The following is a 72089-nucleotide window of genomic DNA, read 5'->3' on the forward strand; positions in this document are numbered from 1 at the left end:
CCCAGCGGGCTACTCGACCCATGAACAAGTCTATTTTTACTCCATGAATAGTAATGTCTCTCCAAACTTTAAGCTATTTGTTCAGTTATTATTGAATCAAATTTGAACAAGTTTTTTTTTTTAGATTTCAATCAGATTAATTATATCCCAAAATTACTTCTATGTAAATTTAATTATAAAATATTAGTATACAATAATTTTTAAATAATGATACAAACTCGAAATTTGCCCTACTTGGGCCGAGCTTGGACGAAGTATTTTATGCCTCAGGCTGGCTCAGTCAAAATTCAATTTAAATAATAAAAAATATTTTTAAAATTAATTTGAATATATATACTATATTTTAAATATTACAAATATTACAAATTCAAATATATAATGTTATATATTTAAAATAAATTTCAATAGAAAAATAATTTTTATCCAATATAAATATTACATAAGATACATTGGATTTTAAAAAGGGTTAAAAATATCATTAAACTTCATAAGTATTTTTTTTCCAAATGCAATAGCGTTTTGAGTTGAAAATCACTTCTCAAAAACACTTTTAACTTCAAAAGCACGTTATTTTTTATTACTTATGTGCCAAAAGTGATTTTGGCTCCAAAAGTAATTTGTGCTTTCTCAGAAAGCATTTTTGGCTTAAAAATATTTTTTTAACATTTTTTTAAAGTCCAAAGTGGGTAAAATAGTGTGTTTCCATTCAAACGCAAAAAAAATATATATATATATATTATTTAAGTGCTTTTGACTTTTATGTCTGGAAGTAAAAATTATTAAAATACATTATTTATATTAGCTATTTAAAAGATAATAAATATAAACTACTTTATATTTTATATATCATTATATTAAATTATTTGAATATTTCATGTATTATTAAATTAAATTAATTAAATATTATTTTTCATCATATTAATTTATTTTAGATATCCTATAACTTAATTATTTTCTACTATCATATTTAAAAATGGCATTTTAACCCACAATTGTAGTTTGAGTACCAATAGGAAACACTAAAAATTAGCAAATTGTATTTCTTAACAATACTCTGTTAAAAAATTGCATTTTAGGGTAACTTTGAGGCATATTCTCAATAGGTAAAGGTGGCGAGTTGAATCATATTTTTTTATGGTTTCAAATTCTACTCCATGAGACCTTTACAACGGTATATCATTTGCTCAAAATGGTTGAGTGATGAATGAGAAATTAATACTCAAAATAAGCTACTTGGAAATATTGTTGAAGAAAAAAAATAAAAGGCTTAGATTCCACCTTAGTTAAATACCAACTGTGTGATGTGTTTATATATGTGAACTCTCTTGAAAAGTAATTGAATGACTAAGCTTATAACCTTGTCTCGCGCGTAGGGGGTGCAAGTCTAAACCGGACGGGGTTAGGACGCACCCGTACGACGTGGGCGATGTGAAATGTCCGAATTGGACGGGCCTAAATGGGCCTGTAAATATTTTAGCCCAACTCAAATTTATTTTCCCTAGCAGACAAAATTGCTTATATATGGAAACTTATCTTATTGATTTGATTCCAATAAATTTGTTTAAATTTTTTATTTAAATGGTAAATTTTAGGGATATTTTTTCCAAAATTCCAACACTCTCCATGCATATACAAGGCCATAATTCTGAAGGGTTTTTGCACACTCTTATATTCTCTAAGAATTTCTCTTGCTGAAATTCTGTTGTTCTCAAAAATCTCCTTTTTTTATTTTTCGTGTTTTTTTAAATATTCCGGTGATAGAAAAAGGCATTGTTCGTTCGATTGATCATGGTAGAGGTGCTACTACTTCGATCACTGTTGTTGTTGTATCCTGAGAGACTTTCGACCAACGTTACTCCAAGTACTGTAGGAGCGGCCGAATCTGTCTTAAGTAAACTATTTTTCATGAGCCTTAACGTTTCGTAAAATCTCAATTCTCCTTTATTTCAATTGTTTATTGTGGTTTTATTTTATTTTCATATTTGATAAACTAACTATGAATAATTATGTTCATATTTTATTTTATATGTGTTTATTAATAATTAATTGTTTTTGTTTGCAAATGTGTTTTGTCCAACAATCTTAAGACAAAGATGCTTATTTGTTATTTTCTAATTTGACACAACACCAAGGCGAAAAAGAAAAAAAATTATATATGTTTCAAAAAATCATTTTTTAAAAATAAATTTGTCTCAGTATTTTTCCACCATTCAACAGATTTCCTTTTTTCTTATATTACTTTTTATTTTCAAATAAATATTAAAAACTAATAAAATCTGTTTCGAGATTTTTCCCGCCATTTAAGAGATTTTATTCGCTTTTGTTTCCAAATTAAAAATAGGTAAAATCCGTTTCGGGATTGATTCCAGCCGTTCAACGGATTTTATACCATTAATTTAATTTTATTTCCAAACGGGGAAATTTAAAGTAAAATAAAAATCATTTTGGGATTGATTCGTGCCATTCAATGATTTTATTCCAAATTTTTTTTTTTATTTCCTAAAACGAGTAAAATAAAATCGTTCCGAGATCGATTCCTGTCGTTCAACGATTTTATTCTAAAATTGTTTTATTTCCAAAAACGAGTAAAATAAAATTGTTTCGGGATAAATTCCCGCCGTTCAAAAATTTTATTCCAAATTTGTTTTATTTCTAAAAACAAGTAAAATAAAAAATTGTTTCGGGATTGATTCCCGCCGTTCAACGATTTTATTCCAAATTTGTTTTATTTCCAAAAATGAGAAAAATAAAAAAAATCCTTTCGAGATTGATTTCCGCTGTTCAACTATTTTATTTCAAATTTGTTTTATTTCCAAAAACGAGTAACATAAAATCCATTTCGAGATTGATTACCGCCATTCAATAGATTTATTACATTTTGATTTTGTTGCCAAAAATGAGAAATTAAATTAAATAAAATCTGTTTCGAAATTTATTCTCGTTGTTTAACAAGATTTTATTTGATTTTATTTTGTTTCCAAATTCGAAATTAAATTAAATAAAATCTGTTTCAAGATTTATTCCCGCAGTTTAACAAGATTTTATTTGATATTGTTTTGTTTCCAAACAAAGAAATAATCAAATAATTCTATTTCGAGATTTATTCCTGTAGTTTAATAGATTTTATTTTGATTTAATGATATAACTTTGTTTCGGATTTAATCCTGCCATTTAACAAAATTAATTTTGATTTTGTTTCAGAATTTTATTCTACCGTTTAACAAATCAAAAAGGCAAATTTTTCTTTTATGGTAGTCTTAATTGTGGCTTTAAATTGAATTAAAAGAAATTTATTGATGGTGAATTAAAAGATAATATGAGAATGCATGTCTAGGGTTGGTTCCTTGAAAGAGATGGTATTTAAGCGTGCCAAGTGCATCACCTCTTTTTTAGGGTTACCTACCTAGTGCATTGTTTTATTTTATTTTTAATTAGATTGTATAAACTTTTGTTTCAGGTTTTATTAGATTCTTGTCGTCTAACAAAAGTTGATAAGTTTTCTAATTTTGGTTTTATTTTTTAAGAGAAAAATGGAGACCCCCATCAATTTAACCAATTCGCAATCTGAAGCTTTGGTTCAAACGCAATCTTCAATCCGAAACTCAGTATTGCCAGTGGCGACTGCTGTAAACCACAACGAGAAACCTACAAAATTCTCGAGATAGAATTTCAAGATTTGGCAACAGAAAATGTTGTTTTATGTGACCATATTGAACTTGGCCATATTTTTGAAAGATGACCCTCCTACTATTAAAGAGGGCGAAGTAGATGAACTTACCGCTTTCATTGCTGTTGAAGCTTGGAAACATTCAGATTTCCTATGATGAAACTGCATCCTAAATGGATTGTCGGATGCACTGTATGAAGTGTATAGTGTTAAGAAAATAGGTAAGGAATTATGGACATCGTTGGACCATAAATACAAGCCGAGGATGCTGAAGCTAAAAATTTCTTAGTTACTAAATTCTTGAATTTTGTAATGGTTAATTCCAACTGATCATTCACGAAATTCTTACTGAATGGATGATAATAAGTGAATCCTTCCAATTGGCAACCATTATTGATAAGTTGCCTCCTACTTGGATTGACTTCAAGAATTACCTAAAGCACAAATGAAATGAAATGTCAGTGGAAGACCTAATTGTCAGAATTCGGATTGAAGAAGACAATAGAGGTAAGGAAAAGAGGCTCAACAAAGCAACAAATGACAATGTTGCTAGGGAAAATGTTGTAGAAGTCAAGAAAGACTTTAAGAAGGGAAAACAATCGCAAAATAGGCCTAAACTAGGGCCAAAAGGTGATATTTCCAACAAGCAAAAATTTCAAGGAAAATACCTCAATTGCAACAAGATGGGGCAAAAGTCATCTGATTGTAGGATCCCAAATAAAGTTAGAGCTAACGAGGCTAATGTTGTGGAAGAAATTTCAAAGGAACTATCAGATATGGAATTATGTGCCTAACTATGAATAAGAATGTTCTTAGTAAAGGGGAATGTTTGTGGGAAGGGGATATGTATTAAACTAAATGATATCTCTGTAAAAGCAAAACTATGAATAAGAATGTTGTTCTTTCTTGTTCATATGCTTAAGTCATTTAATTAATGGCATACTAGGCTTGGATATGTTAATTATGGTACTTTACGTACATAAATTAACTTAGAGCATATTCCTTCGTTTCACAATAATTATAATTATAAATGTGAAACATGTGATGAGGCAAATTAATAAAGGTAAAAAATCACTTGATCTAATACATAGCAATACTTGTAAGCTTGTAAAGTTTTTTTAAACGAGAGGAAGGAATAAAAATTTTTATTACCTTCATTACTAAGAGCTATGAAGAAGAGAATTTATTCTCTATAAGCAAGAAGTTGAAAACCAGCTTAATAAAAAAGATTAAGTAATCGTGGTGGTGGATATATTAAATCATTTCAATAACACTACCATACTTTCCTAAAATAGAATAACTGAGAAGAAAATCATATTCTAAAGCAAAAGATAAACGCATGGCTAAAAAGCTCTAGGTTATCACATGAAATGTGGGGGAGCGTTTCTATGAGTAAATTACCTTTTAAATAAGGTACCCCATAAGAAAAGGGACAAGATACCACATAAGTTATGGAAAGGCAGAAAATCATCCTACAACCACTTGAAAGTGCCGGGGGTGTCTTGCTAGCGTAACATATAATGGTAACTCGAGATATATGTGACGTCAACATAATACCGTTAAACAAATTATCTCCAATGGAGTTATCTATATTAAGTTTGAAAAATTAAAAAAATAACATTGCAAATCCACTAACTAAAAGTTTAAAACGAGATCATGTTGTTAAAACATCAAAAGGAATGTGACTAAATCCCATGAAAATAAAAGGCTCTATGTGAAGGAAAATCCTACCTAGTTGACTAGAGATCCCAAGATCTAGGTTCAAAAAGACAACCTAATTGCATAGACCTTGTGAGGTCACTGTGGGGGTACTTATCCCAATTTTGTTCCTATGATGTAAATAGTGACTAAAAACAGGATAGGTTAAGCAATTCTTTTAATGACTATTGTGTGTCTCGATGAGCCAAACAACATAAGTCACCTATGTGAGAGTGAAGTGGGGCCGCTTCAAATAGACTATTGGGGCATAGTTCTCTCAAACTCTTACAGAACCAGGAGATTTTCACAGCTATATGAACATACCCATGAGAACTAAAACCTTGCCAGGGAGGTAGTTGTGTGAGGTATATCATCGTTTACACAAAAGACAGAACAGTTCAATGACTTCACGTTTACTGGTTAGCTAGTAAAGTAAATATACTTTCGCAAGGGAAGGTTCAAGGGTGGATACCTACCTATCCTATGTAACTATCAATCGTAGGTTCTATCACCACATCAAGTCAATGTTTTTCGATAAAACTATCAATTTTCATTCATGTGGGCGACTGTTGAAAAATTGCATTTTATGGTAACTTTGAGGCTTATTCTCAATAGGTAAAGGTGGAGAGTTGAATCATATTTTCTATGGTTTCATATTCTACTCCATGAGACCTTTACAATGGTATATCATATGCTCAAAATGGTTGAGTGATGAATGAGAAATTGATGCTCAAAGTAAGCTACTTGGAAATATTGTTGAGGAAAAAAAATAAAAGGCTTAGATCCCACATTAGTTAAATACCAACTCTGGGATGTGTTTGTATATGTGAATTCTCTTGAAGAGTAATTGAATGACTAAGCTTGTAACTCTGCCTCACGCTTAGGGGGTGCAAGTCCAAACCCGACGGGGTTGGGGTGCACCCGCATGACGTGGGCAACGCAAAATGTCTGAACCGGTTTGGCCCAAATAGGCCTGCAGATATTTTAGCCCAACTCAAATTTATTTTCCCTCAGCAGACAAAATCTACTTATATATGGAAACTTATCTTATTGATTTGATTCCAATAAATCTGTTTAAATTTTTTATTTAAATGGCAGATTTTAGGGATATTTTTTCCAAAATTCCAACACTTTCCATGCCTATAAAAGGCCATGATTCTAAAGGGTTTTTGCACACTCTAATATTCTCTAAGAATTTCTCTTGTCGAAATTCTGTTGTTCTAAAAAATCTCATTTTTCATCTTTCGTGTTTGCTAAATATTCCGGTGATAGAAAAAGACATTGTTCGTTCGATTGATCGTCGTAAAGGTGCTACTATTTCGATCACTGCTATTGTTGTATCCTAGGAGACTTTCGACCAACGCTACTCTAAGAACCGTAGGAGCGGTCGAATCTGTCTTAAGGAAACTATATTTCACAGGTCTCAACGTTTTGTAAAATCTCAATTTTCCTTTATTTCAATTATTTATTTTGGTTTTATTTAATTTTCATATTTGATAAATTAACTATAAATAACTACGTTCATATTTTATTTTTTATTTGTTTATTTATAATTAATTATTTTTGTTTACTAACGTGTTTTGTCCAACATACTTTTCTACTACACTTTTCAAAAATGATACAAGTAATTTTCAACCACAACAATAATAAAGATCTAACCTTAAAACGCAATGAATAGCGAAGTCTTTATATTAAATATGTGGATAGTTTACAAATTTATTTACTTTATATTATTATACGTGGAACTTTTCTAAAATTATTTTGATTTAACTTCCAATATATTTTCAGTTATTAGTTTAGATTCCAATTTTTTTCTTATTAATTTGATTATACTTTATACTACTTAATTATGATTATAATTTACACGAATATATATCATCTATGATTCCAATCATTTTTGTAAACTTTATCTTTGATATAAATATGTTAAAGGGTTTTTGTATTTATTCAAAATCTAAAATTTAGTCCCTATACTTTAATTTTGAGATATTGAGTCCTTATATTTTTTTATTTAAAAAATTTTTGTTGGGGATAAACTTTTGTAAGCAACAAATAGAAAAAATAACTAAGAAATTGAAAAATTCAAACACAAATTTTACGTGAAAAAGCCCCTTCGAAGAATATAAAAGAATCACGGGCAAAGATAACTTCACTAAATCAGAAAAAACAAAGAGTACAAAGATGGAGATAAAAACTAAACCAATAACCCGATAATAAGAACCCTCAAAACTTAAACACAAAATTCTCTGAAAGCTTGTAAAAGATAATACTTAAATATGTTAGGGGAGAATCTTTTTAGGGTAGAAAATTTATAGGCTAAATTCGTAGGTCAAATAATCTTAAAATAATCTACACTAATCACAGCTCAACTAGGACAAATAATCAGAATTTGACTGGAAGAAGAAAATCGAGAAAATTGCACGACACGTCGCCACGTTGTGACATCTCCTATTGTGTCGTCATGACATCGTTTTTGCTTCTCCCTTGTTTCCTCATCGTGACATCGCATGGCTCGTTGCCACGATGTCACTCCCTATTTGTGTCTTAATTTGATTGAAATGCGAGGCATACTCGAAAAATCTCCACCTTGACTCGTATTTCCACAATGCCTTCTTTGTCAAGCCCTCCATGTACCTATTTTGAACTTTGTAGGATATTAACTGACTCCAAGTCGTGCCTGAACTTTAAAACCTGAGGACTTTTAGTTTCAACTTGTGCACTGCCAAATCAAAATAGACTTGAGTCTACTTTCCACAAACACAATGCTCTATCTTTCCAAATCCTACACCCAAAAGAGAACTTTTATTCAAAATGGTCATACATTTTTCCCTCCTATGACCAAATTGCCTCTGCTTCAAACAAGTTGCCTGACTCCTTAACAGACGAGGACTTGTTTTACCAGTCACCGTTGAACCTTCTAGAACATAAAGACTGTCAACCTTTTGACCTTTCATTAGAACGATATTCGCACGAGACACTTTAATGTCGCTTGACTCGATATTAATTCTACAACCTTTCGAGTCTAACATACTCAAAAAGATAATATTCTTCTTTAAATTAGGTACGTGCCTGACATTTGACAGTGTCTTGATTGTCCCGTCGTGCATCCTGATCTGAACGTTACCTACATCGATTGTCTTACTAGATGAACCTTTCCCAATATGCACAACTCCACCTTCAACAAAACTGTATTTGGAGAACCAATCCCTATTGGAACACATGTGGAAAGAATACTGCAAACCCAGGATCCATTCGGAGGAAAACTTAGACCTTGTCATCAGCAAAATTAACATTAGCTAATTCTTCCTCATTGCCCTCAACAACCCTTTTATTTCGTAGTTTGTAAAAATTTACCTTAACTTGACCTAACTTCTTGTAGTAGAGACATCTCTTGTCCCAATTTCTTAATCCTACCAAAACTAAGGCTTGCCCATCTGACTTGTAACCTCTCTAACCTGGCCCAAACAATAGACACGAGCCGAAGAGATCACATTAACCACCAAAGTTGTTCGGCCTTTTTCAAATAAATTTTTCACTTTCTAAATCTATTTTATACAAGTAGATCTTCTGACAAAAAATATCAAGAATATAGCAGACAATCTATTAACATACTATTAATAAATAAATCGGTTATTAACTAGACACATATATAATTATGAACTATACACAATTGCACTAATATAACCCTAATAATAATATCCATAAATAACAATCCAACTAATTATAAGATTTCCTAACAATCCATATCATGCATCCTAACTGGACAATTCATATAACCCTATCTCTCAAACCTTGGAGTCCATAATAGTAATGTCAATATCAATAACTATAAGGACGGAAATAATAATAATGTGTTTTAGGTAAAGTCCACGACAAGCTAAAACCTTTCGTATGTTAAGTTCGTGTCCTAGTCCATTGGATTATATGAAACGATTGAAAATAGGGGAGCGAGCTTGGTAGGCTCAGTGGAAAAACCCTTTACAATAAATCCAATCAATAAGACGACAATTTAGTTTCTATCACTCTAGATAAGTAAGACAATCAACATTTTGGTATAATTTAACTAAGCCACACAATTATAGAGTCATAGTATCATTCACAACAGACATATGCACACTTATTAGTTCAAACGATTCAACATGTACTTTCCAATGAGAACGCATAGCATGTTATGCAACATTCACTTAACGTATCATTTAGCAATCATAAATCCTACCCTTGACCACTAGCTCTCCAAATAGGGAGTTCCCCAGATCCCCCTCTATTTTTTTACTCCGTTTATACAGATGGGTGCAAACAAGCTATCGTTTGGTTGAGGATCCACAACCCCTCATAGATAAAATTTGTCAAAGAACAATGTGGATACTCCATACACAAGGTCACAATTGGAATCTACTAATCTATGAGTACATAGCAGACATACATATATGCAGTATAAACTATCATTTCTTCCACCTTTCACAACTTCCTCCATGCATATGCAAAATAATCAGATCTTATAATTCGATCATTCAGTGATCGTTCAACATTCCATCTTGTAGCAGAAACATATCAATGAGCGAAACATTTACTTGGCATGTATATAATTTAATATGTATATGTAATCATTCATAGATTTAAACAATAATTCCTAAGCAATCATATTCTATTGATAAACATGATATCACTCAAGGATTTATATTAGCAAACATAATTATGTAAATCATAAAATTATTCATCCATGTGTTTAGCCGTTCTATTCCTAATCTGAGACTTAATTGTATGATCTAGTTCTCTAGATGCCATTAAAATCCTAATCAAGGATTGAATTGCATAAAATAAGTAAAGATAAGGCAAAACTAAAAATTTTAAGCTTCAGAGACCACACGGTCATGTGTCTGACCCATGTGTGTGGCCTCAAGTTGTTTCCGATACGAAGATTGTAGGTGTAGAAGCCACATGACCGTGTGCGATGGATTCACACAGTTGTGTGTTCGACTGTGTGCGGGGCTCTAAACCTATGTGCACGCGAAGGAGGAAGGGTGTAGGAGCCACATGAACGTATGACCAAGCCGTGTGCGAAGTGCGGATACAAGAGGAAAACATGAGACATGGTTGTGTGAGGGATTGTATAACCCACACGGGCAGGCCACACACTCGTTTGGTAGGTCGTGTGTGGCTGGACAATTTCAAATTTTGATCCAATTTTTCATAAAAAGTCACCCACCTTACCTTCTCAGGATCTCAAGTGACTACCCCACGTTTAACCTCAATCCAAACACCTACAAGGGTCTTTCAATTGACCAAACACGACAATTATTGATGGGTTTTCAAGATTTAAGGGGGTTTCGATAAAAACATTAAAGCTTTAATAACGGGTTGATTAATCTGTTAGAGCTCATAGTCACCTAAAATTGAAAAGTCCTAATTGGTAGGGAACGAAATACTTACTGACTTTTTACAGGATTTTGATGAGTAAGAGACACAAGATCTCATGATTTTGATGAAGATGATGGATTAGGGTTTGATTGCAAAGATTCAACAATTCAAAGAAATTTCCAACAGCAAAATTTGATAATAGGATTGTAACAAAGGGTTTTCTTGAGATTATGTGAATATGAGAGAAAAGGTAGGGTTTTTATTTGCTAGAATAATAAATAAAAATTTTAATTAAATTAGGAAATGACTTTTAGTGAATTGGGTTGATTAAAAGTTTGATGTCTAATGGGCAAATAGCCCATTTGTAAATAAAAGCATTAATGTAATATGACTAACGTGGGTTGGGTCCTTTGGAAATGTGGGGGGAAATAAATTTAAAATGCAATCTGTGAGGCTTGATCCTTGGTTCTCTACACTTTCTACCAAGTTTTTAACCACTAGGCTAGGATTTGGTTCTTGATAATTTCTAAAAATCTAACCTTATATTATTTGGGATGTTACATGACTTGCTATTTGAACCAAACTCATTGCTGAGTTTATCTTTGCTCAACAAATGACCCTTCACTTCCTCAAATGATAGTTAATCTCTGCCATAAATTAGGGTCTCCCTAAAAGACTTATATGAATGGGGTAAAAAACATAATAATAGCATAGTCTGAACTTTATCATCAATCTGAACCTCAACTTTCTTTAAATCATTCAAAACAGTAATAAATTGACTGATGTGACCTCTAAGGTGCTCACCTTCTTACATACGAAATGTGTACAGTTGTTGTTTCAACACTAATTGGTTAGCTAGAGACTTTGTTGCGTAAAGGGTTACTAAACATTTCCACAAGAAAGATGTCATTTTCTCAATCAACACCTCCTGCAATACACTATTCATGAGGCACAATTGAACTGTAGACAAGTTCATCTTATCAAGCTCTTCCCATTCTGACTGATTTAGATTATCGGGCTTTTTTCCTAATAACGACCTTTTTTAGATTATTCTAAACTAGAATTGTCATCATTCGAACTTGTCACAAGTTAAAATTTGTGATGCCATCGAATTTCTCAATGTTGAACCTTGTAGTTGTCATCTTTTAATGGGTTGAATGAGAAAATTGAACCAAACTCTGATACTAGTTTGTTGGGGTAAACCCGTGTAAGCCATGAACAAGAAAAATAACGAAGAAATTAAAAAATCAAACACACAAATTTTACGTGGAAAAACCATTTCGAAGAGGATCAAAAACTACGAACAAAGATAATTTCACTAAATCAGAAAAAATGAATAGTACAAATATAGGGATAAAAACTAAACCCTGAAACTTAAAAATAAGAACCCTTAAAACTTACACACAATTTCTTGAAAGCTTGTAAAAGCTAATACTTAAATATATTATGGGTTAATCTTTCTAGGATAGAAAATGGCCTATTTATAAGCTAAATGTAACACCTCACTAAGTGTAGTCCTAGTTGGTGATTTGTGTGGGTAGATTGTTGGTTAAGTATAAGCCAAACAATGTTGATTTATGCCCTATCTGCCAAGTTAAGTAAGTTTTGGTTGTTGTGCTATGATTGGCACATTGCTTGGCTATCCTAAAAGTCTATGAAGATATGGTGGAAGTTTCGTCTTTTGGCGAAGTGTAGGATATTGATATATACATCTTGGTGTGGTCGATGTGGAGAACCTGCCAATCAACGGATTCACTTGGTGAGCTTTGTGTTGGCAAACCCTTCTATTAGTACTCATCAAGTGGTCTATTTCACTTGGTTTGTAGAGTCCAATAGAGGAAAATTGTTGGACCTGATAGTTTTCCTTGAAAGCGTGGCAGGTAAGGCCGCAACTATTGAATAGTTTACCATGCTTCCTTGAAAGACATGATTATACTGTTCAGTTTTAGTTAGGTCCTTGTTAAAACCTAGTTGGATTTGAACTAGAGTACTATAAATGATAGCTTGATTTGTTTAGGTAACAGAATGACTTGTTTAGTTGGTTGCTTATGAGTACAAGAAAAGTGTACCACTCTGATTAGTGGAGTTTGGTAGAAAGGGGTGTTCATAGATTGATCTGTCGGCCACCAAGAGGTACTGAATCAACTATAATTGTTGGCCACGTGTAAGGTTATTATGAGAGCCATGTGGGTTATAAATAACAGTATGGTTGATGTAGTGGAGGTTCTTCATTCTTTCTTCTACTCTATTTTTATTCTTATACCCCGATAAACAGAGAGTTCTTTGTGGAGAATAATCGATGAGTGTTCGAATACAAGTACAGGCCGGAGAGTGTAGAGAAAGACTTTTGGTGTAACCAACTTCTTTAAGATCTTTAGTAAGTATCCAATTTGTGTGAGTTTTCTGTAAGTCTTCTCCCAGTCCATGTATATTGTTAGTTTATGGTTTGTAACAATTAAGGGTTATGAATTCAAGTAAAACTATCTCCTTTGAACGTGGTAAGTTGTTGCATGTAACTATATTCATGTGCATATAAGCGATAAGAAATAAATATGACTTCCTTAATGTGCAAACTCGATATCCAGATATGATAGGCTACTGGTAGGGCATGTTAGTTGCTAACTAGGTTGACAGAGATAACGGGTCACTGGTAAGGCATGTTAGTTGCTAACCAGCCCGGTGTTATGGATGATGCCATCAGTATGGCATGTAAGTTGTTAACCACGGAAAAGAGCCCTGATCTTCTGGGAAAACATGCATATGTATGAAATAATATAGACAAATACATCTATTATGATGTGTAAATATGGGATCTGAGGTTAGCATGAGGAAGGGTGTGGGAAAGAGTAAGAAAATGTAAACGTTGCATTTGTTGTATATAATGCATGTTATGTACATTTGGAGTGAGGTGATATTGTCAAACGGAAATGTTGATTTTGTAGTTGCATTTCATGAGGATTATTAAGTCTTAATCTTATTTAATGTATTTTGGACAAACGTATCTATTAGTTGTAGTACTTGACGTATTCTATCCGCCAAAGGGGAGTTATACTAAATAGACTTATAAATACTAGTCAATTGGTATGTCTGGGATGATAAAGTATGAGATGGTAGTTTTTGGTGTTCATGAAATTGTTCTTTAAGAGAGTAGTTGTGAATTGTATTTAACAAATTAGAGTCCGCCAAGGATACTATCTGCCATTGTTGTATGTAAGAGTGTCTACGCCCAAATGTTTCTTCGAAAAGCCTGCTAACTTATTATTTTTTAATTATTTATGTCATGTTATCCTGTTTGTTGGAATATGATTAGAAGGTTGAGCATGTTTAGTTCTAGATATCACTAATTTCTTTCAAACTTACCCCTTTCTTTCTTTTTTCTAAGTATTACTACGGCATTAAGAGCTCGTGGAAGGGACTTAGCCAGAAGATAGCGGCCTCTGTTGTGAGCCTCGCATATGTTTGTTTTGTAACATACATATGCTTTCATTTTGGACGGGTGGCGTGTAGCTCTATTTAGAAACCAACTTTTGTAATAATTTAGATCTTTCACTCTATCTCTATTTTATGAGAATTGTCACTTATTCCAAAGATATATGCTAAGTTTAAATGAGTAAAATTTTATGATACCATCTTTAGAAGTTAATGCCAAACTATTTTGAATGATGTTTGAGTGCTAGTGATGAAATAGAAACTTTTATATATAAAAAAGCTAGTTTTGTGTTTTGAGTAAATATGTCAACATTTATAAAGCTTTCATTGAAAATTCGTTTTCAATTATGTTTCATATTACATGGTGTATCACTAATTTGATTGTTTTTTCATTCAAAATTTTGGGTTAATGCCCCAATTCTAAGAGTATACATTCAAACCTCAATAAAAATTATAAATTAAGTTTAAGCTTATTTCCTGTGTAATGCCTCATTTCGACAATTGGGGTTGAGGTGTTACAAGTTTGGTATTAGAGTCAGGTTGAGCCGATTCTCGAAAAATCAAAGGCTAAGTCATGCCCTAATATGCATGTTACATGTTTTCAGCTAGTCCATTGTAGTTTTGCTAAATTGTGTTTGTGTATGTAGTTTAGAATGTCTTCGAATTCACATGATGCTAATGGTCCGAAATCTTCAGTGACCTAAAACCAACTGGAAATGTCATAAAAGATTGTTTTTTCAAGATGATGGAATGATGGTTTGACCAATTTATGGGAGTTGCACATGTGCTTCCACCCCAACCTCAGTCTCAGCTTCAAGCTGCACCACAAAGGGCACCTATTCCTGCTATGCTAGTTGTGAACCAGTTTCAAGGAAATCCTATGAGAGAGATTAGAAAATGGAGTGCTAAGGAATTTCTAGGACATAAAATTTATGATCCTACAGCAGCCAAGCAATGGTTATCTCGTGTATGTAGAGTAATTGCATAGTTGAAATACGCATCGACGGATAGCCTGTTATGTGAAGTTTCCTTGTTAGACGGGGAGGCATATCAATGGTGAGAAATGTTGGCAAGCGTGACCCCTAAGGAACAAATGGATTGGGAGTTCTTCTTAACAAAGTTCAGAGAGAAATATGTTAATCCAATGTATATGGAATAGATGGAGAAAGAATTTTATATCTAATACAATAACAAATGTTCATAATGGAATATAAGCGAAAGTTCATCAGACTTAGTCGATATGTGAGGGATATGTTCCAAATTGAATAAGCTTTGTGTAATAAACTTGAGTGGGGCTTAAAGGATGAAATTTGTGCCCTAGTAACAACATCAGAAGTTTGGAGTCTAGCATCAATAATAGCCAAGGCTCAAAAGATGGAAACGATTGTTCAAGATAAAATTATGGGGCAAGATAGAGAAAGAAGTAAGAAAGAAAATGTTGAACTACTCCCTGTCACAAATTTTAATAAGCCCAAAGATGTGAAGAATTTCTCCTATTAGCTGGCAAGAGATTCTCATATGATGGGAAGATGTGTGATAATAATGAGCGTCAAGCTACATCTATGGCAAGTTCTAGTGTATTAAAAAAGATAAAGAGTCCTGTCTATAACACCTGTGGGAGAAAACATGTGGGAATTTGCTGAAATACAACGAAAGTCTGTTACGAATACGGGTCACCTGACCATTTGGTTCAAGATTGCCCAGCAATGACTAGAGGCCAGCCTGAACGATTAACCCAAGCATTTAGCACAAATCAACGTGATGCGAGGGTAAGGGCTATTGTGATATCAAAATCTATCATGAGAGTTCCAAGTAGAAGTTCTACTAAGACCAGCTCGAGAGCAACATCCAATGCTTGCGATATGAGTGCCCAAGAATATGTTGTACCTGATGGTAAGAATTTCGTGGGTGAAATTCCTTTTTAGGGTGGGAAAGTTGTAACACCCCGTCTAGCGTAGTCCTAGTTGGTGGTTTGTGTGGGTGGATTGTTGGCTAAGTATAAGCCAAAGAAGGCCGACTTACACTTTATCCTCTAGTTAAGTAAGTGTTTATTGTTGTGCTATGGTTGGTGTATTGTTTGGCTATCCCGATAAGTCTATAAAGATGTGGTGGAAGGTTCATATTTTGGAAAAGTGCAGGTTACTGATTTATACTACTTGGCATGGTTAATGTGGAAAACCCGCCAATCAGTAGATTCTCTTAGTGAGCTTTGTGTTGGAGGACATTCTGTTAGTATCCGCCAAGTGGTCTATTTCACTTGGTATGTAAAGTCAGCTAGAGGCGGATTGTTGGACCTAATAGTTTTCATTGAGAGCGCCATGGGTAAGGCCGCAGCTATGGAACAGTGTACCATGTTTGCTTGTAAGACGTAAGTATACTATTCAGTTTTAGTTAGTTCCTCGTTAAAACCTAGTTTGATTTGAACTAGAGTACTATACATGACAGCTTGATTTGTTTAAGTAACAGAATAACTTATTTAGTTGGTTGCTTATGAGTACAAGTAAAGTGTACCACTCTGATTAGTGGAGTTTGGTAGAAAGGAGTGTTTATAGATTGATGTTTCGGGCACCAAGGGGTGCTGAATCAATTCTAATTGCTGGCCATGTGTAAGGTTATTATGAGAGCTGTGTGGGCTATAAATAACAGTGTGGCTGATGTAGTGGGGGTTCTTTTTTTTCTTCTACTTTTTTTATTCTTTTACACCGATAAAGAGAAAGTTCTTTTACACCGAATAACAAGTAAATGTCAAAGAATGTAGCGAAATATTTGTGGTGTAACCAGCTTCTTTGAGATCTTCAGTGAGTATCCAATTTATGTGAGTTTTCTGTGAGTCTTCTCTGAGTCCCTGTATACTGTTAGTTTTCAGGCGTTGAACTTTCGTAAATCAGTGTAGAATATTAAACTAGTTTTCACATTTAATGAGCTTGAATACAAGCATTTTCATTATGTTTTAGTTAAGTTTCTTTAGTTTGCTTATGTTTTAGTTAAGTTTCTTTACTTTTACTTGCATTCAATAAAATGTGCACATTGATTCTTTTATTGACCTTAAGGGCCGAACAAGGCCTAAGGGAGAGCTAACGTACTTTGTGAGTGTGCAGGAGACCATTAGAAGGCATTTTGGGTCAATACTGGATGTTATGTCGTGTCGCAACATGGAGATCCAATGTCGTAACATAAAGAGCAGAATAGAGAAAGTGAGAAATTGCCTTCAACGTCATGATACAAGCTGAAGATGTCACAACATTCCCTTGAATATGAGAGGAGCATACTAGTTGCTATGTCGCGACACAAGTCTTGGTGTGTCGCGACATCGACTCTATGACGAGAAGAAAACATGAAACAAGGGCGTTTTGGTCTACACAATCGAACTTAAAGCTTAGGAACGTCAACTAACCTAGGTTTAAGGACGATAGCCACTTGAAGGCTATAAATAGACTCTTTTAGCACACATTATGGACATCATCCCATTAGCTCAGATTCTTTTCTTAGGTTTTAGATTTGTTTTCTTATTTCTTTTAGGTTTTCATAGTTTAGTTTATTTGTTCCTTCGAGAGATCTGATTGTAAAGAAAGATCTACTTTTGTGGATTTATGTTATTCAATATCAATCAAGCTTTCTTAAAACTCTCTGTTCCACTTCATTCTCCATGATTAATTATTCCATTCTTTCCATGTTGTTTATTAAAAGCCATGATGAACTAATCTTTCTATAGGGGTTTAGCGAGTGGAGACATGATCTCTTAACTATTTTTGTAGGGTTACTCAACGGATCATTTGTTTGGCAAAGGAAGAACGTGAAACAAACCTTAGGCCTAACAACCTTAGGAAGTCATCAAGGTGGGAATTAACCCAAAATTGGTATTGTCTATTTGTGAACACCTTTACCCCAAGCCAGTTTGGACTATGAGGTCAAAAGATAAGTAGCTCTTGCTGACTCGTTATGTTAGTGGAAAGCCAGAAGATCCTACTAGGATAGCAACTAGTTGGTTGATGAAGAACCTGAGACGACAGTTAATTGGGATTGCTGAAGCGAGATGATCACCCATCCTCAAATTTGGATTCACTTTATTTATTTGTATCCCTCGCAACTTTAATTTCTTTTTATGTTATTTTATTTTATTATTTTACAAACCCTAAACATATTTCTCATTTTACTTTCGCACTATAACTTACCTAAAGTATTAGTTAGATCTTTAATTGTTGACGTTAAGATTGATTTAGTACTCACCTTCCTTAGGTACGATCCTCGTAGTACTCACCTACTTCGTTGTAAAATCTATATTACAACTCGACCCGTATCCTTACGGATATCGCCTCATAACTCTCTATCTTATTGTAATATTCATACTCAAGTCGTTAGTACATCTGAAGGCAGTCAAGTTGTTGGCGTCATTGCCGAGGAGGCAACGCTGCTAGACTGGTTTTAATTTCTTGCATTTTAAAGAGTAATGAGGAAATTGTTAAGTTGTAAATACGGTTTGTTCTAACAATATATCACATTAACAATATGCAGGCTTTAGGAACATTATTCGATACAACATGGTTGCGACCTAGCATATCTCGACCTATTATTCACAGTACACATTTTGAACTAAACCTAACTTTATTAACCTGGATTACTTGTAATGTCAGATTTTCTTATTACATTAATAAAGATCCCACAGCATTCTTGAGGAAATTTGACCATATATGCAGCACTGTCAGCTATGTAAAAAATTCACCAGAGACAATCAAATTGTTGTTGATCCCGTTTGCGTTAAAGGGCAAGTAAAAATGTGGTTAGAAACACTCCCTTCAGACACTATTACTACCTAGGTCAATTTTGTGCAACTATTTTTTCGTTGAGCATTGCTGATGACTAATGTATTGAGTAGTTATATAAAGATATTTTATTTTCAGCCAGGTATTATTGAAACCCTGGGACAAGCTTGGGATAGATTCAAAATAATCCTTAGATCTATACTAGGTAGGCATACATTTTGCGGTTCAGATTCATCATTTCTATTACGGCTTGGATAGTCAAAATAAATGAAAATATGATATTATGACTGGGGGAAGTATTTGGATGAAAACTCAAGATGAGGTAATAGAAATTTTGGAAAAATCCAACATTAATGAATTTTCTTGGAAGGAATGTCAAGAAACAGAAAACTTAGAATTGGAAGCTGTAAGAAGTAAAAAAGCAAGAATGTAATCAATTAGAGTCAAGCACACAAGAATTAACAGGCTACGACACGGAGGAAGAAGGGGATAATGCAGAACAAGAGAATATCATATGGTAACCCAACTGGATTGGTGAAGACAAAGGAACAGCCGGAGCAAATTACACCAAATTCGGTAAAAATGGTACCATCCATCATCCAACCCCTTAAGTTGGAATTAAAGTCATTACTCGAGCACTTAAAGTATGGATATCTAGGGGAGCAAAATATGTTACCAGTAATTATTGCTACTTATTTAGATGAAAACAGGAAGAAGCTCCATTGAGTGTCCTGAGGATGCATAAAAAAATAGGATGAACAATTACTGATATCAAAGGAATCAATCTTGCATTCTATCAACACAAGATCAGATTAGAGGAAGGGACAAAACTTGTAGTGGATACTCAGTAGAGACTTAATCCAGTCATAAAGGAAGTGGTAAAAAAGGAACTGATCAAATGGTTAGACGCAAGTATTGTTTATGCTATCTCTGATAGTGAATGAGTTAGCCCGACCCAGTGTGTTCCAAAGAAGGGAGGCATAACTGTAGTTGAAAACGGTAAAAATGAATTGACTCCAACATGAACAGTTACTGGTTGGAGGGTATGTATTAATTACAGGAAACTGAACGATGCAACAAAAAAAGACCACTTCTCATTCTCTTTCATTGATCAAATGCTGGATCGGTTAGCAGGAAAAGACTATTATTGTTTCCTTTATGGGTATTCGAGGTATCATCAAATTCCAATTCACCTCGATGACCAAGAGAAAACTACTTTCACGTGCCCTTTCGGCATGTATGCTTTTAAAAGAATGACCTTTGGATTATGCAATGCTTCAGCAACTTTTATGAGATGTATGACTGCTATCTTTGCTGATATGTTGGAAGAAGGTCTGGACGTTTTCATGGACAACTTTTTGGTTTATGGAAACTCATTTCAAGAATGTTTAGGTGACCTGGAAAAAGTGTTGAGACGATGCGAAGAAACTAACCTACTGCTCAATTGGGAAAATGTCATTTTATGGTAAAAGAGGGACTGGTCTTAGGGCACCAAATATCGAGAAAGGGTATGGAAGTAGATAAAACAAAATTTGAGATAATTAAATATCTTCCATAGCCAACTAACGTGAAAAGTGTTCAAAATTTTTTAGGCCATGCAGGTTTCTACCGAAGATTTGTCAAATATTTTGCTCATATTTTTAAACTTTTAAATCAACTCCTTCAGAAAGAAACACATTTCGTCTTCGACCAAAGTTGCATTGAAGCTTTTAAGGTAATAAAAGCTAAGCTCATATCTGCTCCTATAATAATCACTACAAATTGGACAAAACCCTTCTTTATTATGTGTGATGCTAGTGATTATACAGTAGGTACAGTTTTGGAACAAAAGAAGAATAATTTCTTTGGAGCTATTCATTATGCCAGCAAAACGCTGAACTTAGTGCAGTGTAACTACACCATAATTGAAAAAGAGATGTTGGCAGTAGTGTTTGCTATTCATTATGCTATTCATTATGTGTTGTATTTTATTGTATATGAATAAATTGATATGGAATTGATATTTGGACTATGAAATGTAATCAAATGTTTTGTATTTACTTGTAGCACCTTATAACTCAGGTATGGCAACTGGACCGGGTATGAAGTGTTACAATACGCGTCTTGTATAACATGTTAATGCACATCAATAAATTTTCAAAAAAACTGCATAATTTCTTAAATATTTTTTTAACATATTTCTAAAATTCTACCAAGAAGTCACTGTCTTAAAACTAAAATTCAAAATTTTAAAGAGTAGAAAGACATTTGTTATATTTAAACCTTTACCTTTTACTAATTTTTTAGAGTACAAACTATTAAGAAAACATTAATGTAGCTAAGAATAATTCTAGAACCGATGAATTGAAGATACAAAAACTTCTTCCTTGAAAATCAAAGATGGCAAAACCCAATGATGTACGATGAAATTTAACGAGCACAAAAATAATATCCATGCACGTGCATCCGTGAGAATCCACGAAACCACCGTTTGAAATTTACTAGGACAAAAAAAGAAAGGAACATATTGTATGAACAAACCCCCAAAATTACATATAATAAACAACTTGGAAAATCGGAAGTAATGGCAAGACAACTAGAAAGATGGTTATATATGTGAATGCCTTGTGTGATATCCATTTCCTTGAATAAAACTAGTGAGATGTAGTAGGGTGGGAGCTTCTTCTTTTTGGAGGAGGGATTGTGGATAGTGAGAACAACTTTGCCAGCCTCGCCAACCTTGAAATTGTCGCACACCACCGGTTCCTCGGTAGAGGCAGCAACCTTCCTAGCCTTTTGGATTATAACTGCATAGCTGTTTTCACCACTGGGTACGAAATCAGCACCATAGTTCACACCCCATCCAATAACTCTCACCTCCCATCTCACAAGGCATGCCTGCACCAACAATCTCATCCAAGTCTTAGCCAGCCAATACCAAAGAAAAAGGGTGCAAAGGATACCCCTATTAATTAAATAATTATACAACTAGTACTACCCGAAACCCCAAGCGTTGTACATAGGATCCCATTGACCGAACGAAGAGACCAAGGAAAAGCGATCTACCTCAGTAACTGGAAACTCTACTGTGTGTTTTGCCGCTGGTTTAACAGTTATCTCGGTAACAATTTCGGTGGTGGCGAATTCACTGCCTTTGCTCAGTCCTCCATATTTGACCGGTACTTGTTCAGCAGTGATGTACCTAAATGTACAAAACATATTTGTTTCTTATATATAACGGAAACGTAGAACCATGGAAGGAGTACTGAAGAAACTCTACTTGATTTAGACAACAACCTGAAAAGGGTGTCCGCTGATTTGGAAGGGCCAGCAAAGACAAACTTGCTTTTAGTTCTTTGGGTCAAAAATGGATTTATCATCTTATTGACAGCAAGGTACCACCAAGGAACATTGATGAACACCTAAAAAACCAGCCAAAACGTCAATCATTCAGAACATAGGCAAGATCCAAGTTGCCTCCTGTTTGGTAAAAGAAAAACACTAAACATAGTAATCAATACCTGTCTGGCAACAAATTCTGGATAGTTGTCCTGGAGCAAATGAAGAGCCTGTTTGGTAGCTTGTCTAAGCACCCACTTGGCTGGTCCTGGGGAATTCTTTAAGTCATTGACTTGAACAATAGTACAAATTCCACCGGGCCTAAAATCTAGTTTCCGAATACTCTTTTCCAGGAATTGGATTCTCCATCTGAGGAAATTTTGCCTCTTCTCTTCATCCGAAATTTTTTTCTCGTAAAGCTCCTTGTTTCGGAACTCCCCGAACACATTATAGCACACCGGATGTCCTTCCTTGTCAAAACCATGCATAAATACCACCTTACTCAAATCATCACCCAGATCTTGTTCAACCAGCTCATCAATCCCGAACTCCTTTCTCCAAAGAATAGTGTTTTTCAGCATCACAAACGCCTCTTTCACCTTGAAATCTCTGGCTCTTAGAAATTTGAGGAGAATGACATCGCTCCTTTCATCTGCAAGAAGCGGTACGCCCCGTATGGATATCTCCTCGGGTGGCACCACCTTGTCCTCTACTTTACCACCTTTTCGTTCGTCTTCCGATTCCACATAAGCCTCTGCCTCTGCTGCAGGTTGAGCTGAAGAAGAAGGGACTGAGACAATGCTCTCTTCAATGGCTTCTACAGTCTTGGCACCATCGTCTTCCACGGTGTCAGAGCCAGCAGCTGCAGTAGCAACCTTGTCTTCAATGACCTCCGTTTCAACCAGATTGATACTATCTTCCTTTACCGGTGCATCATTAGTTTCGGCTACTGTTTCTGGTTTTGGTGGTTCATCATCAATAACCGCTTCGTCCTTTGCCTCCTCGTTGGAGGATTCTTTCTCATCATCCTCTTTAGGCACTTCTGGTTGTTGCCCGCCAAACTCATGCTTGTTAAGCGCTTCTTGAACAAGTTGCTTAAGTTGTTGTAACGCTTTCTTTTCATTATCAAGAAGATCAACCACCCTTGTGCTCTCTTCCTTGAAAGAACCCGACTGAAGAACATTTTCCTGATCATCACACCTGTGTTTTGACAAATGCTCTTCCATTAAAGCCTTCTCGACCGGCTTCTGATTTACGGATTCTTCATCAGTTTCAGCTTGAGGTGGTTCTTTCACAACTGCTGCAGCAGGTGGTTGCTGTGGGACGTCAGGGGCAAGTACCACCTGGTCAACATAGGCAGGGTTCTTTGTTTGGTCAGCCATAGCTAACAATGATACCAATAGGAATACAAATGGGGAAAGTGGGTTTATTGGAGAGTTCAAAGGGTGGGCGGGGGGAGACAGTTTTTAAAGAGAGGAGTGGGGTTGGAGTTCGGAGGAAAACAAGTTGTGATAATCATCCATATAAGGGAGCCAGTTGGGATTAAGTCTAAATTAGGGGACCCACCACGTCTGTCTATCACCTGTTTTACGACCCAACGGGAGTTAGCGTTACATTGATAGAAATGATGGATGGGCGCAGTTGAGGGTTTGGTTTGGGTGGGGTCTACCATTGGGCAGAAAATGAACCGTTGATGCGTTGGAAAATGGACACCTAGGATCCTCTGCATCTTTGTGTCTGTCATATTCTTCTGCGTAGCTGATCCAATGTGGGAGGTGTGACCTACTAATACAATCATTCACTTTTGAGATGGTATGAAATTGAAATATCTTTGAAAATAATATTTTCTTTACTAATTTAATGTTATTTTAACATTTTCATTTTAAATTTTAGTTAAAAAAAAGTAAAATTCAACATGATATTTTGATATTTATTTGACAATAAATTATTTAAAAAGATACAAATAACATAATATGTCAGCTCGAATCTATTCTCATCAATGTTGACATACAAAATTGAATTTCATTTGTAATGTTTGCCTAGGTAATTTTAATTTCATCATTATTTAAATAAATTCAATTTTTTTTGTGAAAAAATATATTCGATTTGATACTCGTTTATTTAAATAAATTCATGTATTAATTTTAATATCTTTATGTCAATAACAACACTTTGTCATCAATCAACTACATGTTAGTCTTAATGCATTATTGTTGTCCAAGCCCACAATAATACTTGACTAAAGACCTTTTAAGAATAATCATATTATTTTCAGGATATTATTATAAAACAGTTTATTTATATACCTAGAAAAGAAATTGAAATAATAATGTCAATGCCTTATATTAATAAACGAGGTAAAACAAATATGTTATTATAATTATCTCATGATTGATCTTTGGGCATACTCTAACAGTATATGCCTTCTCTGTTAAAGACTTAGAAAATTCTCTTAACATTAAATCGTCATCCAACCTAACAACTCCTAACGTCTCTGCGAATTTTATCAAATGCTCATGTGAATCACCATACTTGCCATTGAATTGCTTAAAATTAGGACTGGTGTAGTCCTTGGGGTCTGATTTGGTAGTTACCCTAGCAGGGTATGACAGTTTGAGATCAAATTCGGAGAAACTAAGGCTTTTGTTTTTTTTTTATTCTAACAACCTTTGAAGTTCTTTTTTGGTGACAAAACCCTAGGTTTTCAGTGGGTTGTGCCACCAAGGAGGATAATCCAAGTTGGGAGGTTGCGATGATATTTTTTTCCTATGGAAGCAGTCAAAGTGTGGGTGGCAGGTGTGTTGGTGTTTATGGTTTTGGTTATGCCAGTTGTCACAGGAAGCACAGGATTAGAAACATCGAATGTATTTTCTCCGTTTCCATTTTGGATAGGAGTGGCTCCAGTGGAAGAGTTTCCTACTAGCTACATGTGAGAAGGAATGTCGTTTGGAAAAGGTGTGAGTTGGGAGATAGTTTCCATCATCTTTTTTTTTATTCTCCTCTAATATTTGCATCTTTTTCTCGTTTGACTCCATTATCTTCATCAAGTCTCGAATGTTGATAACTCTAGAATATAAAGTTATCTTTAACACTTTTTAACATATAAATTATGCAAATTCTTAGTAGTTGATAACACTTTTTATAATTTCTATTCATAATTATGTATAATAAGAAATACTATAAAAATGTGTTATTTTAACTAATTATTATGTTAAACGCATGGTTTTTAATCTTTTTGAGGGGGTAATTAGACTCAGTGGGAAAAGAAAGCAGAAGTTCGCATGTTAATGCAAATGTCATAGCAATGCACAAAAAGAGTCGCAACATAGGACTAAAAGATTGGGCTTGGGAATGTACAGATTTGGATGTCCAATCTAGCTTTTTTGGACTTCAAAATTCATCTCAACCCAACTACGGAGTGGATCAACAAGCTTAGACAACCCAAAAGAGCCCAAATCGATCACTAGAAGAGAAGGAAGCTCAAACCATCCACCACATGCTCAAAACCGACCAAGGACTTTTTCTTTAGCTACCTCAACCACATGCCTTGAATTTAGGAATAACCAAATCAGCTTTGTGGAGATCAAGGGGTCAACACAACATGGAGAAAATCAAGGGGAAATTGATGCCAAAAATAGCAAGGGATGTTAGGGACTCACTCGTATAAATAGAGGCAAGCATTTGAGAGGAAATAGCACAAGCAATAAGCTAAACCCTTACCGAAAATTGAGAGCAACAAGTAAGCAATAGCTTGATAGCATTTAGGTGAGAGTGATGCCTAGAAGAGGAGGATAACTATCGTGAGAAGCAAGCAAGAAAAAGTTGCGAAGAACCACTGAATTCGGTTGTTATCTCTTCTTATTGTGTACTAGCCATGGATAACCCCTCTCGATATTCCATCTTCCTTTTCTCTTATTCATTATTTTGTTATTGTGTTGATGAACATGATTGCAACTTATCTTTGTCTTTTTAATTTAATGATTATGATTTAATTCTGTTTTTGCTAGAATAATTATGAAACTTTGACATGTGATTCTTGATTCTATGTTAAGAATGTCTTGTACAAATGTTTATTCATTCGTTCAAGTAGAATTAATATTAACACTTATAAATGCATGGCCAGCATTGGCAGGTGAGAGTTTATTATTTAGTCTGAGAAGAGGTAATAGTTAATAGACAAAAGACAAAAGACTTGAATAGTGCATGTCATGTTGATACTGAGAGATGATTGTTGCATGCATAAACTGTATGTAAGGCTCGAGAAGGCGATCTTAAGGTTAGTTTGACATAGATATATGCAAAGTAGCTAAGAGACATAAGGACTCCAAGAGAAGCCTATGATTTAAAAAGTTGGTTTAGTGAATTTTCAAATTGTCACGACTTATCGTAACATTTTATAACATAAATGCCAATGATCATTAGTCAAAGGGAAGTAATTGTTCTAGCATATTCATGTCAATATTGTTAAATCACGTGTTAGAGTTTTCTATTGCTATTATCTTTTGTATTGTGTTTAAATTCATCTATTTGCATACTTAGTATAACTAGTTACATTCTTATCTCACATTAATAATTTATTTTGTAACATACCAAGTTGTTAATAATTAATTTTGCAAATAATTTGTATATACAGTCTCTGTGGAGACGATAACTCATATACTTACTACTTATTACTTGTCACTATTATGTACACTTGCACATAATTTGACAATCGTTCAAAAATTGTATGAGGGAATTGGATTATTTGAACTTCAGAACCTTCCATAGTTTTCAATAAAAATTAAAGGAAAGATAAAAAAAAATATTAATAATATTTCACTAAATTTAATCTCTCTTTGCCAATGGAGTTGCCAAAATATAAAGGGTTCTTTTATTAAGGTAAAAAGACATTACAATCTGGTAAAATGAGAAGTTGTGGAGAGATGGCAAAAAGGAAGATCAGAGCAAACTTTGGAGAAAAAGCGCGATGGCAGTCGATTGTAATGGACACGATAAGAGGTTGAGAAGAATAAGAGTTATAGTGGTTGTTTTGATTATAGAAAGCAAGTTTCAAAAAGGATTTTAGAGTGCTAAGTTTGATAAATGATCCAAAAGTCCCCAAATGAGACCTTTAAATGAGAATAAATGAAATCATGCCTGTAGTGTGACGACCCAATTTTCAATAGTGTTAGAAAGTTCGATTTTGGACTGAATTTATTTAATCAAAATAGTAAACAATTAAAATAAGGTAATTACATGTCAGGTATGGATCAGGAGATCAAATTATTTAGTGTTATTGAATCGAATCAGATAATAAAAATAGTACAAGGACTAAAATGATTACTGACTTGAATGAAGGGAAATTAATTTTTTTTAAAAATTGGAAAATGCCATAAAAGGTGATTAAACTAAGGTTCTATTAGCAAATAAACCATTTTTATAAGTTTTGTTAATGCTTAAATAAACTATTTTTAATCATTTTTCACTATCTAACATTATGATTAACTAATAAAATAATAATTTATAATAGTTGTTAGTGGAAGAGATGAAACTAAGGAAAAAAAAGTTCTTTCATCTCAACCATTATCGAAAGCTTCCACGAGAAAATAGGTGAGTTTTCTTTTCAATTTTTGGTAAATTATTAGATTTAAATAACTAATATTCAAGACACAAGTGTTAGATTGATAATTTTTTTTAGGTTTGAACAAGGAATATATAGTTGAAAACATAAGGATTGACATATATCAAAAGTCTAGATTCATGCATGTTAGTGCTAATTAGAGTTATGGTTGAAATTGTTCAAAATTTTAATAAAAAGTGTTTAAATTAAACTTGAATTAAGCTTAGATTGTTTGATAAATTACGTTTAATTTTAGACCAAATTGTAGAAAATAAAAACTTTTGAGGATTGATAATGAATAATGGTTGTAGAAAGTCCTTATATCATATCTATTAAGTCGAATTTATCAAACTTAGCACTCTAAAATTGAATAAATCACATTCATGTTTATTTATCATATTTCTATATCCGAATTATATATCTAATGGATTTCTCGTATCCGAATTTATCATACATAACTAAAGGCAATGTTGAGACATTGAAAAACAAAGAAAAAGGCAAAGTTGTCGATGAATAGCTAATTCAGTTTGTGCTCTCATTCATAATTCAAGTTAGTTAAATAAAGAAACATATATGCTTAGATGGTTTTATTTGAAAGGTATATGTATTCTAATTATGTGATTTTTTTATATGTATATGTTTGCTTTATATATTATGTGATGGTTAATAATGGAATTTGCCTATTAACGTTTTTGGATAGAGTCACGAGTATAGTTGACATGTCATAAGGTCCATATTGATATGTGAGAAATTCATCGCTATGCGTGTATATATTGTAATAGTTCTCTAATACCTTGGAGATCAAGAACATATAACTAGCTCAAATACCTTGGGGTACGAGAGTATTCTGGTGTGATTGATGAAATCGGTGCATTTATACTTGATTATCACTTCAGTGCATATCTGATGTGATGGTGGATTGATCCGAGTATCCGTTTTTATATTTGATTTGATTAATAAGGGTTACAATGTAAAAATGGTATGTTGAACATTTATTAAATCAAAATGAGGTATTGATGCTAACATTAGACATGAATTTGATATGTTAAACTAGGTGAAAATACCTTAAGGTTGCATTTGAAATTATATCGAGAACTTGAATAAAGCATTGGTGAGAATAAGATGAAATGATAAATATCTATTGGTATATGCGTATCTTTGATGTTAATGTGAAATGGTTAGCTGGTTAACTTATCATGTTACTTGTGTTTATTTGATTTGGTTGTGTTTATAATTGAATTCGAATTATGTTAGCACCATTGAGTAACCATTACTAAGCATAGTAATTTGTTTGTTTCCATGATGCAGGTTTCAGATAAAAGCTATAAGAGTTTCATGGTCAAGCATCCAACTCTCCGACTCAACTTGGAAACCTTTACAATCTTATTTTGCATGTATATATATATGTTTTAAAGTCACATGGCATGTACCTAGATAGGTAGACTTGTTGCGTAAGTTTTGACACTTTTGGTAAGTGACATGTAATGTTAGATTGGTTGAGCTTTACCTTTTGATTACTAGCTAGTTATATTTGATTATGCAAGATTGAATATGCAAATTACTTGGTTTAGTAATGATATATTGAAGGCTTTGATTTGATAATGTTTGAACATGTTTAAATAGGTTAATTGGATGAATATGTTCTATGGTAAGTTTTAGGTGTGTTTAGGTCCATCTGGTTAAGGCTTTGAATACTTATAAGTACAAAAATTTTGACCATTTGATCATTGGATCTCGAGACAAAAACATGTCTTGAGACCATTAGAACAAATTTCACTTGATTTTTGCATTCAAGAGCTTGAGATCTCGAGACATCTATATAGTCTTAAGACAAGTGGCTTTTGTCTTGAGCTTGTCTCAAGATAGAAGTGCAACAAAACTAAATAAATTTTGCCTTGCTCCAAGTCCTGAGACAAGAACCCCTTGTCTTAATACATTCAAACATCGAAGTAAAAATAGGAAACTAAGGAAAGTAGGTCTTACCTAATCTTAAGACATAAAAGGTTTTACCTCGGGATACATGTAGTGTCTCCAAACATGTTAACTTCGAAGTAAAAAATTCCAAAATAATTTATGATCTATCTCGACACATGAAGACCCCTATCTCAAGACATAAATTTAAAATTAGACATTTAAGTTTAGATTCGAATCTTAACTCTGATATTAATTCATTATGATGTCCTCATAATTGGTTGAAATAGATTCTTATGTATTACGAATGTATGTGTGAGATCATAATGAATGGGTTTATTGTTCTGAAGGAAGAATATAAATTTAAATTTTGCGAATTTATGTCAAGTTAGGCTAAGTCGTTTTGGCAATGTAATGTAACGTCACACATTTAGATCTGACAATTGGGTCAGATGTTAGGTGTAACATGCAAGGTACTGTGAGAGAAGTTGTAAAAATAATGGATATAATGGTAGTTTAGTGAAAGTTACACTCATGTAACTTATTTTAACAAGGACACTGCTACTTGCAAACTTAAGTGCAAGTGCACAGTGTGATCAATGAGGAGAGGGAAAGACAAACACTTAGTGCTCCAGAGAAAGGTTAAATAGAATTCTTAACAATATCCATATCTGAGCCTCCAAACCATGCTCTCCAAGACATCCCAGCAATAGAGCAAACCTAAGAATCTTGTCAACCTTCTTAAGCTTAGCTCCACAACCTTCTCAATATAGAGATGTTCTGCAAGGAACAATATTTCCTAATACTACTATTGGCAGAAATCTATCCCAAACAAAATGAAAAGAGAAGGGAAGAAAATCCTCAAGCATATATTGAATTTGAAAGAGACTACAGGACCGCTATAATGATTCCCGTTTCACCCACAACAAACCTGCAGAACTTGTTTCTATAACTGTTAAGATAACCAGTGTGACTAAGGCATCAATATATACATACATAAATATATCTTAGCATCCAATGTACTTTACCTATTAAAAATACTCTAATAGAATGAATATAAGTTGCAGCTTTTGAAAATTTACACTTCTCTTCATTAATTATCTCTGTATTGCAGTGTGACTAAGGCATCAATATATACATACATAAATATATCTTAGCATCCAATGTACTTTACCTATTAAAAATACTCTAATAGAATGAATATAAGTTGCAGCTTTTGAAAATTTACACTTATCTTCATTAATTATCTTTGTATTGCATTGAGACTAGAGAGTGGTAGAGTTAATTTAGCGGAACAAAGGCAATATGCCCCACTGATGCAGAAATCCCTCACCAGTTGTGACCTCTAGGAGCAATAGCATGAGCACTGCCAGCATGGCTGCTCTACCGTTCCACGTTTCAGCACTTTTTGTCCAACCCCATTCCCAAACAGTCACAGGTGGTGGCAGCTCCCTCCGTTGTGAATCATATGTAGCCAATAGCTCTTCCACACTGCCAAGGGGAACTAATGACTGCACAAAATAAAAGATTATTTGCTCAACTCATAGAATGCTTGGTACAATAAGGTAGCATTATGCAACTGAAACAACAAATTAGGGTTTTTCTTTTTTCTTTTTTTTAGTACTACTAACATATATACATATATATTCGGTTGTGTTGCATTTGCAGACAATTTTTTTGTCACCCTAAAATCTAACTGGTAGATTAATTCTCAGCCTAGAAATTTTTAGAGAAAAGCCTCACTTGAGGACAAAGAAAGCACATACAGACCCCATATGTTCTGTAAAATACAAATAACTAGCTGCAGGATTTCGTCAATGTATTCTTATGTCCACTTATAGTTTTTGGAAGCTTTTCTTCCTACTTTTCTATTAACCATCCCAAGACAACTATCTGCACCATGCACAAACATGCAACTACCTGCAAACATGCCCATTCTAAAATGAATGAGCCCTTCTTCACCAAAATACATACATACACCTCATACTGACATAATTGAGTATTCAAATATTATATAAATCCAAGCCATATTTCTATATTTTAGGTGAGGCACTTCTGTTCAATTAAAATAATTTGTGGAAACTATAAGGTACCTGTCTAGCTTCAAGATTTGAAACTGCCATGGCACCAACATAAGGAAGACTCTCAATTACAGCATCTGCTAAGTCTGAAATGAACATTGGCTCACACCCTTGCGCAGGAACACGACCCCAGTTTTCAATACCAGATTCTAAAGCCAATTCTTTGTACTCAACATCAATCTCTTCAAGAGTTTCAATATGCTCACTGACAAAGCTGTGAATCAAATATGAAAGTTATAGTTGCCAAAAGAAGTTAATGATTGAATAAAGAATGGAACACTAATTGCTAGAGGAAGTTAAATAGAAGCTATTTGTTGCCATTATACTATCACATGATCCTAGTTTCCTGTACCAGAGTCTAAAGTTAACTTATTATACTCAACATTAATTTCTTCAGGAGTTCCAGTATGCTCACCTAAGAAGTAGGTGAATCAAATATCAAGTTTTGGGGGTGGGGGGGAATGGAAGCCAGAGAAAGATGTTATGATTGAAGAAAAATGCAACAAACAGCTACCAACAAAGACTTAACCAGAAGCTATTTGATTTAATCACCCAGCACACATTATTATTGTGACATTTATATAATTACCTAATTGGTACTGCCAAAAGACTTTTTACTCCTTTTCCCCCTAGGTCAATTATTGTCTCATCAGTGTAGGGCTTCAACCATTCCACTGGCCCAACTCTGCTCTGCAAGAACATTAATAACCATTAACAAAAAGAGCTAGACATGTGGGAAAAGTCAATGGTCAAGATAGTACCCAAACCTGGCCTACTTCACTATATATCCAGTCAGACCCAACATAAATCCAAAGTAAAAAATGGTACTCAAGCTCAAACCCTGACTCGAGAAATTAATTTAGATAGTTTTGGCACATAGAAAGGAAGTCTGAAGGAGGAACAAAGGTTTGAATCTAAACCTTACCCCTGTAAAGAGTAGGGCTGTAAATGACTTAGGCATGAATGAACAAACCTTCTTTCGTGTTCATCTATGCATTTCTGAACCTTAACCCTCTAAGGAGTTGCATGGCGTTATTTAAAGAATTGAAAAATTGGGTTCAAGTTCTACTCGTTTAAAATTGGAGCTTGGTTTGTAAAAATCAGAAGAAATTGTTTGTTAGCATTAAACAAAAATTAATGAACATAATCAAACATGTTCTTTAACAATTAAAAATATGTTCATGAACAATAAACAAACAAATCTAAACAAAAAGGTCAAATTTTTAGGCAGAAGATGTTCAATGTCTTCCTTACAAAAAGCAAGTCTATTAGATGGAAGAAGATGTTCAATATCTAACCCAAAACCTCTTGATAATGAACATAGAGAGACAACTTAAATATAAAAGCATCTAAAATAAGCAAACTTTTCTTCATAAGCATGATCTTTAAACAATCCTCCAAGTAGACTTAATAAACAATTGAGGCCAAACGGGTTTATCATTTGAGCTATGAAAAATAAGATGACAAATAGGATAAACTGAATATAGAAGCTGGGACTAAAATCCATGTAAATATTCAACTCAAAATTAATTGTTGTTAGGAAAAGAGGCTTGACCTAAAGAAAATACTGCATCAAACCTCAGCTAAACTGGCGTAGAGTAACGCCAATATGTCAGAGCCATTTCCCATATTCAAAGCTATAGTAGCAAAAAACTGGATACTTGCTAACAGCATCAATTGCAAACAGAAAAAGAGTTCAAATTCCTAATCTGTAGGCCTGGGAAAAATAAACTAGGCAGATGTCATTTATTTGAAGTAGCTAAACCTATGTTAACGGTTGCCTATGTGTTTGAGCTCCTGATTTACCTACTGTCCACATCTTTGCAGTTGGTTAAAGAAGATCAAAAAGTCAAAAATAGATATATGGATATATTGTAATATGACAGTATAAACACTCTAAGGCAACAAAAATTACAACATTTTCTACATCAATAAATGTTGTATTTAGATTTAATACATCAATCGCACGATAATAATTCATTGAATGGTTTTTACCTTCATCATCTAACTTTAATGAAATTTGTTGAAAAACAATAATATAGCCTAGTCAGCAAAACCTTCAGCCTAGCTCAAGCCAAAGGATGGCTTGTAGGAATTATAGAAATATATGCCATCCCTTCAGTTAAGGAATTCTGAAAATATTTTTTTTATTACAATCTCTTATTTTAAGGGATCATATCTCCTAACATTACTATCTTTCCTAACTTAGAGTTTCTTAGATTAAAGACATAGTTTGTATATATAAAGGTGTAATATGTTCTATTGAATAATATAGAAATACAGAGAATTACTTCAATTTTTATATGGTATCAGATTAGGTTACAGTTTCTTTCCAACCTAGACCATGTCCGAGACTTCTTCTTCTACATCTCCTTCTTCTACTCCAGAGATTACTTCAAATCCAGAAAATTTTTCTGGTTCTAATGTTCAATCAGATTCGTCTGGTTTGACTATCACCTGTCATCGATTGAATGGCAACAATTTTCTAGAATGATCCCAATCGGTTAAGATTTTTCTCTTGGATAGAGAAAGATTGGGCTATGTTATTGGTGAAATCAAGAAGTCTGCTATGCCTAACACTAATTTTGCTAAGTGGATGCGTGACAATGGTTAGGTTATGACTTGGCTCCTTAATTCCATGACCCCGAGTATAAGCAGAAACTTTCTTCTTTACACCACAGCCACTGACATCTGGAGTGCAGCCCGCGAAACCTACTCTAGCACTGATAACATTGCCGAATTATATCCTGTTGAAAATCAGGCAGCCACCCTTAAGCAAGGAACCATGCTCGTTACTCTCTACTACAATACCCTTATTGCTCTTTAGCAGCAATTAGATTTGTATGCACAGCATGATTGGGCAGATCCAAGAGATGCTGCCCTTTATCAGCAAATTGTCACTCAGCGAAGACTTTTTCAATTTCTACAAGGCTTAAATAAGGACCTAGACGATGTTCGCGGCAGGGTCCTGGCTATTTCTCCTCTTCCCTCACTTCGAGAAACCTTCTTTATGGTCAAGAAGGAAGAAAGCCGAAGGTGTGTGATGCTACTTGATGAACCATATTCCACTCCTGAAGGATCTGCCTTACTGACACATCACTCATCTCCCTCTTCCAAACGGGGGAGACCTTGGTGTGATCATTGCAAAAAGCCCGTCATTCCAAGGAGAAGTGTTGGAAGCTTCATGGTAAGCTTCAGGACTAGAAGTCCAAGAACTCTCGAGATAATAAATCAAGCCTTGTCGTTGCCACATCTGTCACTAGCTTCACCAAAGAGCAAGTTGCTGAACTTCAAACACTGTTTGGAAAGTTTCAGGGGTCTTGTGAGGGTAATCTGGTCATGAAAGAACCAGAAGGTAACCCTTCTTCTACAGCATTTTTCTCCTCCCAATTGACTCCTAATTGGATCCTCGATTCTAGTGCTACGGATCATATGACTGGTAACAAGGCCTTGTTTCGCACTTTTTTCCAAACTTTTTGGTAAAGCTGTCAAAACGGCTGATGGTTCCTTGTGCAAAATAGGACATGGCATTGTTGTTCTCAATGAACAAATTGCACTTAAAAATATTCTTTTTTTACCAAATCCGGCTTGCAATCTCATTTCCGTAAGTAAAATTTCCACAGACTTGCATTGTTTCACAATTTTTAATGATCTTGATTGTATTTTGCAGGCACTGAACTCGAAGAAGATGATTGGTAAGGTCAACTTACAGAATGGCCTCTACATCCTCCCTTCCTCTCCTAAAACCGAGATCTCCAAATCATTCACCGCTTTTAAAAAAGTTGATACTGTTATGTTATGGCACTTTCGTTTAGACCATCCTAGTTTCTAGTACCTTACAAAATTGTTTCCTGCTCTATTCATTAATAAAAGGCCAAAATTTTTTTCTTGCAAAGTTTGCTCTCTTGCCAAACATACTAAATCATCTTATTTTCCTTCTCCATACACGCCTTCTCACCCCTTTGCTTTGATCCATAGTGATATTTGGGGTCCTTCTCCGGTGAAGAATGCTGATAATTGTAAGTGGTTTATCACTTTCATTGATGATCACTTGCTGAAAGAAAAATCTGAAACTGTTGGTGTTTTTGCGAAATTTTATAACATGGTTCTCACTCAATTAGGGTCTAAAATCCAGCTCTTTAAATCTGATAATGCTAGGTCTTTGGGTGATTTTTTCAGGGAAAAGGGCATAGTTCAGCTTAATTCTTGTGTTGGAACCCCACAGCAAAACGGCATTGCCGAACAGAAAAATAGGCACCTCCTTGAAGTCACTCGTTCTCTTCTGTTTACAACTAATGTTCCCAAATATTTGTGGGGGAAGCCTTATTAACTGCCACGTATTTAATCAACCGAATGCCTAGTAAGGTTTTAAAATTTCAAACACCTCAATCTATATTTTTGCAGCACTTTCCCCATTTTAAGACCATCTCCTCCATTCTGCCACTTAAAATCTTTGGTTGCACTATTTTTATCCAAAATATTGCTCCTAATAAGTCCAAGTTAGACCCTCAGTCTTTAAAATGTGTACTGGTTGGGTATTCTTCACTTAAGAAGGGTTATAAATGCTATCATCCTCCTAAACGATTTTTTACCACTATGGATGATACGAGTCACAAAAGCCCAAATTCTTGAAGGCGAGGCCCAATAAGCAAATTCCCAGCCCAATCAAGAAATCTATCCATACTTAGTTGAAAATCAGGCCAAATTGTCAAAGTGGCCCAAGTTGTAAAGTTTTATTTTTATTTTTATTTATTTATTTACTTAGTTTAAATTTTTATGTCAATATTCAGTCCAAGAGTCCCAGATAAAATGACCTTTGACCAAATTTCCATATTAAAATAATTAGGAGTTTTTTTTATTTTAGTTTTCTAATTAGATTAGGACTAGTTATAAGGCCTGTTTAAAGGCATGGCTGTCCACCTTGTTAAACACTTAACATTACAATTACATTGAAAATTTCAGATTTGATTTGAGTGAAAATTCTCTTTGAGTTCTTCAAGGATTTTCTCTTGAGTTTTCTTTAGAAGTTGTTTTAACAATCTTTTTGATTGTGGGAGCCATCTTCAACCTTCTTCTTGCCATTGATATTCTTTGGAGGGGAGATTAGAGCCGTTTGAAGGGAGTTGTGAGATCTTTCGAGATTTCAAGGCTTCTTAGGACTTATCTTTTAATTTCTTACTGTCAATTCTTTCTTTATTTCTACTTGTGCTGAATCATTATCTAATCTATTTTCTGTTCTTATTGTGTTTTCAGCCTTTTTCTACCTTAAGGAATCAGCCCAAAAATCTCCAATTTCTAGGGTTTTTCCATACTCTTTTTGGGTGAAATTAGATTGTCGAAATTTGGGGAAAACTATCTTGGTGTTCAATTGGGCAGAATCACAATCTCCTTGAGGGTTTCAAGAACCCTAACACTTATTTCTATTCTCAATTTGATTCTTTGCTGATTTGGGGATTTTATTTCAGATCTGCAAATTCAAAAATCTAATCTTTTAATTTTCTGTTTCGTTTCAGATCTAATTGTTTAGGGTTTTCGTAGGAGTTTCTCGTGACTTGGCAACTCGATCTTGGTCCGCGCGCAATCCCGTATCATTTGGTATCAGATTTTGGGCGTTTTGGGTGTTCTTGGTTGATTTCTAAACTGATCTCTATTTTTTAAAGCATAAACGGCAGTTTTACCCAGAAAAATTGTTTAAAAAAAATTCATTTGAGTGGGTAAACGTTGTCCGATTGATCTGAAATTTTACATACATATTTTTGGCACTGTGATTGAATATAAAAAAATTATTCCCGCAAAAAAATCAGTCAAAAAAGTCAAAAAAATCAAAAAATACGAAATTCAATAAAAATTTAAAAAAAGATTTAGCGGGTTGAATTTGGTGCCCAAAATTTCCAGATCAAAAATTCAATATATAAGGACACTCCAGATTTAATTTCGTGATTTTTGGAGATCGGGAACACCTCGAACGAAGTTGTCAAGTTACTCCGCAGTTTTTCGGGTTTTCTGTTTTCAGCAATTTTTATTGATTCTTAGCTGTAGGTTTTCATTTGTTTCCCTTTATTCTTCCTTTACGTTATCTAACACCTTCTTGTTTCTTGTGTTAGTAGGATTTAAACGTGTGCACAACTTCTTCCTCGGTGCAACACGAATCAATTGGTGTCTCGTCAGTTTTTGGCATCCTAGTACAAATTAGGATTCTTTGGTAATTTGGTTCACACTCTCTAATTGGTTGATATAAACTCTGATAAAGAACTCACAAGATTGAATTCAACCTCATTGAGAATTTGATTTTTTCTTTTTGAGTGATTAACGGTGAGGTTTGATAACTTTTATTTTTGAGTATTGAGTGTTTTGCAGGTTTTAAAAAAATGTCTACAGGTGATAATACTAGTGACATATTTAAAAAATTCCAGCAACAGTTGGACGAACAGGCTGCTACACTTCGAGCGTTGACTGCTACTATCAATGAGGTGCGGTTGAATCAAGAGCCTCAATATCGAGATCAAATTAAAGACGATGTGGATAACCAGCCTCCTGCTCATAGGCGCGCTCCTCGGCGTGTCCCTAGAACTGATTATGATCTTCATGATCGTGGACAACCCTCTTTGGCAAAACCAAAGAGCGAGCAGCAACGAGAACATCTCTTTCATACTCGCTGCCATGTACAAGGTAAGCTTTGTAGAGTTATTATTGATGGTGAAAGTTGCTCGAACGTAGCCAGCACGACGATGGTGGAAAAGCTTTGCTTAACCACTACCAAGCATCCACGACCTTATCAACTACAAGGGCTTAGCAACGAAAGCCAATTTAAGGTCACTCAACAAGTGCGCATCGCCTTTTCTATCGGTAAATATCAAGACGAAGTCGTGTGCGACGTAGTACCTATTCAAGCCTGCCATTTATTGCTAGGAGAACCATGGCAACTGGATCGAAAAGTCACTCACGATGGTCGTACCAATAGGTATTCTTTCAAGCATCAAGGAAAGAAACTTACCTTAGTGCCGCTCACTCCGGAACAAGTCCATGAGGACCAAATCAAACTGAGAAATTCTGTTAAAACAAGTGAGGAAAAAGAAAAAAAGAATGAAAAAGAGCAAAAAGAGATTGAGAGTGAAAAGGAATGTGAAACAGAAAAGAAATTTGAAAAAGAAGTTGAAGAAAGAAGAGAAAATGAGTTAGAAAAAGAAACAAAAGAAAAAGACGAGGAAAGGCTAGTGAGGAATGTTTCCACTAACCAAGATATGAATTTTTCTTGTGTTGCTACTTTTCAGGTTCCTGAAAGATCGAAAGATAACTTTCAACTTCAATACCTCTCAAATGAAAGACGCTTTCATACGATCAACTTAGGCAAAGATGAAATCACACTACATGATCCCGAAGGTAAGCGAGGTAAGGAAATTTTAGAAACCGAGTCCAGTGCAGATTTGAAAATTATTGATAAAACTTTTGGTGACTTAGTTCTTAAAAGATCCCCTCATTTTGATCCGATTAATTGTTACTCTTCGATTGTGGTTGATAAAGTCATTACGAAAAGAAGCGTGATTTGTTATTTTCTTGATTTACCTTGTGTAAAATCCTCGAATTTGTCCAAATCTGTTTTGGAGAATAAGGTAATGAAATTTTCCAAATTTGTTTTCAATTTATATTCGTGCCTTAAACAGTTTATGTGGTTGTACATGAAGTTTGAGTTCCATTTGACAAAGGTTAACTCAACAACGGAGATTCGACTACACTATGCCCCCGATGAGCGAAGGTTTGTTTTAAATGAAAAAGGTAAAATCGACCCTTATTCTTCTGCTTATCGAGGTAAGATGCTTGAAACCTTTGAAGCACTTTTGTACTCCTCGGATAGTGATAAAGATCGTGTTGATGAACACTTAGATCGAAACGTGCTTGACTGTCCTATTTTATTTATTCTATCTGTTTTGATAGTTGATAAAAAGATTCTTGTTCTTGATAATGCATGTGTGAGTGAATCTATAGACCGTCGATTAATGCATGGTATGATTATGCAACTCTGTGAACCATGTGAATCTTTTCAAATACCTACTTGTGACGATTATGTTTACCATTTGATTTATTACTCGCAATTTATTCATGGTTTGTGGGAACAATGTGAGACGACTGAATGCCTTAAAACATGTCCATCTTTGTTTCAAATATTTGACGAGGCAGTGGTGAGTAAATTAGATTGTTTGCATGGTAATCTGAATCTGTCCATTCACATGCGTTATACCTGTTCTGTTATGCTTATGATTGGACTACAAGCTTGTTTCCGTTGCTATTTACTATCTCATGGCTATTCTTTTCAGTGGACTCAATTGCCATTAGTCCCGTTCGATAGAGGAAAGTCGAGTTCATTTGATTTTTCAGATTCGAGGACGAATCTTTTTGAGGAAGGGGGGAATGATACGAGTCACAAAAGCCCAAATTCTTGAAGGCGAGACCCAATAAGCAAATTCCCAGCCCAATCAAGAAATCCATCCATACTTAGTTGAAAATCAGGCCAAATTGTCAAAGTGGCCCAAGTTGTAAAGTTTTATTTTTATTTTTATTTTTATTTATTTATTTACTTAGTTTAAATTTTTATGTCAATATTCAGTCCAAGAGTCCCAGATAAAATGACCTTTGACCGAATTTCCATATTAAAATAATTAGGAGTTTTTTTTTATTTTAGTTTTCTAATTAGATTAGGACTAGTTATAAGGCCTATTTAAAAGCATGGCTGTCCACCTTGTTAAACACTTAACATTACAATTACATTGAAAATTTCAGATTTGATTTGAGTGAAAATTCTCTTTGAGTTCTTCAATGATTTTCTCTTGAGTTTTCTTTAGAAGTTGTTTTAACAATCTTTTTGATTGTGGGAGCCATCTTCAACCTTCTTCTTGCCATTGATATTCTTTGGAGGGGAGATTAGAGCCGTTTGAAGGGAGTTGTGAGATCTTTCGAGATTTCAAGGCTTCTTAGGACTTATCTTTTAATTTCTTACTGTCAATTCTTTCTTTATTTCTACTTGTGCTGAATCATTATCTAATCTATTTTCTGTTCTTATTGTGTTTTCAGCCTTTTTCTATCTTAAGGAATCAGCCCAAAAATCCCCAATTTCTAGGGTTTTTCCATACTCTTTTTGGGTGAAATTAGATTGTCGAAATTTGGGGAAAACTATCTTGGTGTTCAATTGGGCAAAATCACAATCTCCTTGAGGGTTTCAAGAACCCTAACACTTATTTCTATTCTCAATTTGATTCTTTGCTGATTTGGGGATTTTATTTCAGATCTGAAAATTCAAAAATCTAATATTTTAATTTTCTGTTTCGTTTCAGATCTAATTGTTTAGGGTTTTCGTAGGAGTTTCTCGTGACTTGGCAACTCGATCTTGGTCCGCGCGCAACCCCGTATCAATGGATATAACATTTTATGAGCAGGATCCTTATTTCACTCCGGCTGAAATTCAGAGGGAGCCATAGAGTGATTTTCAGCCACATCAGGTATCTCCTATTCTTCATTCTCAACCTTCAGAATTGCCACTATTTTCGCCTTTACCTGCAGATTTGTCACCCGTGACTACTCCCATTGATTCTCCTGTAATACCTATCACTAATTCACTCACACCTACTTTAAACACCCTTCTTGAAAATATACCTACTCCCACTGAAAGTCTTCCAAAAACAACACCACCCAAACAGCTTCGTGTCTACACAATTAAAAGAAAACATATCCCTGAGACTGTTTTGCAATCTGATTCTTGCCGAGAATTAGATTTGGGTCCAGCTGTCGAAATGGCAAAAGAAATCAGTAAGTCTACTTGATACGAGATCAAAGGCCCGACAAATGCGTTCCAAACTAAATGGGATCATTCAGGAGTTTGTTAGCAAGGCCTTAGATGCGTACACGAAAGAACGGAAAAATCAAGATTTCAAATCTTGAGAATCTTGGTCTAAGAAACCAAATCTTGCAGCCAAAGCGCATTGGATCTCCGTTACGAGCATCAACGATTCAATTTCGATAGGAGATGGATCACAATCCCAAATTCTTGAAGGCAAGGCCCAATAAAAAGATTCCAAGCCCAATCAAGAAATCTACCCATACTTAGACGAAAATCAGGCCAATTTGTCAAAGTGGCCCAAGTTGTAAAGTTTTATTATTTATTTATTTATTTACTTAATTTAAATTTTTATGTAAATATTCAGTCCAAGAGTCCCAAATAAAGACCTTTGACTGAATTTCCATATTAAAATAATTAAGAGTTTTTTTATTTTAGTTTTTTAATTAGATTAGGACTAATTATAAGGCCTATTTAAAGGCATGGCTGGCCACCTTGTAAAGGACTTCTCAAATATATCAAAAATTTCAGACTTGTTTAAGTGCAAAATTTTCTTTGAGTTTTTCTCCAAGAATTCTCTCTTGGGTTTTCTTTAGAAGTTATTTTAACAATCTTTTGATTGTGGGAGCCATCTTCAGCCTTCTTCTTGCCATTGATATTCTTTGGAGGGGAGATTAGAGCCGTTTGAAAGGAGTTGTAAGATCTTTCGGGATTTCAAGGCTTCTCAAGACTTATCTTTTAATTTCTTGTTGTCAATTCTTTCTTTATTTCTGCTTGTGTCGAATCTTTATCTAATTTATTTGCTGTTCTTATTGTGTTTCCCTTTTTTTTTCTATCTTAAAAAATCAGCCAAAAATCTCTAATTTCTAGGGTTCTTGCCGATTTATCCTTACTCTTTTGGGGTGAAATTAGATTGCCGAAATTTGGAGAAAACTATCTTGGTGTTCAATTGGGTAGAATCGCAATCTCTTTTAGGGTTTCAAGAACCCTTATTAACACTTATTTCTATTCTTAATTTGATTCTTTGCTGTTTTGGGAATTTTATTTCAGATCTGAAAATTCAAAGTTCTAATCTTTTAATTTTCTGTTTCGTTTCAGATCTGATTGTTTAGGGTTTTCGTAGGAGTTTCCCGTGACTTGGCAACTCGATATTGGTCCGCGCGCATTCCTCTATCATTTGGTATCAGATTTTGGGCGTTTTGGGTGTTCTTGGTTGATTTCTAAACTGATTTCAATTTTTTTAAAGAAAAAACAGCAGTTTTACCCAGAAAAATCTTTCAAAAAAATTCATTTGAGTGGATAAACGTTATCCAATTGATCTGAAATTTTACATAAATATTTGTGACACTATGATTGAATATAAAAAAATTATTCCCGCAAAAAAAATCAGTCAAAAAAGTCAAAAAATCGAAAAAAGACGAAATCCAATAAAAATTTAAAAAAATATTCAGCGGGTTGAGTTTGGTGCCCAAACTTTCCAGATCAAGAATTCAATATTTAAGGACATTCTAGATTTATTTTCATGATTTTTTGAGATCGGGAACACCTCGAACGAAGTTGTTAAGTTACTCCGCAATTTTTCGGGTTTTCTGTTTTCAGCAATTTTTATTGATTCTTAGCTTTAAGTTTTCATTTGTTTTCTTTTTATTCTCTCTTTATAATATCTAACACCTTCTTGTTTCTTGTGTTAGTAGGATTTAAATGTGTGCGCAATCCTTCCTCGGTGCAACACGAATCAATTGGTGTCTCGTCAGTTTTTGGCATCCTAGTGCAAATTAGGATTCTTTGGTAGTTTGATTCATACACTCTAATTGGTTGATATAAACTCTGATAAAGAACTCACAAGATTTAATTCTACCTCATTGAGAGTTTGAATTTTTCTTTTTGAGTGATTAACAGTGAGGTTTGCTAACTTTTATTTTTAAGTGTTGAGTGTTTATTTTTGCAGCTTTTTGGAAAATGTCTAAAGATGACCATAATGATACACTTATAAAAGTCCAACAACAATTAGACGGACACGCTGCTGCAATCTCACAAATAAATGCTACACTTCTAGTATTGAATACTACTTTGAATGAGGTAAGAGTGAATCAAGAACCTCAATATCGAGATCCAATCAAGGAAGATAGGGATAATCAGCCCCATAGGCACGGCCCTCGACGTGTCCCTAGAATGGATGATGATTTTCATGATCGTGGACAACCTTCTTTGGCAAAACCGAAGTTCACAATTCTCCAATTTCGTGGTAAGAATGATCCAGAAGCTTATTGTGAATGGGAATCTAAGATTGAACTTATGTTTAGGTATTATAAATGTCCGGATAATGAAAAGGTTGCATTAGCAACGCTGGAATTTTCAGATTATGCATTAAGTTGGTGGACTCAACTTGGGGTAAATCGTCATCAGAATTATGAAGGTGAGATTTCGACATGGGATGAGTTGAAACAGATTATGCGAAAAAGGTTTATTCCACCTCACTACTATAGAGAGATTAAAACAAAGCTCCGAAGACTTATTCAGGGTAGCAAGACGATGGATGAATATTTTAAAGAGATGGAGATGCTCATTCAGAGAGCTAATGTGGAGGAGGATGAAGAAACAACTATGGTTCGATTTATTGATGGTTTGAACAGGCCGATAGCTAATACATTGAGACTACAAACTTACATTGATTTGGAAGAAGCAGTTCATAAAGCCATTGAGATTGAGCAACAACTAAAGGAACAAAGGTTTGGTTCCTTCTCGACTTCACAATATTACCGAAGTAACAATTCCAATTCTGATTTTAAGAGTTCAAAATCCCCTTTTGTTACTAACAAATCTTCTTTGAGTAATAGAAGTAAGCAATCAGATTGGAAAAAAGGGGCTCCTGTTAAAACGCATACACCTTCTAAGCAGCCCAATTTAGGTGATTCGAATGTGAAGAGGACTCGTGAGATTGAATGCTTTGAGTGCAAAGGGCGAGGTCATTATAGTAGGGAATGCCCTAACACGAGATTACTTCTTCTGAAAGATAATGGCGAGTATACTTCCGACTCTGATAAAACAGATCCAAATACGCCAGAACTTGTAGATGACAGTGATAATGGCGAAGAGTTGGTCAAACTACCAAAAGAAGGGGACTTTGCTAATTTTCAATGCCTTGTAGTTCGCCGAACCCTTAACATTCAGATAAAAGATGATGATAGCCAAAGGACCAATATTTTCCATTCTCGGTGTTTTATTAAAGGTAACTTATGTTCACTCATTATTGATAGTGGGAGTTGCTCGAATGTAGTGAGTAGCTATTTGGTGGATTCTTTAAAGTTACCTTGTACCAAACACCCTAAGCCATATCACCTTCAGTGGCTTAATGAATGCTCCGAAGTTAAAGTTACGAAACAGTCCTTGGTCACTTTTAAGCTCGGCAATTATGAGGATGAAGTATGGTGTGATGTGGTCCCAATACATGCGGCACACTTGCTCCTTGGACGACCTTGGCAATTTGATCGCGATGTTACACACCAAGGTAAACTTAATCAATACTCCCTTATGTTTAAAGGTAGAAAATTCACTTTTGCTCCTTTAAATCCTACTGATGTATATAAGGTAGAAAATTCACTTTTGCTCCTTTAAATCCTACTGATGTATATAAAAATCAATTGAAAATGATGAAATTTTGTGAGGGGGTAAGGGAGAAAGAGCAAGTACAAAAGACAGAGAGAAAAGAGGCTAGTAGTGGAAAAAGTCAAAATTTAAAAAGCCCAAAGGTGAGCGAATCCTCAAGTGGTAAAATGAGCGGAAAAAATTTTTTGGCAACAAAAAAAAGATGTGAGGAAAGCCCTAATCAATAAACAGTCTTGTATCCTTGTGAGGTTTAGGCAAAATTATTTATCTTTATCTAACATTAACAAAAATTTGCCTAGTGTGTTTCAGTCTCTTTTGCAGGATTATGAGGATGTTTTTAGTGAGGCCCCTAAAGGGTTACCACCTTTAAGAGGGATAGAACATCAAATTGACTTAGTACCTGGAGCTTCAATACCAAATCGACCAGCCTATAGATGCAATCCCGAGGAGACAAAAGAATTGCAAAGGCAAGTTGAGAAATTACTAGACAAAGGGTACATTCGTGAGAGCCTAAGCCCTTGTGCCGTTCCTGTCTTATTGGTACCAAAAAAAGATGGTACATATCGAATGAGTGTTGATTGCCGCCCAATCAACAAAATAACGGTAAAGTATCGACACCCAATTCCTAGACTTGATGATATGCTTGATGAATTACATGGTTCAATCATATTTACTAAAATTGATTTAAAAAGCGGTTATCATCAAATTCGAATGAGGGAAGGGAATGAATGGAAAACAACCTTTAAAACAAAATTTGGATTGTATGAATGGTTAGTTATGCCTTTCGGCCTTACTAATGCATCTAGTACATTTATGAGATTAATGAATCATGTTTTAAGGCTTCACTTGGGTAAATTTGTAGTGGTTTATTTTGATGATATCTTAATTTACTCCAAGACATTAGATGATCATGTTTTCCATGTTAAAATCGTTTTGGATATTCTGCGAGCTGAAAAATTATTTGCCAACCTTGATAAATGCATTCTGTTGTGATAAACTAATATTCTTAGGTTTCATAGTTAGTGCTCAAGGTATTCATGTCGACGAGGACAAAGTTAAGGCAATTAAAGAGTGGCCGACTCCTAAATCGGTAACTGAGGTGAGATCTTTCCATGGTTTAGCTAGTTTTTATAGACGATTTGTGAAAAATTTCTCTACTATTGCTACCCCATTGACAGAGGTTATAAAGAAATCAGTGGGTTTCAAATGGGGTGAAACCCAAGAAAAGACTTTTCAAACCCTGAAAGATAAGTTATGTTCTGCTCCTCTTCTCAAATTACCTGATTTTTCTAATACTTTTGAACTTGAGTGTAATGCTTCAGGAATTAGAATTGGCGCCGTCTTAATGCAAGATAAGCAACCTATTGCTTATTTTAATGAGAAATTGAATGGTGCACAGTTAAACTACTCAACTTATGACAAAGAACTCTTGGCATTGGTTCGTGCACTTCAAGTATGGCAACATTATTTGCTGCCTAATGAGTTTGTCATACACACAGATCATGAATCCCTTAAATGGTTAAAGGGACAAGGTAAGTTGAGTAAAAGACATGCCCGATGGATAGAATTCATTGAAACATTCCCTTATATGATACAATATAAAACAGGTAAAGATAACGTAGTTGCAGATGCTTTGTCTAGACGATATACTTTAATAACTACATTGAATGCTAAAGTCTTAGGGTTTGAACATATTAAGGAGCTATATGATGATGATGCTGATTTCGGCAATATTTATAAGAATTGTGGACATACTACTTTTGAAAAATTTTATCTTGTAGATGGCTTTCTTTTTCGTATAAACAGGTTATGCATACCAAAGTGTTCCATGATAGACTTATTGATTCATGAGGCCCACAATGGGGGTTTGATGGGACATTTTGGAGTGGCCAAAACACTAGACATCTTGCAAGAACACTTCCATTGACCACATATGAAAAAGGATGTCGAAAAGGTATATTCCAAGTGCATTACATGCAAACAAGCAAAATTTAAGGTAATGCCTCATGGCCTTTACACTCCTTTACCGGTTCTTACTTCACCTTAGGTAGATTTATCCATGGATTTTATTCTAGATTTGCCTCGAAATAAGAAAAGAAGAGATAGTATATTTGTTGTTGTTGACATGTTTTCAAAAATGGCACATTTTATTTCTTGTCACAAAACAGATGATGCTACACATGTGGTAGACTTATTCTTTAAAGAGGTGGTAAGACTTCATGGCATCCTTAAAACAATTGTTTCTGACAGACATGTCAAATTCCTTAGCCACTTTTGGAAGGTATTGTGGGGTAAGCTTGGTACTAAATTACTTTATTCCATTACATGTCACCCCTAAACTGATGGCCAAACCGAAGTAGTTAATCAGATCTTAGGGACTTTATTACGATCTGTTGTGGGAAAGAACATTAGAAACTGGGAAGAATGCCTACCGTTTGTTGAATTTGCATATAATAGATCTATTCATTCTACAACTGATTATTCTCCATTTGAACTTATTTATGGTTTTAACCCACTAACAGTACTTGATCTTGCGCCATTACCACTTGAACACATTGTTAATTTAGATGGTGAACAGAAAGCTAAGTTGGTGAAATTCTTACATGAGAAGGCTAGGCAACGGATAGCCAAAACAAATGATGCCAACACCAACAAAGTAAACAAGGGGCGCAAACGGGTTGTCCTAGAACCCAGAGATTGGGTTTGGGTCCATATGAGGAAAGAACGATTTCCTACAAAAAGAAATACCAAGTTGGACCCAAGGGGCGATGGGCCTTTCCAAGCACTCGAGAGGATCAACGATAATGCCTATAAAATTGATCTACCTGGTGAGTACAATGTAAGTTCTACTTTTAATGTGGCTGACTTGTCCCCATTTGATTTTTCAAATTCGAAGTCGAATCTTTTTGAGGAAGGGGGAATGATACGAGATCAAACGCCCGACAAATGCGTTCCAAACTAAATGGGACCATTCAGGAGTTTGTTAGCAAGGCCTTAGATGCGTACACGAAAGAACGGAAAAATCAAGATTTCAAATCTTGGGAATCTTGGTCCAAGAAACCAAATCTTGCAGCCCAAGCGCATTGGATCTCCGTTACGAGCATCAACGATTCAATTTCGGTAGGAGATGGATCACAATCCCAAACTCTTGAAGGCAAGGCCTAATAAAAAGATTCCAAGCCCAATCAAGAAATCTACCCATACTTAGACGAAAATCAGGCCAAATTGTCAAAGTGGCCCAAGTTATAAAGTTTTATTTTTTATTTATTTATTTATTTACTTAGTTTAAATTTTTATGTAAATATTCAGTCCAAGAGTCCCAAATAAAGACCTTTGACCGAATTTCCATATTAAAATAATTAGGAGTTTTTTTTATTTTAGTTTTCTAATTAGATTAGGGCTAGTTATAAGGCCTATTTAAAGGCATGGCTGGCCACCTTGTAAAGGACTTCTCAAATATATCAAAAATTTCAGACTTGTTTAAGTGCAGAATTCTCTTTGAGTTTTTCTCCAAAAATTCTCTCTTGGGTTTTCTTTAGAAGTTGTTTTAACAATCTTTTGATTGTGGGAGCCATCTTCAGCCTTTTTCTTGCCATTGATATTCTTTGGAGGGGAGATTAGAGCCGTTTGAAAGGAGTTGTGAGATCTTTCGGGATTTCAAGGCTTCTCAGGACTTATCTTTTAATTTCTTGCTATCAATTCTTTCTTTATTTCTACTTGTGCCGAATCTTTATCTAATTTATTTGATGTTCTTATTGTGTTTCCAGTTTTTTTTCTATCTTAAAGAATCAGCCAAAAATCTCTAATTTCTAGGGTTCTAGCCGATTCATCCTTACTCTTTTGGGGTGAAATTAGATTGCCGAAATTTGAGAAAAACTATCTTTGTGTTCAATTTGGCAGAATCGCAATCTCCTTTAGGGTTTCAAGAACCCTTATTAATACTTATTTCTATTCTCAATTTGATTCTTTGCTGTTTTGGGGATTTTATTTCAGATCTGAAAATTCAAAGTTCTAATCTTTTAATTTTCTGTTTCGTTTTAGATCTGATTGTTTAGGGTTTTCGTAGGAGTTTTCCGTGACTTGACAACTTGATCTTGGTCCGCGCGCATTCCTCTATCACTACTACTCTAGATGACTTCCCTATTGCTATTAGAAAATCGGTTAGACAGTGCACCAAGCATCCTATTGAAAAATTTGTTGGTTATAATTTATTGATGCCTTCTTTTCAAGCATTTACAACAACATTGGATAAAGAACAGGTTCCCACAAGCATAGCTGATGCTCTAAAGGATCCGAAATGGAGAAGGGCTGTTGAAGAGGAAATTTGTGCACTAGAGAAAAATGCTACTTGGACCGTTACAGACCTTCCTCAAGGAAAAAAGGCTGTTAATTGTAAATGGATATTTACTATAAAGTATAACTCCAATGGCAGTATCCAACGATACAAAGCTAGACTAGTGGCTAGAGGCTTTACACAAACATATGGGATAGATTTCACAGAAACTTTTGCACCTGTGGCAAAGCTTAACACTGTTTGAGTACTCCTAAGTTTGGCTGCAAATTGCGATTGGCAATTACACCAACTTGATGTAAAAAACGCATTTCTTAATGGCAAGCTAGAGGAAGAAGTATATATAAAATTGCCACCTAGCTTAAAGTCTGTTGAAGGTAGCAACAGGGTTTGTAAGCTCAACAAGTCTCTATACGGGTTAAAACAATCACCCAGAGCTTGGTTCGAGAAGTTCACTAAAGTCATTCTTAAAAACGGCTACAAGCAGTCCCTTGCCGATCATACACTTTTCATCAAGGTAACTTCTACAAATAAGAAAATTATCCTAGTTGTGTACGTGGATGACATAATTCTTACTGGAGATGATGAGGAAGAGATTAGCAATTTAAAGAAGCTAAACAGGGAATTCGAAACCAAGGACTTGGGAAAGCTAAGGAATTTCCTAGGAGTGGAGGTGGCAAGATCAAAAGAACTTGTGATCAATCAAAGAAAGTATGTACTTGATTTACTCAAAGAAACTGGTGATCATCAAGCTGATACACCAATGGAGGCAAACTTGAGATTCAACAAAGAAGATGAGTCTTTAATAGACAGAGAGAAATTTTAAAGATTAGTTGGGAAACTAATTTACTTATCCTTGACGAGGCCAGATATAGCCTTTCCCGTAAATGTGATAAGTCAACACATGACTAATCCTACTAAAGAGCATATGGCAACAGCAAATAGAATTCTCAAGTACTTGAAGAAAACTCCAGGACACGACTTAATGTTTAAGAAGACACAAGACAGAACTGTTAAGATTTTTACAGACTCTAGTTGGGCTGGAGATCTCACTGAAAAAGATCCACTAATGGCTACTGCACTTTTGTTTGGAGTAACCTTACAACTTGGAGAAGTAAAAAACAATCTGTCGTTTCAAGAAGTAGTGCTGAAGTTGAATTTAGGGCACTAGCTTTGGGAATATGCGAAGGAATTTGGCTACTTAAATTATTAAAAGAACTTGGCGCTAATCAAGAGGATCACTTTGAAGTTTTGTGTGATAATCAACCTGCCATTCAGATTGCCAAGAACCCAGTTCAACATTACCGAACAAAGCATGTTGAGATCGATAGGCATTTTATTGCTGACCAAGTCAACAAAAAGACAGCCACTCTTTCATACATTCCTTCAGAAGGACAGATTGCAGACATTCTTATTAAGGCTTTGCCAAAGCCTGTTATCAATAAATTCCTATTCAAGTTGGGATTATACAATGTATATCCTCTAGCTTGAGGGGGAGTGTAGGAATTATAGAAATATATGTCATCCCTTCAGTTAAGGGATTCTGAAAATATTCTTTTTATTACAATCCCTTATTTTAAGGGATCATATCTCCTAATATTAGTATCTTTCTTAACTTAGAGTTTCCTAGATTAGAGACATAGTTTGTATATATAAAGGTGTAATATGTTTTATTGAATAATATAGAAATAAAGAAAATTACTCTAATTTCTACATGGCAAATGCTAAAGATTTCGTCTTAATTTTTGTAATGCCTTAGTAAAAGAATACTGACTGATAGCCAAATGCATGGATAAAATCTTAATATCAGTACAGTAGAAGCTTTACCTACACATTCGTTAGTCATCATCAAACTAAAGTAATATTGCAACAGTGGGAAAATTATTTTTTTGTTAAAGCATTATACAACAAGCATAGAAATATTCTGAAGAGGTACCAAAACCTCCATAAGCATTTAGATTGGAACTTTCCTACAATTAATAAAAGATTTTACTATCCATCCACGTAATTCCAGAATCCAAACTTACAAGATATCAAAAGTTTTAACCACAAAACTAAGAAGTGAAATAGATGAGTCTGAAGTAATATTCCAAATATAAGTACCCGATAAGCAAGAGTGTATGCATTAGTGATCTTTCTCTTCTCTAATTCCTCTATTATCAAAGATTAGTCTAGAGTAATATTCCAAATATAAGTACCTGATAAGCAAGAGTGTATGCATTAGTGATCTTTCTCTTCTCTAATTCCTGTATTATCAAATCCACACATTCTTCCATCTCTGCCTTGTAAGGATCACCTGCCTCTTCTACGTAGGCAAGTGGCACCCCATGTGCACTAAAAAATATTGCCACCTGTAATACGCAATCTCAATTAGTATAAACATTGTAGGATGGTAACTTTTAAGTTAAAAGACATAAAAAGCTCCAACAATAACAGCAAAACAAGGAAGTACATTTTTTATTTTTTATTTTTAAATCTAAAATCTGAATCTTGCAAAAAGTTAATAGGCAAGGCCCCCTTCACCACATGACTCCCAAGTGATCAATGAGACATCGAAGACTTTGTAGAGAATGATACCAAGATATCATATTGATTTATTATGCGGTTAAAAAGGATTTAAAGTGTAAATAAATAGGATAAAGATAGAAAAGCAAAAGGTTACTTGACACCTCAATAAATACAGTGCCACTTCAAACTAACTGCAATAAAGTTTGGTCATGAAATATTCTAAAATCAGGCAAGTTAGAAATTAAAAATTTTAGGAGCCAAAAACCAGGAAAGCAAATGCAACTCCTAGCTTTTTTAATGCATCAATATCATGCATGCAATCTTAATCCAGATATTAGTGAAAAATGTCTTGATAACTAATAAACTGCAGTTCAGACAGAAAGTTAATGAGTGGTTCCAGAGAGAGCAAGTTGGATACCCATAATATCCTAAAGAAAGGGTCTTTAGTGTTTACATTTCTTCAGGCCATCATCAAGATGATTAATGCCATCTACTTAATAGGAAACGACCCAGCCGTCAAAATTTGAGTAGTCCTCGGACAATCATTTAATTGTAAAGAGAAAGACACATCCTTAACAGTGATGACTCCACAAACAAAAATTACCACTCTTCAAGTCCTTGCATATTTCCAAAACTTTTCATTTAACATGTAGAACCATATTCTTAATGGAAACCATTTGAGATCCCACAACCAGAATAGTCTGTCTTGGTTAGAAGATCTTATAAAATTGATCCCACTACATGCTGATAATAAAAAACCTTCTACAACCAAAAACTATATTTTTAAATTTATAATTATTTACAAGTTAATAAGCTTGACCTCTCCAACAATTATCAAGACTTCCTTGTATATGCAAGCAAGCTATTCAATAGACATTTCAAATAGGCATACTTAAAATTATGGGGATTTCAGCCACATTCAAGGTTTAAATAAAATATTCCCTAAGAATTATGTTATGACAGATTACAGCTAGCATTTAACAAAAGATATTGAAGTGTTTAAAAAAATTGTTCGTATTTATACTATAATAACTGTTTTTTAATAAACACTAAGAGGAAATTTCAAAGGCCTGATCAGTTCATTTAGGGTGAATACAGGCAAAAATACATTCCCCTTTGTTAACTAGAATTGCTCTCTTCAAATAAACAGAAACAAGTAACTTTAACCACACCATCCAAAGACTTAGACTGAGCACCTAGGCAGCAATACCCGTCTCACTGTATTGCATGGAAGTTTTATTTCAAGCAAGAAAATCAAACTTGCCAAAACTTAATTTATGTGCTTCTAGCAATCAATTAACAACTAATATCTTTGCAACTTGACTGTATCATAAAACAAAACTATTTAATCAAACTGCAGGAGCAAAAACTTCAATCATTTGTTTAATTTTCTTCAATAGATAATTTTGTCAAAATAAAATATTTCTTAGACCGGTTGAACATCACATGAAGATATTAGCTGAACATCTCTCCCAAAACATAGGTTTTGAACTGTTCTCAACTGTCAAAGAGCTGAACCAGCACCGTTATTCCATCACCCCATAATTTGATTCAGTTCTGGCAATCTCCAAGAAGAAATAGGATAGGAATCAATGCATACAGATACCCAAGAAATACAAAAGAACCCATTTAGCATGTCAGTGATGGAGCAAGAGAATGATACGACCTCTGTGAACAAAAGCGGATTTAATTACCCAGAGACTTAACTCCTCATATTGCATGAGAAATAAATGCAACATTTATGTTGTCATTTTTGTACATATAAACCCAACCATTCTTTCTTTCACACAATAAGATATTTACAAACCAATAAACAACTGGGCAATTCCCATGAGTCTAATAATACAACGATTAAAGGATGCCAAAGGTCAAACCATTTTATAAACATAAGATATAAGCTGGTTCGGTTCATCTGATTACTCAGAATAGTATTTCTCAACTTTGAAAGGCTAATTTTCTGAACTTCAGAAGGAAGTTAACCTACTTCATTCATGATGAGCATCATGTATCTTGAAGATTTATAATATAGTGAAACAAAACATGACAAGAGAATTAGAAAGTTAGGGGCAAGCATTGCATCAGTTTAATACAAAATTCAGATGTAACACCCTTTTCATGATGTGTAAATCAAACAATAGAACACAACTACATTTCAGCCATGAACAGCCACAAAATGACAATTTGAGAAAATTCAGTCAAAAAGAATACAAGAAAGGTCTTAAACTCATACATTTTCAGGATGGTCAAACTTCTGCAGCTCCTTTTCAATTAAATTAGCCATAGCTTTTATATATCCCTCACGTTGATACCAGGAAGGTATGACTGTATGCTGCATGTTCACTAGATATTCATCATCACTGATGAACCATTTGATTACATTGTCAGAGAAAGAAAGTTGATTTAAGAATAACCTTATAGATTGAATCACTGAATGCATGATAAGTGTTCTTATTCCTCACCGAAATATACTTTCCAAGAGTCGAAGGCTTGAACCGCTAGTTGATATTGAAAATTGTGGATAAAGTGGAAGTACGACAAGCTTTGTTATTCCATCTTTCTTTATCTACAATTTTGTTACGAGGAATGTAAAACAACAGTATATCATCAGAATCCACATTTATATTAGAGAAGGCAGAGAGAAAATAAATATTAGTTTTTATAGTAGATTGATACATCCATAGGCAACCCTGATAGACAACAGAATTACCAAAAGAAATAAGCAGATTATTACAAGAAATTACTCAATGAAAACTAAGGTCTAACAAAAGCGATATTATCTATGAAAACTTAGACTCGTTTCTAAGACCAGAAGAAAACAAGCAGCAACCCAAATGACGTCAGTTGATTCCAATCATACAAAGTAGTCATCCAGTTGAAAGCCATAAATTCAGAAAGCAAGTAATAAAGACTAAAATGTGCAAATTTACATGATAACTTACAATTGAAAACATTACAACACTTAAACGATACTTTGTATTTTCACTTATTTCTGTATAATGAAAAGTATTAAAGCAATTCCAAATCCAATCAAGTTGGAATGCGGTTTATTTTCAGAACGTTCTAAACTGAAATTCTACCAATTAAAACTTTCATATGTCATAGAGATGTTCGTGTATAATAACCATAAAGCTTGTTAAGAAAAATAAAATAAAAGTGGATTAGTAAAATAAGAAAAAAGCTACCACAATAGGTACCAGTCATCCAAAAATAAGACTAAACCTAACAAAGTACCTGCTCAATAGCTTCTTCAGTGAATGGATGCCAGTACCGCATGCCAACGTAAACTTTTGCAGGAACATTCTTTGCCCAAAGTGACTTTCTCAGCTCTTCAGCCTAAAATGGGTAGTGATATCGCAATACAATTACAAAAACTTACAAAAGAAACATGAACACATCATGATTGCTATATATTTCAGCTTTAATAACCTATGAGCCATCCAAACCATTTGCCAAAACAATGTCATCTGCTCTTTGGAGTTTTAATTAAATTGGTGGCAGAAGTTTAAATGCCATCCATTAATTGTCAATTTCCACAGTTTGGACTCATCAATTTTTGCAATTGCAAATATAAAAAGATTTATATTAAAAAATTAATTGTCACAATGAACAGCTGCAAAAACCGAATCTAGAAGCATTACCCGCAAGGCTGTAACTGGCATTACCAGTTTCAACATTTGATTAATTTCATCTTCATGTTCCTAACAAATTGCCTAGACTTGCAAGAGCAAGTGTAAATGTCCAATAACAATAGGGGGGAGGGGTAAAAGTAAAATCAGATAACAGCATAAACGAAATATAAAAAAGTGAATGGTTATGGCACATATGTGTGCATGGCACACACTGACTAAGATGCAATGGTGCATGAAAATTACTTCAAAATAGTTTGGGCATGATTTTAATATTTCTCTTGCACAATGCCATTAAAAGGAACGTCAGATAGCAGCATAAAAGAATGACAAAAAATGAATGCTTGTAGCACATGCTTGTGAATGGCTATACTCAGATGCATGAAAATTCAAAAACTTTAATTTTCTCTTCCACATTACTTAATCAGCATAGTAGTTAACTGAAAATGGTAGGCCTAATATCACATAAATGTCTCCACCAGAAACTCTAATGATAACAAAACCAATCATGCCTGAGCATCAGTTATTTGTCGTAGAGGAGAACCACCGCCAATTGAAGCATAGCCTTCCTTGCTCTTAGGTGCTCTAAGAACAGATATAAACTGTGCCAAAGGCTTTTGCAAAAATTGAAACAACCTTGGTAGCCGTATAATATCCTGTCAATTACACGAAAAAACAGAATAGATTAAAAAAGTTATCTGACTAACTTGAAGCAGGGACAAAATATTATCAGATTAATTGTTTTGGGGTTTTAGATTCCTTTATTAATGCAAACACATACTACTAGACATCAAGATAGCTAATGGCTGGAAGGCATTAACCACAATGGATGCACAGTATCGATTGGCAAAAACCAGTATTATACTGCTTATTTTGAAGAGTTACATCCTGAAATCGATGCCTTCGATGTCCAATACACAACCAAGATTAGTGAAATGAGGGAGCTAATGGCATCGGCTAAAGAACAGATTCAGAATGAGTGCAAGCTTGGCTAAGTGTTATAATTAGATACTATATGGGTCTTAGGGCTTGATCTTCATGCAAAATGAGCTCATTCGATAACTGTATTAGATTCTTTTCTACTTATTATCAATAAGAATTTAGTGCTCTTCAAGTCCTTTCAAGAAGTGAGGTTGTGCTTGATTCACCAAACCACAGCTCTAATGACAAAATAACTTATATTGGTTGGATCATGACGATCTTAGTAGCACAGCTAACAACGTAAGTGCACCTTAAACAAAAGATTATTCCACATCAGAAACCAAGGAACTTGTGTTGACATATTCAAAAAGGGTCATACATAAAGCAAAAAAAAAGGTTACCAACCGGGTCGGCAAAAAGGTTAAACAAGAAGGGCTGCACATCTTCGAGATTCTCGGGACCTCCAAGGTTCAATAACAGCACTCCAATCTTTTCCTCGGCAACAAGAGGCTCATTGGAGACACCTGGAGCGTTTGAAGTCACCAAAGCTTCCGCACCGACGCCCACGGACAACAAATTCTGTTCGTTCCGTTGTGTAGAAACTGACAATTGTGTCTTAGACAATCCGGAGGAACAGCTTGAAAGTAGAGAAATTCTAGACACCCTCTGAGAGATAGACAGCCTATGAAATAAAAAATTGATTAGGGGAAAGCTAGAAAAACAAAGAAAACCCAATAAAGGGATAGAAGGGGGAACCTGCAATGGCGAGAGGCAGAGGTGAGATATGGAGGATGAGGAAATGTGGAGGAAGATGATGCTGAATACCAAGTTGAGCTCTGAATTCCACCACTTCTCATTGCTTCGATCTTTAAGAAAAAGATAGGATAATCTAATACTAGAGATAATTATGCTATCCTCACCATCTTCATGTTTACTGGAAAGTAAAGAAATGGAAACCAAAACAGAGGAAGAGAGAGTGGGATGAAAGGTGTGGGTAGGAGACAGCAACACATGAGAACTCAATAAAACCATCACTGTTCAAATTTTTTATTTTTTTTTCTTGTTCTTTTTTTTAATTCTGCGCCACTTTTATTCGGTTTTTTTACCCATATCACCCTTAAAAAACATTAAATATCTACGGCTATTTTACTAAACTAGTCTAAAAAAATATTATATTTACAAAAATAACACAAATTTAAAAATAATCACTAAAATAACCTAAAAAGGATAGTAAAATTAAGTTGTGACCCGTCAATGGCCAGAACCCACTGATATTTTGCACCTATAATTGCCTAATAATTGTGTCAGACTTAAAAAAATTAATTTTTGGGGTTTTGGCCTGTCAATGGCCGGAACGCATGTATTTTTTTTAATTGTATAATACTAATATACAAAAAAGGGAAAAAAGAAAAACGAAAAACGAAAAAAAAATTTTGGGTGCTGACCTGTCAATGGCCGGCACCCAGTACAATTTTTTTAAAAAAAATTTGTGTTAGAGTCAGATATCAGTATATGAAAAAATAAAAATAAAAATTTTTGGGTGTTGGTCTGTCAATGGATGGCACCTAGTACAACTTAAAAAAAATCGTGTCAGAATCATATATCAATATACGAAAAAATAATAATAATAAATTCGTAAACTGATATCTGATTCTGACACGAAAAAAAAGAAAAAAAAATTTAAATGTACTGGGTGCCGGCCATTGCCAGGCTAGCACCCAAAATTTTTTTTATTTTTTTCGTATATCAAATATATTCATAAATAATTGATATAAATAATTAATTTAAGTTTTAAGTATAAATTAAAAAATTAAAGTGATATGGGTTTAAATCTTATTATATAGATATTATAATTTATTTTATAAAATGGAAGTATTTTTATTTTTTAATTAAATTTGTGCTTAATTAACTCGTCACTTAACTTACGACATACCAACTCAATTAAGAAATTATAATAAACAAATGAACATTTAATCGAAAAATTTTAAAAAAATTCAACTTCATCCTTAAACTTTTTACAAATTAATTGGTAAACATGAATTTCCACATAATTTAGTTTTTTATAATATATCTATATAACAGATTAAATATATATTTAAAAATATAGCTAAATTCAAAAAATGAAAAATTATAAAAAGAAATTATTATAAAAACTAACAAACAACCTGTAAAAAGCTATACATATTTTTAAAAAAATCAAATTTAAATGAAAATACACTTAATTTTTTTTATTTGATTGAACCCACGTATAAATCGGTTCAACCATAATTCCCATCCAAAAGTTTTCAAAAATCAATGGCATATTTTAGGGTTCATCTTTATTATCTACCATTCAACTTTGTGTACTAATACTAAAATAGATTTCAATTATATGAAATTTTCTATTTCTTATATATATTTGTTTAGATAAGGTACAACAAGGAAAAGAACAATGAAGAGATTGTGGTGGGGCTAAGAAGACCGATTCACCTTAATAAATGCAAAACAAGAAAAGATAAGATGGCTAGAAGAAGGTTAAGGCAACAACGTTGCAAAGGGTAAGCGCTTAAGGATTGCTTGAGGAGCTAAAAGATTCTTTTCTCATGATTTGAGAGGGTATTTACAGGAAATGTCATTTTGTTTACTAGTGTAACGTGGCAAGTTGTTATAGAGGAAGTTGTCACCATGGAGTATGTGAAAGGCATGTACAGTGGGCCCATTCTATTATTCGTTTAGGCAGTACGAGGTTATTATGCACGAGTGGTTCTCATTGGTTGTTGAAGAACGTGTTGCTTGGGGAGTGTTCACATTAAAAAACGAGTTGCTAAGCCATGGTGAACAAGTATCTGAAAAAAAGGAGGGAAGCGCATCGCATATTAGTAGATGGTTTATAGTAGACTAGAAGGTGGATCGGTTGAAGTCAATACAAACAAACGCTGGGAAGGAGTCACTTTATGTTATCCATGTGAAGTCTTCCAGATACACCACGTATCTAGCCCAAGTGGTAGGTATAATGATTGACCCTCATTTAGTCGAAAGGTAGATTACAAAGTGGTCTGTCTTGAGACACTTTTACTAGGAAGTTATATAAAAGGTGGGATAACTGATAGGTGCATCATCAGATAATGCAACAAACATAGATAGCATATTGTTTAAAGCTGGAGGGTCATCATAAAACTTCTTGAATACGACTACGCCTAGGGAGCTATAACAATGATGATGTAACACCCTATATCCGACTCGATCTAATTATAACATGCATATAGGAATTATTCCTTAACTTTCTATGTCTAGAGGATCGGCAAAATCGAGGCTCTAATACCACTAAATTGTAACATCATATACTTGACCCGATCGTCAGGTCCAAGTACCGAATGTCACAATCAACCTGAATAACTTAACAAAATTTTTAAGCTGATTTATTACATACTTAGACAATATCAAATTTCAAAATTTAACTTCTTTTATAACTTATATCATATGAATAATAAGTTCTTACAAATTTGAGACCTTATTAAACCTAGCAGTTATTTACAATTTTAAATTAAAAATTTAATACAAGTATATCCAACTCAACCCCCGAAACGTGGCCTCTAAGGGTGCCCCACTATACACATATACGGCTACCGTGCCCTTCGTGCTATGCTAGCGGTGTCTGACTTGGTCCCTCCACTTTATCCCTGAGTCATCATCTACCTACATACAAGCATTAATTTTTTATAAGTTCAGGTGTGATGTGATTTCTTGAACCCGAATAGAACCTCGATAATATATTAATAAGACACGTACTCGAAGTTAGAAATTCACGTTTGTGAAGGATCATCTTAAATAGGAACAAACATGTAACATCCCGAAATTAGGGTTAGTCGGAATAGTGGTTTCAAGACCACAAATTTGACGAGAAAAAAAATTATTTTCATTATATTTTTATGGTCTACGATTTCACAAAATGATTTCGTGAAAATTTCGTTCGAAAATTTTGACGTTTGGGCACTCAATTTAGTCAAAAGGACTAAATTGTAAAAAGTGAAAAAGTTGAGTTCTATATGTTAGAGGTGTCCAATTGTTATGAAATTTTAAATTGGAGGTCTTTATATAGTAATTAGACCATTGGTTAATTTGGTGGACAAAAATGGGCATGGTTAGGCATGTTTCCAAAGTTTTTCATTAAGGGCATTTTGGCCATTTAGTTATTAAAATGAATTAAAAACAAAATTAAATGCCAATTTTTGTCCATCTTATCCATAAGGCCGAACTTAGCAAGGGGGAAGCCATGGTTAGGGTTTTCAAGCTTCCAAGCTCAATTGTAAGTCCGTTCTAGCCCCGTTTTTAATGATTTTTACGTTTTTGAAATCCTCGTAACAAGATCTAGCTATTTCTACCATTATTTTGAACTAGGGTTTGTGTTTAAAAATTTACCCATGGATATGCATGTATTTTGATGCTTTATGGAAGAATATGAATGTTTGGGGTGTGATGAACGTCTTTTATTAAGTGATTTTCGATGAAAATGTCTAAAAGGATTAATTTGTAAAAGTTATAAAATATGTCACAAGTGTGTGAATAAGTGAGTACTGTGAACTGCTATAGTTATGAAAATGGTTCAGCTAGGCCTAAAATGCAAGGAAATTGAATAAAAATTATTTTACGAGCCTAGGGGAAAAATTGTAATTTTGTGAAACTTTAAGGGCAAAAATGTAATTTTTCCAAAGTATGATTTTTGGACTGGAATGAATTGTGTGAATGTTGTATACGTTAAATGTATTGCTATAAATCAAGAAAGACGAGAAATTGAAATTGATCGATAAAAAGAAAAGTGAGAAAAAGTGAAAAATTCTCGAATGAACCTTTGGAATAAAAAAGGATACGAATGAAGTGACAGAAATGATCACATGTGTGGCACTAACTGTGTGTAGGCCACTATGTAAAAGTGAAAGTGATGGCTACTATTCGTACAGGATAGTTTTGATCACGTGTGTAGTACTATGTGCAGGCTACTATGTGAACCGAACATCATTGATTAGTAAGGTGGTTGTTATGTGTTGATTCCACCGGACATCATTGATTAATAAAGTGGTTGCTATGTGCTGAATCCACCGAATATCTGTTATTATTCCAAAGTGTTCATTGGGAAATTGACTAAGTGTAATTGAATAATGAATATAGGTGTGGAATTGAATTGAATATCGACTTAGAAATGGAAAAGTGAATTTTTAATTGAATTGTGATTGAAAGTGAAAAAGTGAAATTATGAAAGAGTACATTTAGCAATAAAATAGTTTAGACAGCAACAGTTGTGTGACTTTGAAAAATCACCAAAAATGGTGGAAATTGAATTAGAGGCTGAATAATATATTAAATTGAAGCTGAATGAGTCTATTTTCACATAAAAGAAACATAGAAAGCAAAAGAGTTATATATTTTGAGATATTTGAAGTTTAGTTAGACAGAGTCAGAATGAGTTTAGAATCCCCTATTCTAACTTTGGAAAATTGTCAAAAATTTTAAACAAATAATTATGGGATAAAGTTTATATGTTTAGAATCCTCAGTGAATCTATTTTTAAAAGAAACAAATGGAAACAATATTCAAATTCTGTAAAATGAGATAATTAATTTTTAATGAAGAGAGTTCAGAACTGTCGAGCAGTGAAATAGGAGAAACTTTAAAGAATAAACTGTACTATTTGGATAAACCAAAAATTATGAAAATTTTATGGTAAGAAGATATGTGAATCTAGTTTCAGGGAAAATTCACGGATCTTAATTTGAAGTTCTGTAGCTCCAGGGAAAAATAATTTAGTAACTCTGACTCGAATAGACAGCTTTGAATATACATGTGAGTGAATAGTAAAATTGTAGTTAATGTTATTTAAGTGTGTTATGCACATTAAGGATGTGGAATGGAGAGGAGGAGGAGGAAAATTGGAAGAACATATGAATGATTTGTGTATAGTTGGCCATATGCTCGATTATAATCGATAAACGATTGAAAAGAAATGATGTTTATAATTGTGCATTATTAGTTATGGTTAAAGTTCATGTGAGAAAATAAAGTTTCATAGTATGTGTATGTGGTATATTTGGTATATGATTTGGTATGTAGCAATGTCAGAAATGGTTTATGAATTAACTCATGTTGGTAAGTTTGATACATAAATAAATGTTGTGCTTATCCATGCTTATAATGCTTATACTATTTGTTTATTTGGCTAGCATATTTGGTGTGTATGCTTAGGCTTTGACCAAGTTGTGGCTGGATTACGCCACATTAAATTGATAAAATTACGCATTGAGATGGTAAATTCCTAGATGGAAATATGCTTGTGATCATAAAAGGGTGGTAAGGTTTAAAGTTTGTAATCTTTATTAAAATGGTTTATCATGTGGTTAGTCTTCAAAAAAGGACTAGCTTGCGACTATGGTTGAGTGTAATGTTTATATCTTGTGTGATATGCATAGGAAACGGGAGTGGAAAGGAAATGAAATACTAAGTTCATGCTTGAAGTGTAAAATGACGCAAAAAGGGGACGTTAAGTTAAACGATAAATATGAACTAGTATTGAACTTAATGAAATTGAACTGTACGTGAATTAAATGGAAATTGCAAATGATATGATTTGAATTAAATAAATTATTATGGTATTGAAATGTATATTGGATTGAGAAATTGAATTGAATTGTGAACATGAGAATCGTGAATTAAATGAAATGGAAATGAAGTATTGAATTGCATGAGTATGTATTGGGTCTCAGAAGCCCGATTTGTTACAAATATAGTGTTTTAAAGTTATAACGTGAAGATTTATAAAAGCATATTAAAAATTTGAAGAGTTTAAATTTGAATGAAATTTTATAACTTGGTTTAACATGTTTATAAGTGCATGTGTTCTGGTAATGCCTTGTACCCTATTCTAGTGTCGAATACGGGTAAGGGGTGTTACAAAACGAATAAAATACCTCAACCCGAGGTGATTGGAAGTTTAAAGAACCAAAGTTATAAATGAACCCGACCCGCTTAAACTTGAAAAATTACCCGAACCTTGGTATAAGAAAAGTTGGTGTCACCACACACCGAAAAGGGATGAGAAGGGGAGTGATAAGACAAGTGAATGCCACAAAACCTAAGTTTTGATAAGTTTGAATAAGTTCAATGAAGAACCAAGAGATAAACTGTCACAATATATTTTGTATTAAAAATTCAATTAGTCTTTACAATGAGATGACCAAACTATTTATAGACCTAGGCATACTAATGGACACATTCAACTATTAAGTGCATACATGTATGTGTTTCGTACAATGTATAGTAAAATACATGAACATATAGGTGCAATGTATGACCAAATGGTCACATTCATCTTCCTTAGTGGTTTATGAACTGTTTAGGTGCATGAAGAGGCAATCCATCCCCTTTTTGAAAGTGCATGTATGTGTATCTTCATCCCCCTTGTGTAGGTATATGCATACTCACATTCAATGTTGCAACTTTAATGCAATGCTTCCCTCCTTGCCATACATGCATGTGAGAATTCACTGAATCTTCAAAAAGGCTCACTCTTCCCCCTTGAACCATACATGCATGGTAGATGATACATTGAGTTTGGGCAAGACTTTAAGTGCATGTATCATTGAATTCAGTCATGGAATATGAAAGGTATTTTGAAGCTTGATGAATGCATGAATTTGTAGGTCCAATGGATGTGCATTGTACATGAATTCAGGTGAAATGTAAAGGGTTATATGGTGCTTGAAGGGACAATCGAATGTACCTAAAAATGGTATAAATAGGAGTACCATTATTTCATTTCAAGACATCAAAACAACTCTTATCCAAAACACAAGTGACACATAAGTTAATTGATATGCACATGATATCCTTGCATAAGTAAACATACAAAATAAGACTTAATAAAAATAAAAGGACAACTATATATTAAAACAAGACATACGACATAAGCATAAGAATAAGCATACTTAGACACACGAATAAAGACTAGACTAAGTGGTAGTCAAAACATAATTGCAATACTTAATTAAATCTTAATAAAAGATAAAGGAAGATTTTAAATAATTCATGGTGGCCGAATAGGCAACCCAAGTCTACTTGAATGTTCATTCAACACTTGGACCATATGAACCATCTTGGAATAAGACTCGGCCAATCTTAAAGATGACTAACTTGACCATTAGTCCAAAACCCACGATTCAGGCCATTAAGAGCTTCTTTAAACTATTTAGCTCAGGCCCCTATGATTGGCCCAATAGGCACTTGTAATGGACCTTGTAAAGCCTTAAGCATTCCTTGTGCAAATGAATCATCAATGTTTGGCCCAATCACAGTTTTCAAAGGTCCTTCAAAATTCAACTCATTGCTCGAGCCCATGATCACATCATGTCCTTTGGTGGCCGACCATGTACCTACAACCACTATAAATAGACCATGAGTTCACTTGCAAATCAACTCACAAATTATATAAAATCAAACACAATGCAAAAATAAAATACATGCAAGCTGTAGAATTAAAACATAATAAACATGACACATGACACGTTAAAATAACAAACATGTAAATATCAAGTAAAGAACTCGAATGATGGATTTCATTTTAACTTTGGGCCCAACACATGATGTGACCAAGATCAGGTCAAGGTGAACTTAGTGAAATCATGTATCAGTATTCATAGAAGACTTCTGAAAATTAGGGAAAATGAGATTTTGTGCAAAGAGTTAAAACTCTCTGTATTTCGTCAAAAAATTTGAAATTTTCGTTGGCGTAGCCAATGCCTTATTTCCTCTGAGCTGACTATCGTGGTCATAACCACTGATCTAACCATAATTGTATTCTATCAAATAATAATTTCTTATGGGTCCAGATCCTGTTTATCATCATTCTAGACTTTTCTTATACTTTTCATAACATGACTCATTATCCATACTCGTAATCTCAACTATGGTTTGGCAACTACTGTTGGTGGTTTAACCAAGATTTCTCCCTAACTGCGGATCCTTAACTAGATCCCTTTAATCCAGGCTGAACCCCATGAATATTTACCGTACTATCTCAGCAGTTAGTTTATTATCAACTTAGCCTAAGCTTGATCCTGTTACTGAATAAAGGCTCTTTATATTAACCTCATTTGCGGACTAATATATGCTACATGACTGACTGATTAATCACCCTATTTTTCCTAGCGAACTTTTACTCACACTGTAGCCTCAATGTACTTATTCACCTTAGTCATATATTCTAAGACACTCCAATTAATAGATAGTTCCCAGTGAACTATCTCTTTCATTATTTCTCGACTGACTTCCTCGTTTGATAGCCCTTACGGACTATCCCGTGTTACATAATCCTAGTCAGGCATCTTCTTTCTTTGTAGATCCCTGGCAAACTTTACCGGTCAGACCGTTTGGGCGATCATCGCCTCAAAATAACCCTTGATAGACTTACCCATCTTTGGCTACCTCTATACCCGTAGATCCTTAGAGTTAGATTCCGCTTGATCATCTCACTATCACTGTAATATTGGTTTACTCGTCAAACATCAGTAGACTCATACCAACGGATACTTAAAATACCTCAAAGGAAATATCCCTTCCTTTACATTTCCCGCGTTAAAACCGCATGTACCAATTCCTTTTACTGTCTCAATTTGGCAGATTCTCTTATTATCCCGCTTGCCTGCGTTCCCAAACTCTCTGCGACCATCTAGTTCTACTACTCACACTCAATTCATACAGTGATTTCCTTTTTTGTGCCCTGACGGCTTCCTGGTTCACCATCCTAGTGAACTTCATATGTTGCCATAGCCCAGCTATGGTCTTATACAATTTGGTTCCATGTTTACCCATTGACTTCCAATTTTGAGGAATTAAATAAACCTCCTCTGTAGTGCCATATCGAAAGACGTATAAAGCATTTACACTGTGTCACCTTGAAGGACTTGTATACCATTTTCATAGTGTCGCCTGTTAGAGTATGCCCAAAGACCAATCATGAGATGGTTGTAATTATATACTTATTTTACCTCGTTATTAATATAAGGCTTTGCCATTATTATTTCAATTTCTTTTTATGTGTATATAAATAAATTGATTAATAATAAAGTCCTAAGAATAATATTATTACTCTTAAAATATCCTTAGTCAAGTATTATTGTAGGTTTGGACAATAATGATGCATTGAGACTAATGTGTAGTTGATTAATGACAAAGTGTTGTCATTGACATGGGGATGTCAAAATCAATACATGAGTATGTGTTAGAGAACAACATACTGGACTGACCAACTATGAGTATGTTTCTTGGATTATTATGTAATAGTCATAAACATTAGTCATAGTGATAACTATGTATATGATCCTCAGACTTGAGATCATCATTGTCCCAACATCGTGAGTTGTATATTTTGATATAGTCAAACGTCTACCGTGACAGGTTGAACTATAAAGACTAATGTTGGATATACCATAATCCATATAGTGGGATATGATTGATCAATATAGGATTTATCCCTCCTACATAATGGGAGTAATATCTTGGGTCACTTGATGAAGTAAGACTAGAAATGCATGGTCCTACTCAAATAAGTTGATATGAGATATTACACTTTTTTGTTTAAAATAGTCTACTCTGATTATCAAGAAATATGATATTGGACTATACAAGTGTGACTATACCATAACTTGTGTCCAATCTAGTTATAAAGAATAAAATGATATGATACATGAAAAGTTTATCACAGAAAAGTTATGTCGAATCACGACTTCTTATAAATTGGGTAGCAATGATACATTGCTAGACGTCACTTATTACTTGTAACATTAGAAATGGTTTAGTATTACTACCAACGTTACAAGAACCTGCAGGGTCACACCCTATGGTTAAAGCGAATAGACTTCACACCAATAGAATAGACGTATACCCTCCTACATACGATTATGGCGGGTTCTTATCCTTGGTGAATATAATCGTTTGGCAGACAGTATTACCTGGCGAACAAAACAGCCTGGAGGATAGAATTACCTGACGAATACAATTTGCAACATCTTTCTAGAGTTAATATTTATGGAAATTAATATTCTTTTGGAAACAATATAATTTCACTATCTTCCATGATTTTCTCTGAAAAGTAAAAGGGGAATTATTATGTTTTTTAATATACATGATATTAATAAAAGGAATACAATCTCGGATTATGTAGAGAAGGGTTTAGAAAATCAAACTAGGTCTAGCAGCCAAAAAGTTTGTATTCTCTCTGAAAAAGTTCAAAGAGTTTTGTTGTTCGTGCTTAACTCGGTGGACTATTTAGAGGCCGAGACATTTTGTTGCGGCTAGGATTGACATCGCACAAAGGAATCCAATCAACAACCTTATGGAACGATGGAAACGTGCAAGTGTACACAATCACAACAAGTAATAAAGTGACAAATATGTCAAGTTATCATACCCACAGGGGATGTACAAGCGAATATTTTTTAAATGTAAAGTTAAACAATTTGGTGAAGAAAAATATGTTGATTTGGAAGAGGTGATATAAAAACTAAAAATTAATTCAGTGATTAACTAAGAAAATAAAATTCCGAATGCACGATTTCTAAAAACAATTTTAATCAATATAACATAAATATGTTAGATCAATTTTAATTGAATTAGGAACATCAAAACAATAAGTATTTGTCATAACGTTGCCTACATAAGAGTACAAGGGCCTAGTAAGCAAAGCTAGACACGGAGGGTCTAAATTAACATAGAGTCACCACTAACCAATTAGAGTTAGGTTGGTTAGCCACCTATCGTCTAAAAATCTAGAATTAATACTAGGGAAAAATCTTAAAAGTCTAGACTCGATCTCATCACAAAATTTTGGATTTGGGAGTACGGTTAAGTGTGGAGAAGGTTATAGCACCCCCACAACGCCTATTCGGGGATAGTTTTACGGGGTCTTAAGAGCAAGATTTTTTTATTTAAGCATATTAATGTCTTAATCTAGGTTAAAATCTTATGGAAATCTTAAATAAAAAAATCTAAAGAAAATACATCCGGTTTACTTGTAACTCAATTAAAATGTGTTTACCAAACTTATCTAATTTGAAACTTAAATTAGAGATTTTTACTTTTAACGGGAACCCTAAAAGATACCTAAATAATTCTAGTAAAATACCTTCAATTCCTAAAACTAATTCTATTTTAGAATTCTAAAAAAAACCTAGAAATTACCAATGAATTAAGAGAAATATTAAAATACATCTACAACTTATTCGATCTTTTATTATTATTATTATTATTATTATTTTAAAAGATTTAATTAATAACGTTGAACCTATTAAGATCTTACGAAAGTATCCTATGTCGGGTTTATGATTTATCTTACTTTAAAATTCTTGATCTAAGATTTAAATTCATAAAAATCCTAAAATAATAAATCTTAAATAACGTTTATTAGATTTCTTAAAAAAAATTTAAAATAAAATACTTAGAAAGACCTACTCATGATTTACAATTCACCTACAAAAATATTTAGTTTTAATCTTAAATAAAGTCCTAAAAAATATTTACATATTAACTTAAGATTCTAATCCTATACGATATTTAAAACTAATTTAAAACCCTAAAAAAATATCTTACATATTATTTATAATTTTTCTAAGGTAAAAATGGTAGGTAAGATCTTAAGGACTAACCTAAATCCAAATGTAAAAACCTTATGGTTTCATTAAAATATAACACCAACTTAACTAACTTCATGTCAACAATTATAGGATGGAAAAATGACCTAAAGTTCCCTCTTTTAAAACGAATAGTAATAAAATAGGAAAATTAATTAAATCGACTAAAGTTAATAAAAAATTAAAACTCTTTCAAAATGGCAATAATAAAAAGAAAAATGAAATAAATAAGACCTTAACATGATGATAATAATAACAATACACCTTATTTATAATACAATAAATGAATCAAAGTAACATAAATAAATAATATTGAAACGTATGTAAGGGGAATGTGTAAAATAAATAAATATAAATAGACATGAAAATAAATAAAAACGAAATAAAAATACATAAAAATTATACAAGTGTGAATAAATATAAAACATTAAAATAAAGTGCATAATTAACATTAAATATATAATGTATAGATGCAAGTGAAATAGAAGATGTAACTGTAAATTATTTATTAAAGATGGAAACAAAATGACATAGCTTGATTTTAGGACTAAAAGATAAAAAATGTGGAAGATAGAGGACTGATGTAGCAATTAATTTGCTTTTAATTTTTAAATTTCGGATTAAATCGAATGTTTAAATAAATAAAAAGGTTACGGGTGTAAATAGGTCAGAGAACGAGGGCGGTGCTGCAAAAAAGGGGTATTTTTTGTAAATTTAAAAAGTAAGGGGGTGGGAATAAATTACCCATTTTTGGCACCTATAAATGAAAAAAACTATTTATTCTTTCATTTTAACCTCATTGTTTTACAACCAAAAAAAAAAACCTCTGCCTATTTCTCTTCGAACTTCTATGTTGGCCATGACTCCACCACCGGAGAGCCCAACGGCTCTGCGGCCTCCAGTGTTAGAGCCGCCGCGTACTGTGGCTGAAAAGTTCTTTCTTTTTAGAAAAATCAAAGTTTTTTTAAAAAATCATTAATTTTCTTAAAAATCATTACTTTTTCTTAAAAATTAAAACCTTATTTCAAAATAGTTAAAAAAATCAAAATTTTATTTTAAAAAGTTAGACTTTCTTTTTAAATGACTAAAAAAAAATTTATTTTTCAAAATCTAAACTTTCTCCCTTTTTAGAAAAAAAACACTATTTTCCTTAAAGATTAAACATTTTATTTTGAAATAGTTGAAAAAATTCAAAACTTTATTTTAAAATTTTAAACTTTCCTTTAAAATGACTAAAAAAATAGATTTTTTTTTCAAAATCTAAATTCTCTTTTTTTTAAAAAAAAAATTAAAACTTTTCCCAAAGTAAAACCTTTTTAAAAAAAAACTTTTATTTTAGAAAGGGGAGGGAAAAACGAGATTTTTGGAGGCTCCTTCATCGGAACCCAAAATCCGATCCCTCATGACATGCGTATGGCCAAATTAAAAAAGAAAGAAGAAAAGAAAAAAAATAGAAATAGAATACTTGTAGTTGTTGTGTTTTTTTTTTTACTTTTTTAAGAACAAAAATAATGAAAAGCCTCTTCTCCTTTTTTCATTTCATTTCATTTCATTTCATGTTTATATATTGTTTTTTTTAATCTTACTTATTTGTGAAAAATGATAATAATAATATTTACTGCTACTACTAGTAGTAGTAGTAGTAGTAGTAGTAGTAGTAGTAGTGATGATAATAATAATAATTTGGGCCTTTGACAAGCCCAAAAAGGAAAGAAGAAGAAAAAGAAAAGAAAAATAAAAGTCTCAAATCCAAAACCGGGTGGGCTTCAAACGGCCCAAGAGAGAGCAAAAATTTAAATGGGCCCCGAATCGGGCTCGGACAAAAACTGGTGTCTACAGCTACCCTTCTTTTTTTGTGGATTGCATAGTAAGGAACGTACAAAGACGTAGATACCTAACCACTATCAAATCCCACTCAACATTGCAATAAAAAGAGTAACAAGTTTTTGCAATTACCAAAATTGAAACAGATCAAAACAGATTACGTTATCCAAAACTAGAAATGTAGATACCAAACCTAGGCCTCTAAATGCAATGAAAAGTCAATGCAATGAAAAGTAAACTAGAAAAGTAAACGGACCTCTACACTTGGGTTTCTAAATGCAATGAAAAGTCAAAGAACCTCCGCACCTGGGTCTCTAACTGCAATGAAAAGTGAATGACCTCCACACCTGGGTCTCTAGATGCAATGAAAAGTGAATGGACCTCCACACCTAGGTTTCTAAATGTAATGAAAAGTGAATAGACCTCTACACCTGGGTCTCTAGATGCAATGAAAAGTGAATGGACTTCCAGAACTGGGTTTCTAAATGCAACGAAAAGTGAATGGACCTCCACACCTGGGTCTTTGAATGCAATGAAAAGTAAATGGACCTCCACACCTGGGTCTCTAAATGCAATGAATGTTTTCCTTTCTTTCTTTCTTGAATTTTCATAAAAGGTAATCATTTTGAGAATTATGTTTTTAGGTTGAAAAAGATCAAATCCCTATCCACACACAACAAATCATGAAAATCAAATTTCATGGGATATCACCTTAACAAATTTCAAAATAATTTTATGACTCGTAAATTAAATTCTCAAATGATAATTCACTTAACAAACTTGGTAATGTGGATTTCATAAATCCACCCTTGAAACATAAATTTCTTACATCGAGAGTTAACTTATGAAGCCAAATTTCCTTTTCATGACTTTAGACTGTTCCAACTATGAACCCTCTACCATGCTCTTTTGCAAAATTGTGTCTTAAAGTAGATATTATTTAATATAGTTCCTTTCTCTTACTCTCTCTTTATTTTTTGGTTTCTTTTTTTTCCTTTTTTGTTTTTTTTCTA

At 33.8% G+C, this 72089-nt stretch overlaps 2 protein-coding genes across 2 annotated transcripts; both read right to left on the reverse strand.

Annotated features, from left to right (window-relative positions):
• Window positions 1-21255: 21255 nt before the first annotated feature.
• Window positions 21256-24026, reverse strand: LOC107913583 (patellin-3). Its single transcript, XM_016842216.2, has 4 exons — window positions 22413-24026; window positions 22189-22313; window positions 21958-22093; window positions 21256-21789 (listed from the first exon to the last, which is right to left on the reverse strand). The coding sequence occupies exons 1-4, from the start codon at window positions 23610-23612 to the stop codon at window positions 21322-21324; spliced, it is 1929 nt and encodes a 642-aa protein (XP_016697705.1). The 5' UTR covers window positions 23613-24026; the 3' UTR covers window positions 21256-21321.
• Window positions 24027-30829: 6803 nt separating this feature from the next.
• LOC107913582 (ferrochelatase-2, chloroplastic) lies at window positions 30830-57657 on the reverse strand. The gene is made up of 10 exons (XM_016842215.2): window positions 57356-57657; window positions 57005-57281; window positions 56191-56334; window positions 55284-55385; window positions 54512-54615; window positions 54283-54409; window positions 51743-51895; window positions 32411-32511; window positions 31834-32035; window positions 30830-31251 (listed from the first exon to the last, which is right to left on the reverse strand). The coding sequence occupies exons 1-10, from the start codon at window positions 57454-57456 to the stop codon at window positions 31027-31029; spliced, it is 1536 nt and encodes a 511-aa protein (XP_016697704.2). The 5' UTR covers window positions 57457-57657; the 3' UTR covers window positions 30830-31026.
• Window positions 57658-72089: the final 14432 nt, after the last annotated feature.

The sequence above is a fragment of the Gossypium hirsutum genome, chromosome D11 (assembly GCF_007990345.1).
Source record: "Gossypium hirsutum isolate 1008001.06 chromosome D11, Gossypium_hirsutum_v2.1, whole genome shotgun sequence".
NCBI lineage: Eukaryota > Viridiplantae > Streptophyta > Magnoliopsida > Malvales > Malvaceae > Gossypium > Gossypium hirsutum.

What these genes read in the sequence shown, in the direction of transcription:
- LOC107913583 (XM_016842216.2), bottom strand. Translation starts at nt 23,612, where the DNA reads ATGGCTGACCAAACAAAGAACCCTGCCTATGTTGACCAGGTGGTACTT. An exon ending in CAGAATTTGTTGCCAGACAG is followed by an intron (nt 22,314 to 22,412) that starts GTATTGATTACT and finishes CTGGTTTTTTAG; the next exon opens with GTGTTCATCAATGTTCCTTG. An exon ending in TCAGCGGACACCCTTTTCAG is followed by an intron (nt 22,094 to 22,188) that starts GTTGTTGTCTAA and finishes TTGTACATTTAG; the next exon opens with GTACATCACTGCTGAACAAG.
- LOC107913582 (XM_016842215.2), bottom strand. Translation starts at nt 57,456, where the DNA reads ATGAGAAGTGGTGGAATTCAGAGCTCAACTTGGTATTCAGCATCATCT. An exon ending in TTAACCTTTTTGCCGACCCG is followed by an intron (nt 56,335 to 57,004) that starts GTTGGTAACCTT and finishes TGTAATTGACAG; the next exon opens with GATATTATACGGCTACCAAG. An exon ending in GACAAATAACTGATGCTCAG is followed by an intron (nt 55,386 to 56,190) that starts GCATGATTGGTT and finishes TACCCATTTTAG; the next exon opens with GCTGAAGAGCTGAGAAAGTC.